Here is a 72089-nt window from a genome sequence, read left to right on the forward strand (position 1 = left end):
CCAATACACTGGTGCTAGCCATGTCCAGTTGCCTTGTTCTGCAACATTGCCTCCCTCACAGCACCCTGAAGGCATTTTATTTCACTGGGCTTAAGACAATAAAGCATTTGTTGTTCATCACTGTAACCATGTGTTTTTTTAGAGCTTGGTTTACCGGGCCAGTCAGGTCATGCTTAGGGCTGCAAAATAACCCAATAAGCTACAAAAGGAAGAGCCCACTTCACAATCATACCCCATCTTTGTCACAACCCACTCCTGAGGAAGCTGAAGGTTCACCTCCTCCATCCCAGCCCTTGCCAAGGGCTCAACTCCTCCAATTTTTCCCTTATTTTGAGGTCCTCCAATGGTCCTTCAAATCCACCCCTCGTATTCCCACCCAGTGCCACAGCCTGCCCTGGGTGCCCAGCAAACCCAGCTGTGCCACAATCTCTGCAGCCTCCCCCTTTCCTTGCACAGGGGCTAAAACAATTGCCATGCAACTTAGGAACCCCAGCATCTAACCACTGCTTCTGGGATGCCATCTGCTTCCTAAAGCCTCATCAGACCAATTGTCAGCCCTGGGGCTCCTGTCAGGAAAACCAAACTATCACCCCTGTTCTGACAGCAGCACATCTGTGACTTGTTTCAGACTGTGTTCACCGCAGCTCCAGCTCTTAGTCCTCACAGTGATAAAGCTTTCCCCATGAACTCACACTCGCATAAATTCAACCTGGTTTATTCCAAATATCACATAAATTAAACACATTTCCCATGAATATTGCAAATACACATGAAATGAACACTGCAATTTTTAAAAAAAGTTTTGGCTTTGTTTATGCAACAAGAAGTGCCAAATGTGGTTAGAACATGAACTTCTCCTGTATTTACTAGATACAAAAAGGTGCAGATTAATAATTTATATTTATACATATGTACACACTCCATTTCATTTCTAGCTTTAAAACAGTAAAAAATGGTTTCAAGTTTATCTACATTAAACATACTCATTTACATCTGGTCAGAAGCCCCAGATAAGAGTTGATACAATCATTTCACAACTGCAAAATTAAGGCGCTACCAAAATACCAGTTCCACTAGTGTAAAATGTAACAGGAATAGAGTGTACAGCTTTCTATTTATCAATTTAAAAGTGGACTGGAGAAGAAGGAAAAAGGAGCAGTAAGAAACATGACAAGTTCTACAGGTTAGAAGTACAAAGAGATCTCGATGACTATCAAATGAACATATTAAAATACAGTAGATAAAAGGCCTCAGTGGCAAACAATTAGTATGCTTCTGAAAGACAAAAAAGGTTAAAATATATATATCATTTTGTAGCTTGAAATTTTACAGGTGAACAACAGGTGTAGAGGTAGAGGGATTTTTTTTTTTCTTTTTGGCCTCTTTACGATGTATAAAGAAGGGCCACATTCACCACAGTGAAAAGACTCATCATATATCCCAGCATCCTTGCTTGGACAGCAAGCAAGAAAAGTGTAATGAGCTAGAAAGGCAACAAATCCTGTCTATCTCTTCCAGGAGCTCAGCTCCGATGCTTCCACATGTACCTTGGCAACAAGTTACACCTAAGCACAGACTGGCTGTAACATGGACATTTCCTCTAGAGAACAACGAGACAGCTTTTCCCATGAGGTACTACTGGATGCTGCAGATATTATATGGCAGAGGTGATTTGGTAAAAATGAAACTGGTACTTCCCCTTAAAAAGCAAGTACCACAGGGCAGTGGTGATTTTATCTATTTATTAAAGCTTTGCTATTTGATCAGCATTCAATGTTTTGGAAGAAATGTCAGCTTTGGGCTGCTAATATTATTATTTGCATCCATTCACAGACAATTCCTTTGTTCTTATCATTTATCCAAAACATCAGTCACTGAAATATTCACAAACTGCTTTAAACCTTGACTAAAAAAAAATCCCTCTACAGTTCAGCTTTCTTTTCAATAACAATCACTCTATTAACTATGCAGGCCTTCATGAACACAGTAATGTCACTTCCCATGTAGAATGTCTTTATACATTACAGAACAGCAGTAAACAACCTCTCATTTCATAGGGTTTTCTGTCAGAAGTACCTCAAAAGTAGATATCTTGAAAAAATCACTTTTGCAGAGAAGAATATTAACATTAACATTTACTGAGGCAAAGCCAAGAAGACACTAACTAGCACCTTGGTATTTTTTTTTCTTAAATGCACTCCTATCTGTAAAATTAAGCACATATAAGATCAGGGACCAGCAATATACAAATACCATCAGCATCCTCTTCCAGCTAAACTAGTAATACTCAAAACTAGGCCAGACACACAAACAAGCAAGATGAATGAGTCTCGAAGAAGTACACAGCATGGAAAGAAATGGGAAGAACAGGAAGCTAAACAGAAAGGATTGCGAGATCAAATACAGTCCATCTTCTGGTCCGAGAATTAGTTTGTGAAATCACCCTTCAGTAGCTCAGCTGACAGCTGGCTGAAGACCTACTGACTTCTGACATTTCCTCCCCACAAATACAACAATTCCTTATACTCCAGTGAATTCCTCTTCATCATCCTCAAATCCTGGAGGAAACGCATTCAACTTGAATTTTGAGTATTTTGGTGGTGGTAGCAGAGCTTGCAGAAGGCTACTGTAGAGGTTATGACATCATTGGTTGTACATTATGCACTTCACAATTCAGAGAATACACTTACAAACCACTTAAATAGAAAAGGCGTGTTCAAGGTAGAGGCAGTTACAGTACATTCAGGGTATGTTACAGAAACCATTTGTGGTAGCCATTTGCTGAAAGGAAAAAAACCGGAATTTTTGTTTCCCAGACCACAGAGGTTATAACTACAATACCCAAAGAGAGCAGGTAATATATCCCAATCACTGCATTTTAATGCAGTTTTCTTCCAGAATTCATATACAAAGTGGAAAAGAAAGTTAAAATACCTCTTCATTGACAAATAAGGAGAAAAGAACTAAAAAAGAAACCAGGCACTTTGACCATTTAGGTAAGCAGCCATTTCTTCTTACCAGACTTCTGCACATGAACAAATCTTTACATTGGTCTTGCTATGCTTGCAGCACATGGAGATTCAAGTCAACTTTTCTTCCCTGTTGGTAGTATCAGTTCTAGTTATACGAAACTATGCCAACAGAACTGGTAACACTGAGTTATTTCATTGGCAGTTGAGCATATGTTGATCATTTGACTGACAAGCGATCAATTTAACAGCTATCAAAGTTAGATATTAACAAAACAATACATAAAAAAATAATCAAAGAGACAAATGAAGTTTAACACCTGACTGAAGCTTGCATTGAGACGTGCCTTTATAGGTTCGGTTTGTGACTCCTTTCATGGTGTTACTGTGGACTGATTTCCATCACATACAGCAACTGGTACTAAACTACAATACTTTCGGTTTGAAACACGTTCAGTAGAGACCACCCCAATGAACAGGAGGTCAGCATGACACTGCAGGAAGGAGAGAGGTGGAAACCTCCCCACTTTTCATCCTTGCTGGTTCCACTGGCAGAGCAGGTGTTCAGAGTAAACTGCAGCATGTCTCCCTCTTACTTGGGGTGAAATCATTATTTCACAGCAGTGTTTATTATACTTTAGTGAGCGGCTTGGTTTGAATTTAGCAGTAAGACTGGATAGGATTACTTTGGGTTTTCTCTTCAAGAAACCAAAGTACATATTTCCAAACGTTTTGTATATACTTATTCTGCTACAACATATAAATCACAAAGGAGGGATTACCTAAGGCTACCAAATAGTGTGCTTATTCAGTAGCTATTATTCTTTCAGATAAACATCTTCAGATGCCTTAACTACAAACAGCTTAACCTGTTTTTTCCCCTCAAACTGTTATTTGCTGGAGAGAGAGAGAGAGAGAGAAAGAGAGTGGGAGATGTGGGTGTATGACAGACTGCCTTCCAATTCACTAACAGAGAGTACTGTTGGTTATAGTCCTCGTGCATACTTCTGCTGGGCAGCGTAACTCCTCTTCTGTTCACTACCTTCAAGAAAGTCTAGGAAACACCTCTACAATCCACTGTCCAATTTCCTCTTCCTACTGAGTGAAAATTCAGATCACATGCAGGCCAGTGGCACTACTCTAGTACTTAACTCTCTTGGCTAGAAACATCAATTCTATCAAAATACTTTGAAGCAATTATCCACATCCATCAGCTACATTCTAAATGTAGCACAGCTCTGCAGAGGCTCCTTTTTCACCAGGACAACAGGAGAGTGTGCAAGGCTTGGTGAATACCCAGAAAACAAACCGATGCAATCGATGGATGCAGGACGCGGTCAGAAAGGGCTGTTCCTCCTTGAAGGAATCTTAAAAAAATACAAAAAACAACCCCTCCCCTTCTGCCCTCCCCCCAGAACAACCTGTCATGAGATGTTTTTGGTGCCCACTCACAACAAAAGTCCATGTTATCTGGGTCTTTTGCGAGTCACAAATATCAATACGCGCCTGATGGCGATTAGACGATCCTTCAGGGAGGTCATAGCCAGTATAGCCAGCTGAGCTCTGTTTTCCAGAGGCAACACTGCCAAGAGCCACCAGTACCAGGCAGGACCACTGGGGTTACTCTGCAAAAGGATGGAAAAACATGCAGTTATGTATTCGCCAGCCCAACCCCACAAAGAACATCACCCTCCTTCTCACGTTCTATTTGCTAAGAAAGTCACCACAAAACAAGCAACAACTGAACACTTAATTGCAGGTGTTCTCTTTATCTGTATACACCATTAAGATTTATCTTTTCAGCTACCAAATTACACAGGTATATTGTTTACCATGCTTTATGCCAACAGACTAAAATTAGGCAAATAGAAGTCTAGAATGTATAAACTGCAGCAACAATCTGTCAGAAAACAGTCTAGTGTTAAAATTCTGTGTAGAATAAGGCTGCATAAGTAGGCAGGTTTTATTACCTGTGGCTCTGGTTCTTTTCCTGGCATAGATCCAAAATGATTGAGAATTTGCACTTTCATATTGTCTTTAAGTGAAGTGAACCAGGCAACAGCTTGATCATAGACTGAATCGTGAAGGCGGACAAGTTCTTCATATTCTGGTCCTTCAACCTTATTGTTAAAAGAAGGGAGATGGAACAAAACAGGTTTGATACCGTGAAGTCCACATGCTTCCCCAGAAGCAAACGAAGCAAAATAATGCAGTGACTACAGCTCTTCAAATGTCCTTATGTAAGCCAACTGTGCCTAAGTCTCACATTTCAAACCTGTGATGCTGGAGTCTTTTTACCCTCTCCTAGGTGTTCTGAAATGATATTTCTTGGAGCAGTAACTGCCTCACTAGTATCCATTCCTAAATGCTGGCATAAAAGAAGACTGTGCTCTCTAATCCTGGGACACATTTATAATCTCAAACCCACAACCTCGAGTCCCTGTCACAGAATGACCTCTGGACAGTGGTACATTATCTGGCAAAACAAAACAAACACTACTGCCACCGAGCACAGAGACGGGGGGGCTACAGCACTTGAGAGACCAGCACTATTTTATAGAAGTGGTAAGGCCATGGTAGGACAGCCAAGGAGAAGGAGGAGGGTAGACACCCGAGCAGGCAGGAAGCAGGGAAAGTGAAGCTTTCCCAATACCAGAAACAGCCATGAAGAAACACCCTCATTGAAGCAGAGTGTTTTAGTTGCAAAGGCCTACTATTAGCTATTAGGGAAAAAAAAAGGAAAAAAAAAAAGCAAAAACCACTACAAACTGGTGATTTGTGGGGTTTTTTGGGAGTTTTGATTCTGAATTTTTGTTTGGGGGTCTTTTTTTCCCTTTAGTATGTGCACATCACATAAGCGATTTCACCTATGCTACTCACTCAGGTACACATCTGATCCACCTACTCTAGATGCCCTTGACAATCAAGGAGAAGCAGTTCTAGAGAACAATTAATCTCATCTTAAGGTAAGTATCTAAGAGCATATAAAACAGGTAGCTTTGGACTGAGATTTTTGACCATCAGACATATGGATGTAGGGCACTAAACAGACACCAGTCTCTAATGTGAGACAAGGTAAATCTCACTAATTATGAAGAGGTGGATTGCTGAGACCATCTATAAACAATGCCTGTATACCTGAGTTCCACTACTCTTCACTAGGGATTTAAACAGAGCACAACCCTCACTCTGAGCAGATTGCCTATTCCAGTCTTTCACATGATGAGCTCAACCTTTTGTGGCCTGGCAAACAACTGCATCACCCTACACAGGTTAGAAAAGCGCTGCTAAGGCTTTACAGACTTTCACTTCAACTGTGAGAGTACTCTAGAGCTGTATGACAGAACTGACTTCATCAACTGGCAGGAGATTACTGCTAAGCTCCATGTTAATAGCTACCAAAGTTTTGTAGACACAGACTAAGGATGATCCAGAAAGCATGGCCAAAAATTCAACTTTTGGCCAACACCTATCACAAACACCTGCCTTGATGCAGCTTTGCTAAGAGGACTTGTTTTTAAAAGCTACTTCTCTCTCTGCATGTCTCTCTCTGTTCTCAGTCAGCTCTAATGGATGCTTGTACAGGGCACAGTTAACTACGTGTCCCTAAGAACTCATTTTAAGAGCAGACTCTCACATTTATCTGAGGACCTGTTCTGTAAATGAGAACTTGGAGGACATATGAAGTGTGCCAACTGTCTGTTCAGTGCAAAAGAACAGCCAGTTCTCTACCAATGGGAGCATGTGCTTTTAGAAGGCTTTAAATTCTGTACAAGTTTGAAAATGTTACTCTGACCTCACCTACACACCATGACCTCAGCATCGTAGAAGTTACTTTGAGATCCATGAAAGGAGTGTAACACTTTAAGCAGAGATAATTATAAGGGAAGAAAGGAAGAAAAGGAAAGATACAAAGTTTGTTCCATGGTTTTTAAAACAGAGCTTTAGTGTATTTGTAATGATATTGGCTTAAAAATAATGCACAGCTAGCTTGAAATGCAACAAGGAAAGGCTATTTAAGTGAATCCAGCAATACATGGGTATGAATAACTTTGCACCATAGATCACCTTTTTATCTTCAAGATACTCGATGTTTGCTGTGTTATATCCATCTCGCTGGCCATGGCTTAAGACCCTAAAACGACGGACACCAACTGTATCAACAACTGAGCGTCCATCAGGAAAAAACTTTACGTCCCTGATCTCTAATATACAGCCATGATCTGCAAATCTGAAATGACAGAAGGGCATAAAAGCGGAAGTCATCAACAAGTGTTTATAGACATCAGGACAAATAATGGGCCTAATTCACCATTTCTTAGTTGAAAGAGGATTCTGCTTTGGTGACAATACATTTCTGCTTATTCACATAAGCCACACAACCCCCACCCTTTCTGCTTTCCCTCAGAGGACCTGGGCAGCAGCATTTCAGGGCAGGTTTATGGGGTGGGAGGACTGGAAAGGGACAGGAAACTAAATGAAGCATGTTTCATGGTGGGAGTTGCCAGCTGCTGGTGGCAAATTCATCTGGTTTGCAAAGAAAACAAGATGGGTAAAGGTACTGTAAGGAAAGTACAGAAAGTGAGGAACAAATGCATGGCTGTGAGGGCTATCCCCCTACTCCAAGGTGTAAAGACTGCAAACTTTAGAAGAAAAAAGCTTTCCATATAACAAGTCTTTTCTTGCATTTGTTTCCTTTTAAAAAAAAAGTCAAATCAAACTCAAAATACCCTCTTCAAAAGACACATTCATATCCACTATATTTAAAGTAGTAGTGTGTTTTAATCACACCCTGGAAACAGGCATGATATTAACTTTACTTTTACTTTATCAAGCTTATCTAACTCTACCTTTGTGGTGCAGTGATTTCACTAGAGAGGCTGATTGCACAATGACTCTCCATCACAATACACTTGCAGGTCTACAACTCAGCCTACTGTTAAGCAGGAGAAAGCACTGTATCTAGTCTCAATCTCAAGATACCAAACCCTACAGGGTCTAAAAAATTCTTTATCATGGAAATGCTTGTTTTACTAGGGCTTGGTAATTTCTTACAATGGAGTGATGAAGAAATGACTCCTGTTTCTGCTCTACCAGAAATCATGCATTTGGGACGGGTGGGGAACAAATGTTCTCTCCCAGCCAGTGTACAGGAAAAAAATCAGGAAGAGCAGGAGGAGCAGAGCCACACAGAGCTAAGTCCTGGAGCTCTACCAACAGGACTGATTAAAAAAAGCAAGTCTGTTAGTTTGTTATAGCAATATTACACTATACACTATTTAAACAGTGACATAACTATTGTTTTTAATTAACAATTTTAGTGACATTCATACTGGATTTAGAAATTAATACAGAAGTGATGATTTTGTCTTTTTTGTTCTTAGAGGAGTTACTTTTGGGTAGACAGGGACCTGAATCAGAGAGACAAGAAAGCACCTGGAGACAGGCATAACATGCGCTGACAACATTAAGAGCTTATATTCTTTTACCAACTATAAGTTAAAAGGGAGAAGTAAAACAGAGGAAGGTAACGAACTAAACATGCTCTGTCACTGTGTTTTTAAAGGGAGGTATGTATCAATGTCTCAGCAGATGAGGCAAAACAAGTTTCCCCACTTCTTGTATTCCCAAGTTGATTTCGCAATTTTGAATAAACAGAAGAACTTCTTTACTTGTGTAAGAAGCTGGAACAGCCTGCCAGGTGTCTGCAGATTAAGGTTTCCTGCACTTCAGTGCTTTATTTAAGTCATCATGCTCAAAAAGTTTAATTATTTCAGTAACTCAAAACAGATAGGACATAGAAATCTAACCATACTGTTCATTTTAAAATACCCTTCATGATGTTATTTAATAAAGCAATTATTGTGTTTTGGGGATTGTAATGCCATGGCCCTCTGTATATTATACCTGATTCCAAATAAGTTTGGCTCTTCCACAGCCTGCAGGGATGTAAGGAGAGTTATCACTGAAGTCCTAGGGTAATTCTGTCCTCACTCTCACAAGTATTTTCTTCCAGAAAATTGGTAATAGACCTGAGGACTGTGGAACATCAGCTGCTGCGGGAGTCTAAACTCCACTGAGTGCAATACTGACAGCATGCCAAATGGCATTGCAACACGGCCACAGCTGACTGGAAGCTGCAGCATCTCCTGTACTCTTACAGCTACCTTACTGTCCAGTCTGGGAGAAAAATAAAATTTCCCTCCCCCCAAGAAGCATGGAGTGGACAAGGAAAGGCTGCCAAGCCTCAGTAACGACTGCCCCCTTCTCAGCTCCAGTGATGATCACATACAAAAATGCTGCTCCTGAGGATGCCTGTCTAATGTGTTCTTAAAAACTCCCATGTTCATCATCCATTCTACAGCCTGACAATGTAGCTTCTGAAGTCAGCAACTATTGCATCTCATAAGGCAAACATCTCAAGATCACCTTGTGCTTCTCCCATGAGCATGGTCTCAAAACCCCATTATCTGTGAAACATTTAAACTTGAAGGCTTTAGTAGAATCAGAGGATAGTTTTGTGTTGTAAGGGACCTTTATTCTAGTCAGTCTCTGCATAGGGAGCTGGAAACACATCAGTGTCAGAATTCACAAAAATGAATGAAAGGTATGATCATATAGAAAGACAATGTAACCCACTCACTGCAGATAGTTTAGACATTGCAACACAGCAGTAGAGACAAACATTCAAATTCAACATCCAGCAGCAAAACAGACTTCTCAGCCAAGTGTATACTTTGTCTCATTAAAATGATACCACTCTTTCAGGAAAGCTATGGGAGGTCTGAATGTTTTGTCTTATTTTTGTTTTGTTTCTTTTTAAACTGAGTAGACAGAGGGGGAACCTTACCCAGACAGTCAGTTTTCCCTGGAACAAACAGGCCAGCAAGCTTTGCAAACACACAGCCAATTAAATGCTATTTTTGGAGCCTGTAGTAGCAGGATGAGTTGCATTCTTGCTATTATCCAACAGGGGAGTAATAAAATTACATCTTTGTGTAAAAAGGAATGCTTGAAGTTCAGAACTAAGAAGTAAAGCAACTTTAGTATTGGTTCATACAGGACTGGAAGGAATCACAGTGGTTTGGGGAGACAAGTATACCGTGCTGCAGTATTCCATTAGCTCACAGCAGCCTCTGCAACAACAGGACATTCTCAGCTCATCTCCTTACCCTTTTAATTCATCAGCTAAGCACATCCCAAACTGCTTGGTACCAGTTTCCATGCATCTTCTTATCATTAGGCGATAGCGAGGTTCAAAGACATGGAGTGGACAAGGGATGGTAGGAAAGGCCATGGTACAAACGAAGATGGGAACATCTTTATTCAAACTGTAAGAAAATTGTTAAAAAAAAAAAATCACCTTTTTTTCTGGGTGCTGCTATATTCAGCATATATCCTTAACAGAAGACAAATGGCTTCCTTAGAGTCAATCTTTGTAAATGCATATCTCTTTGAGGTTTGCCATTTTCACCAGACAAACAATATTTCAGGACTCTTTTCCTTAATACATTAAGTAAACAATCCCTCTAACCTACTTCCAGAAAGGAAAAAAGTCAAGAAATAGCCAATTTCCCAAAAACATGCACAGTGATACATCTTATACTCATGGCAAGATTTTGGTGACAACTTTTCACAGTAATAAAGTACTTAACACCCAGCCATGTTCAAAGCAAAATGGCAGAGAATCCCTTAACTCAGTAAATCCCTTTGATTTCAAAGCCATTAATCCACTTCATTTTTTTTTCAGGATTAACTGCTTATTTTGTTTTACTTTTTAGCTGAGTTATAGCACAACATACGCAAGTCACTGGCAAAATTGGATCCTTGAACTTTTCCTGACCTGAAGTATAACCCATTGATAATTTGAATTCTATTCACAAAAAACACCCACTGTAACTTCTAAAGCTATTAAGCTGTTTCATAGGAAAAAGCAATTATCTTTATTTTAAGAATATTGTTTTGCCTCTCCACCATCCAAGCACATTGTTACTTGTTTATCTGCAACATACACGTCAAAAATAAAAAACATCTGGCAGGTTCATTTACAAATTCATTCCTTTGGTGCATTTTCTTAAGCAAATTAATCTTCTTCAGTAATTTAGACTGAAAAATACATTTTTGTAACAGCTGTCAGTAGTATAAAGAGGGCCTACTTTGACAATTCCTTCATTTCTTCATCATAAACTTTCTTCCTTTCAGATAATTCCTCTGGCAAGTAACGGACTATCAGCTCTTCTGTAAGGACGGTCTTCTTGTAAGTTCTGCTTGCCAGAAACTACAAGGAACAGTCAACTCTTAAGTCTGGTAACAAGAAAACAAGTAACATCTCTTCCTCCCAGTCTATTCTTCCCTGAGGCCCAAGTGCACATTAGTTAGGACTGTACAGATTCCTCACCCTTTTAAGCCTCCAGGCACCAAAGCTTCCACTTCAGCCTATGTGGTTCACCCCACTGTCCTTTTAACCCCATCCCCTTTTTTGGCAGAAGTTGTACTACCCAGAAGAAAAGGTAGTCCATCCTCACTTTTGCAAAGATACATGTATCTTTTTCATCTAAGCTGTCAGCTTACTGGCAAGAAGCACTACCCTATGTCTGCTGCTGACAAGTGTTGACCAAGGAGCAACCATTCCTCACATACCACAGTTTCCACTCAACCTGGAGATTTGGTATGAACATGGCTATGGAGGTGCCCCCCAGGCATGAGCCTGATGTGATACTGGAAGCCTCCATTTCTTTAAGAACCAGCTAAACCACCTGTATTCCAATGAATGCCAAATATATCCTTCAGTAAATTAGCACAGCTTGATGTTGTCGGTACTGTCTTGTTCTGCTTTCACAGAACCATGGGTTGGAAGGGTCCTTTAAATGTCATTTAGTCCAACCCCTTCAGTGAGCAGGGACATCTTCAAACGGATCAGATTGCTCAGAGCCCCCCATCCAACACGACCTTTAATGTTTCCAGCGATGGAGAATCTGCCAACTCCCTGGGCAACCTCTTCCAGTGTTCCATCACCCTCATGGTAAAAAACTCCTTCCTTACATCTAATCTCTTTAAATCAACTCTTTCACTTTAAAAGCATTAGCCCCCTACTAAATGTCTGTCCCTATCTTTTTATAAACCCCCCTGAAGTACTGTAAGGCCAAGAGCAGGTCTTCCCAGAGCCTTCTCCTCACCAGGCTGAACAACCACAACTCTCAGCCTTTCTTCATAGGAGAGGTGCTCCAGCCCCAAACCACATTCATGGCCCTTCTCTGGACTTGCTGCACCCCTGTGCTGGGGACCCCAGAGCTGGATGCAACATTCCAGGTGGGTCTCACCATAGAGGAGTAGAGGGACAGAATCCCATCCCCACCCAGCTGGTCACACTGCTATGGCTGCAGCTCACAAGCGGAGCACAGAAAATCTCCACATAAATGTTTTTAGAAGAGCACAAGTTTGTGCAGTTTTGTTAATTGGGGCAAGGACATACTTACTTCTGACAGCTTTTCCTTGCAGAGTGGGCAGAGTGGATTATGGTCAAGGCAACGCTCAAGGCATTTGAGGCAAAAGGTGTGTCCACAGGGTGTGGTAACAGGTTCGTAGAACAACCTTAAGATGAAAACATAGAACAGAAAAGCTAAGCTGGCAACAGAAAGAACTCCCAATGTGTGGAGAGGAAAGAGTCCTAGCTCTTTCTTTCTTTTCTGCTTTTGTATAAAGCACAGGTGGACAGGCATTACCCAAGGATACAAGAAAGGTTTTCCTTTTTACAAGTGGTAAAGAACGGAGAACTGCATACATAATGGAGAAAACCACATCTGTAAAGATTCACCAGATGTAAGGTTCAGCAAAAAGGAACAGAATAATGATTTAGACATTCTCTGGCAGGTTTCTCTTCCTGCACCATGATAACCTTTTTCAGAAAGGCTTTGTTATGTTAATGCCAGGACAACACAGTCATACCTCATGCAGAGGGAACACTCAAAGTCCGACGCATCCACCAGAGTTGTCGGTATTTCACTTGAAGTGTCAGTGGTGTTTTCAGGTAAAGCATCTCCATCTAAGTAGTCAAGAAGATTATTATAGAAAAGATGTAAGCATTACTGCATTTTCCAATGTTCTTCATGCCATTAACTTTCCATAAAAAACCTAATTTGTGTCTTTTCTTTTCTGAAGTTTTGTTTCTAACAAACATACCTCCCATCTAAGTTTTAGATTTTTTGGCAGGAGATCTTTTGGAGAGCAGAGGATGACGTCTGTAGCCAGAGAATACACTTCAGAGCTGAATACCCATTATTTGCTTTTCCAAAACTGATTGTTTTGTGGGTTTTCCTAGGCTAGTTTTTAAAATATTCTGCTATTGCTTTCCCACCACCACCCCCACATCAGCCAGGCCAGATGTTTTCAAGTACATTAGGTCCAGAATTTAATTTGTTTACACACAGTCAAAATATTTCATCACAGTTTATTATAGATTTCTCAGCAGGGGTAATTTTTCTTACAAATATAAAAAAGGCTTACATTTTTCTAGACTAGGCTGTTCTGGAAATCCCAAATTTCAGACAGCTTAAAAGTTAAAAGGACTACTGAAGCTGCATTAGCTAACACAGCTTTTATTAGCTCAACAATCTGCAAACAGAGAGGCACAACCCTTCACTTAAAATTCTACCCAGATTGATTTTTGGGGGTGGTTTATATCTCTGGGTTAAACTCACTTTAAGGGTATGCACTTCAAACTTCACAGCAGCATTATTGAGGCTCAGAAGCTATCAGCTCCAGCTTCTGCTGACATTTACACCAGCAAATTCTGCAACTTCTTTTACAATTTGCATCTTTGTGATCAGTTGCAACAGAGCTGTGACTGCTGCCTCCACATGTTTTTTATTAACCAAATTCTTGACCATTTTAAAAGCTCTGCTTTTTATGTTAAGTTAAAATACTAGGATGCTTTGTTAAAGAGTAACTTATGCTCAGCATCTGGTTTGTCTCCAGCACAGACAGGATAGGTGGTGTGTGGCCTACAAAGAAAAACAGTGCTATCTTTAACCTACATCTCACATGTTAGCATTTAGTAATTGCAAGAACCTGGCTGAGTTAATTCTGCAAATAGTAACATGGCACTGGGACCTAGAACACACCAGAAATTAGTGCTTATGGGTAAAACCCGATCTCTGGCCCTCCCTGTGAAGATACAGATGGGTCAGATTTCACAATCTATTTACTGAGTCTGCAGTTCACAGGCAAGTACAGGGTTTTTCCTCCACAGCAACATGACCAGAAACTGGTCACATATATATATATCTTTTGTAGAGGTCAAAGACAGCTGTACTTGAAGACATTGTAACATTTTCAGGCACAAGTCAAACTCCTGGAGGTGTGGGTAGTTTTTTTTTTTCTTTAAGGGAAAAAATTCACATCAGCACAGCAACATTTTCTAAGTCTATGTTAATTATTACACTACTCAGTAATGTACTGCCTTCAGCATTTTTAGCCCTGAGTATTAAAGCCACTCTGGAGGTCTTTGTTAGAAGCTTGAGAAGCATACAAATTGTAAGCACAGCTATCAAGTAACAGAAAACTGGGGAGTGGGTGCTTATTACCATTGAAAAGGCTTCTTTGTTTGCTTGGAAAATTTCATGTAAAGTTGCATGTGACCGTTTCTAATGCCAGTTAAATATTAGTTTCCAGGCTTACTTCATCTTTCAATCATATAAAAAGACAATGAAGTTCAGCTATAGCTGAGACCTAGAAAATGGAAATGGCACTACCAACACGAAGACTAAAGTGCAAGCGGATTACATACACATTACATTGGAAATGGCCCATCTGAGAACGAAAAATACAGTTTTCAGTCAGTGAACTTAAACTGCTCTGGAATAAGGTAAATAGGTTGCTAGAGCAGAAACAGACACACCAGAGAACAAAATATTATCCCAATTCCTGCAGAGAATGTTTTACTGACCCCTATAAAAAGGGAGGAGTTAAAAAGTTTACAGTTTTTCAGTATGTGCAAGAGAAATCACTTTTCTAAGCCACAACACAAACCTTTTTTAAGAATCTTATTGGGGACATCCAAACTCTGCAAATCCCTCATATCACTGGACAGCTTTCTTTTTAAGCCAACCCCAGGTAAACTGGAGAGAATAGCTCCCAAAGACTTCTTGTTGTCATCAAAGTAGAGATCCAGAACATGATGGGTAGCAGAAGAATCAGTGCTTCTGAATACATCAGATTCTTGGGACGGAGTTTTTGTTAACCTGAACATAGTATCCTAAAAAAGTAAGAACAGTTATATACAGCATGAGACAATTCTGGCTTGCTTTTATCAATTAGTTTTATCAGCAATAGATCAATGTTCCCACAAGGAGCCTAGCAATGGAGAAAGGACTGTATCAAAGGTCACTTCCCAATTGCATGAAGCAGGGGGCATGACTCTCCCTACAGCTCCTGTCTCTAGAAATTATGTTTCTGTCATACTAAAATCTTCAGTAGAAAAAATTACAAACCCAATTGACCCCCACATGAAGGCATCACATTGTTTTCTGAAGAAAAAGGATCACTCTCTTATTTTTCTGAGGAAGTACATCCCAAATAGAGATCCAAAGCAACGGAGAGAACAAGCTTATCGTGAAAGCAAGTGCCTACTCAGGTGCAGACAAAGACAATGGCACACAGATCAGAAAGATTCATATACTATTTTTGGTATTTTTATGTTGAACACTTTTTGCTTTACCTTTGAGGACCCAGCAACAGAGTTATCTTCCACAGCTGACTGTGTGTTTATGCTACTCAGAAATGCAGGTTTCAATCTTGTATGGGATGTTCGACTAGAGAAAGGTGCTGTTAGACTATCATGCACATTTTCAAAGGCTGGGAAAAACATCTCACACATTATCTAGTCAATTAGAGAGAAAAAAAAAAGAAAAGGTAATAATTACAACATAGATATTTATGTTTAAGTGGATGCAGATGCACAAACTTCACAGTTTCTAGATGCCAAGAAGCTTGAAACATCCAAGACATCCTGCATTCCCCAATGCCCATGGGAAACCTGGATGGCAATGTCCACCACAACCACAGTCACAGTCACATTCCAAGGTGCTCTTCTGGTGCCCATCTCCCTTATCAAAGGATTCTGCTCCCTAACAGCAAGCAGGGCAGCAGTTTGTTGCATCCTTCTCCCGATCCTACCCTTCTCCATTTTGACCCTGCCTCCAGAACTCTTCAGACCATGCTTTCCCATTAAAACCAGTTAACAAAGATGTATTTAAACATTCCTTGTTTCTTCATCCATCTCCTCCATCTTCAAGGAGATTTAACCCCTAGCTTAAAGCCTGTTTCTCTTCTCACCAGTCCACACCAAGCATCTTGCCAAATCCTGATCTCATTTTTATAAAAACCTGCCTGTGTGGATGGTCACAGAGAACCTGATGATGGGCCTGTTAGCACTTAATGTGTCTAACTTCCCATAAGGAACAAAATGGTACAAAGACTGCAGGATTTTTCCAGCACAGGGCAGCACACTGCTTCCTCTCCTCAATCCTCTGCCACTTCCCACATAAAAGTCATTTTTTGATGGGTACTAAAATTAGCAGCCTCAAGCCTACGCAGTGGAATTCACAAATGTATAATCCCTCTGGATGAGGCATCAACCAAAATCAAGAGGTGCCTCACAGAGCATAATGCTAAAAAGGCTTATTGGAGAATCTCCTGAATCAAACTATCCTTTGGGTGTTTACTATCACCTGAAATACCATGAATTTTACTTGGTTGTGGGATTAAAAGCAACACAATGGCCAAATGGCTAGTAAATACATTTTATACCTTTTGGGCTTCTTTCTTCATTGAGCTCCATTCAGGATTTAAGGCAACACAATAAAGAAATTCCTTCAATGCTTCCTCAGTCCTTTCCAATCCAGAAAGAGCTTTTGCTTTCACATAATGGCCCTGTTCACACAAAAGAAATGTACAAATCTAGAGATCATTTCTGAAGTGGCAGCAATTCACCTGAAAACAAACCTGAAAGTCCAAGTCATTCTGCAAGTGAAGAACAAGATGTTTTTCAGGTAACAACCTCTTTGACATGGGTGATTGAAAGAAATTCAGTCCCTTCTGGTGAAAAAAGATTCCCCAGGAACCCTCTGCTGTATCATCCCTTGCCAAAAGCATTGCTCATTTCATGAGAGAAGAACTGGGAATAAGGAGGGGTGTTTTTCCTCCCAGGGGCAAAGTCTACTACACATCCCACTGTGCTTGGATACACCAGTGAACAGCTTCACAAACCAGGACAAACTTAAAAAGTAAGACATCTGCACAGAAAAGGCTGCGGCACAGGGCAGCCTGGAAGTGGCAACTGAGAGACTTCATGATAGTCACTTCTCCTGGATGTCTTACTAGACAGAGATAAATTTTCACCTGTCTAATTTGGCCCAAAACCATAATGAATTTAGGGCAATGTACCAATGCTTAATGTGAAGCCTTTTAACCCACCCTACCTCTCCCATGTTCTGGAGTAACACATCCATGGCCAACAGCTATGGTAGCCAGCTTGGGAATAAATCCTACTTTACTTTACTTGTTACTAGTAGCAAGAGTGGAATGTTTCGCCTCTGAATTTACCCGCAAATATCAAACTACAGTTCTAATCTGACTACAGAAATTACTTCCTTTACAATGAAAAGAAACTAAGTGTGCACTTAAAACATTTCCCTCTTGCTTATGAGACAGAAGCATGCTCTACTAGTCTACCCCTGACCCATGTGAACATCCATCCCTAGGCTGCACTGAAAATACAGGTTCATGCATCTAAGAGACTAGCTAGATAAGCAGATCCACTTTTCTCACTTCAAAATAATGTTGAAAGATCCAGTATCACATATCTTCCTCAGCAGGTAACTCCCTCATTCTTTCAATACTGCTGTCCAAGCTGAGACCTGTTGAGATCTTTACCATTCCACTGGAATTGGAAGAACGAAGCTTATGCCAAAAGCAAGCAGCAAGCACGGCATAGGCCAGGTTAATTAACACAATTACCATTTGGTGACCTGTACAAGAAGTCTCAGTACACATCGATTCTCTCCAGGTGAGATACATTTTTCTTTTCCTGAATGCAGCAAGAAGAGAGACCCTGACCTTCTTACCTGGATGCTTGCACAGCCTCCATATAACCTTTTACATGCCTGCCACCACTGCCAGCATTACTGCACTGCACTGGGGAGCCTACAAGCTTGCTTGGACTTGTCCTTCAAGGCCCTAAGAGCAATGTCCTTATCTGACCTGCAAGGTAGGACTAAGGTGGGCTGTCCACAGACAAAGTACCTAAAGATCCAACACCAGAAGTTGGGCCCAGGGACTAGAGGCCCCTATACTTCAGAGACTACCACTGCCACCTTCCCTCTCCTATTTTCATATATACCTCTGACAAGCATCAGACTGAAAGGGAGATCCAAGCAGGACCACGAGAAGCGGTTCTGTCTGCCTCTAAATAAAAACACAACTGGAAAACTCTCCCTGCCCTACAGGGTCCTGGTTTTCATAGCAACTGAAAAGAAACCAACTTATCTATAGCTCCAATGACTACTGCATACCAAGGAGTTTCACCAGTAACTCAGCAAGCCAGTACATCCGTTATCAATAAGCCAAAAGATACAGGTAGGTCAACACTTGCATCCTAGGAGCTACTCCCAGAATAAAGTTTAATTTTATGTTGGGTTTGTTTTTTTTAACTACAAATGTTTGAGCTATCTCTGCCACTGGATGAGATGCTGCAATACACAAAACAAAGCTGATGCCCAGAACTCCTGGAGAACATGGATTCTGGGTCAGCACAGCTTATGTTGATGTCCTCACAAACATGAAAGCACAAGTGAGGCACGTCTGAGACACTGCTGGTTACGCCATGATGACAAATTTCATTTTCAATTAACATTATTCAGAGATGTGATTAATGAAACCTTTATCCACCTACACAAATCACTGACACAAATCACAGTTCCATGGATTCAGGCAAACAGAAGACACTTCAAGAAAATATCTGAACCTGCATTATTAATTTTTCTCCCTCTGCACAGAATCCCAGCCAGCATCACCCAAGATGGGATTCCTGACTTGATGAGAAATTATCCAAGATAGAGAAGCAAACTGGATGCAGGGGAAGAGTATGAGCTGCCTTGCAACATGAAAGGTTTTAACGGGTGACAGCACAGATAGCCTTCAGAGAAAATTACCAAACTTGCCAGAGACTTGGGGTTTCAGATAGCACCTTTCTGCCTGCCCTGCATCATCCCTGACTCCCTAGTCACCCCTCACCCCTACTGCTCCTGGAATGGAGCACTAGATGCATAGCCCTGCTTGCTCAGGCAAGAGGCAGAGGCATTTAGGCAACACCTCCTTATTCTCCCCAGGAAGACAATGCCTGCCTAAAATCCTTCCCCAGTTCCCCATGCTATGCTCTCCCCAGTAAGCAGCCAGAGGCTTTATCTGCTCAAACCTGTCCTGCAGTTTTGCTGCTGACAGGAGAGAGACTGACTGCAGGTGTAATCCTAGGTGGGGTGAACTGTTGGACACTCAGTCCAGACTCAGGCAATCAGTAACAGTGAGGGGCACCACATGCTTCCTCCATTTCTCTCTCCTAACATAATTTCTTATACGCCCTTCAAACTGCCCACTGATCCTTGTAGCACATGCTTTGGTGATGAAAAAAATCCCAACCCCTCTATGAAACACCATGACACAGGTAGACAGCACAGATATGAAATCTTAGGATTAAAGAGGGAAAGAAAATAATCCTGAAATACAGCCTGTGTGGCTTCCCAAGAAAACACACTGGCCAGCGGGCTGTCAAAATCACCCATTTCCTGGGGACACATCATCCCAGAGGGACCTGCAGGGCCATGCCAGGCTGCTGGAGCCTTATAGACTGATTCTGCTGCCAAGCTGCAACACAGACTATAACAGATAATAGGCACCATGAACAAAACCACAACACCAGCTGCCCACCACCAAAATCTCACCAGCCGGAGAGATTCTGAGGACCTTCCAGACTTATTCTCTGAAGAACGTACGATGTTTTTGGCCCTATTAATGCCATGATGCTCTTTCAACACCACCCCCAGCACAGAGAGAACCCCGAGAAGAAGCAGTTTTCATTTTGGTCTTTACAAAAGGCAAGCACCATACCGCGGGCCAGTGGGGTTTGTTCCGGCACAGGACGTCCGCATCGTGAAGAGCTTGCTGGTAGTTCTTCATCAGCGTACAGAGCTCCGCCCGCTGTGCTATTAATGAACACTTGCAAGGAGCTGGAAAACAAAACCAGTTGCAAGGAAATTAATTAAAAGAAGTATCAGGACATGTTAAATACTATAACCTCATATCCAGCCACCGTAAAAAAAAAATCACTATTTCCCACCCACTGCATTTATACTCTTCTGTAAAGGAAAAAAATGCAATTCCTTCCTTCTTTCCTGCTTAAAATATATTCTTCTCACTCTAAAGCAATCTCTCTGTTTTATCTAGCAGGACATATTTCATATCCACAAACGGGATGCCACTGCTCTTTTCCCCATCTTGCTTACAGGGCACTTCAGAAAGCAAAAAGAAAAAAGCTGTAAGTGCTTCTACTCTCAGTATGGAGAAGGAAACCACCAGTGCAGGACTTCAGCTAAAATGTTACCAGAAGCCATTAAATAACAAAAATGCATGCAGCCTTTACACTTCATATCTGCTTGCCTTCCCCAGGACAAGCAAACCTCTCATGATAACACAACTTGCCTCCACAAATTCATTAATCATTCAGTTCACATGGATTATAAAGTTCCCAAGCATTATTAATCTGTCCTTTCTTAAGGTCTCTAGAACACATTTTAATTTCACAGAAACACTAACTGATCCATGTTTGGCCTGTCTACCTCCAGCTTTTTTCTGCAGATCTGCTGTCTAGTCCAGCCCATCCTGTTGCACAGTTACTGTGTCCCAGGTGTACCTCCTTTGCAGAAGCAGGCAATGCTGGTCAGCTCATACCCCAGGCTGTTGGTTTGAATGGCAGCCCTGCCCTTCAACACATGAATAGCTTCTTCCTCTCCCAGTCTGGTGTCACTGACAGTGTGCTCTTGCCTGTGATGGAAGCTGTTAATAAGGTGCTGAACTTGACACCTTAATAAGGTGTCAACCCCACTACTGACACCTGGACAATGACACTGGCAGCCATCCGCCCAGCAGCTCTCAAGCCGCTAGCGACCACCTCATGCCCATGGTCCAGTCAATTCTCCACCTCCCTGCCACAACGTCCCTACCTTGACAAGGACACTGCAGCAGGCTGTGGCAGCATCCTTGCAAAGTACACACCAAGTCCCAAATAATGCTCTGCTTTGGTTCACTAGAACAGATATGTCATCATAGGTGATGAGATTTATGAGAGATTTACTCTTGGTCACTGTTGACCTTCATGTACTGGGAGAGGCCTTCGGAAGGCTGGAAAGGGGCTGCTGGCAGCTAAGTGCAGTAATCCTTTCCCAAACATGAGCTGGTTAAAACTGTCAGAACTGGTAAAAAACTTTAAAAAGGCTCCAAGGTGTGCTGAGAGACAGTACCACATTTCTGTAAATTTTAAACTTCACATCCAAACTAGCTCACATCTAAACTTTTCCAACAAAGTGCATGCTCACACACAGGGCTCCTGTCTCCATACTCTCTTCAGCCTGCTTTGACTTCACTGTTTGGATCTCACTTCAGCAGCAGCATCCTAAACGAACCCTCAAGTAAGAACAAGTAGCCTGTACACAGCCCAGGTACAAGCACGTATGCATGGACACAGAGCAAGCACAACTGCTGCAGGTGCCACCACTCTGTAGGTTCAAGGACCTACAAGGAGGGATGGCCCAAGACCACATCCCCCTCCCACCTCCTCCTCTCTCTTGGGCTGGTGCTACTGCTTTTGCAGCAAACCAGGCTCGCACGCTGCACCGAGAACCAGAGCAAAGAATCAATTGACTGGAAGTTAATTCAACAACAACAAATAAATAGAAAGGTTTAAGAGGATCGGTTTCCCCTCAACTAGCTCACTGTACAACCACACAAAGTTGAGTGCCAGGACACCGGATGAGAAGGAAAGAAGCAGCAAGGAGCGCTGCCTTTTTTGGCTGTAGTGTGGACTGATGCCAGATATACTAACTGCAGCATGGCATACCATGGCTGATGCTTCTCCAACTGGTCTCAGACAGTGACAGCTAGAGACTACACTTAAAGAGCTCTGCAAAAGCTCACAAGGTGGGGTTCTGTGCTGGTTTTTGCTTGTGTGGTTTTATCGTGGTTTGCTGTGGGTTTTTTTTAACTATTACACATGCAGACTGCTGCATGCAGTGATCCACATTTCTACCTGATAGTTTTTAAAAAGACTGCAAGTTAAATGAGATTGAAAAGCAATTAACCTAAGATCTTGAAGTAAGCTTTTTGTTCCTTTTAGCAAATGCTCAAATACAAAATTATTTAGCTACATTTGAACAGTAAGGAATTCATACTGTATTTCCATCTTTGTAACTGCTCTAGGGTACCCAGTTGCAGGGTATGCTGAGGTGGGTAGAAGGAGCAGAGTTAGGCACCTCCACAGGAAAGCAGGGTGCAGGGTGGGGTATTTCTGGCACCACAGGGAAAGGAAGCAATGTGAGATTAAGGGACAAAGCAAGTCAGCTTGCTGCTCCTGTTAACTACTGCACATTTTAACCACACTGATGCTTTTCAGCACTTTTCAGAACAGTTCACACACCCAACAGACCCAGAGAGAGAACAGGTTCATCAGCTCTTTTTCAAGAACTTATCTTCACTGCAAAAGTTTTAAGCAAAAAAAAAAAAAGCCATTGCAGAGCAGAACAATGTGGGAATGGCTGCAGATCCTCCTGAAGCACAGTCCAAAGGGTCTCACAATATGAAAGGAAAATAAACCAATCTGGAGGCAAGCCAGAAAAGCTGCGTGTATTCTGGGCTAGTACCTCTAGTTCCCTGAGCCTCAGTCAGCAAGCAAAAGGTGTGGCCCATCTTAATGAGTAACTGGCAAGGAATGTTTAGTTAACTGAGAGAAAGGATAAAAAAACCCAACAAACCAAACAACTTCGCTAAAGACAACAGTATTTATGAGGCTATAGTGTAACAGGTCTTCTGTAGGGAGAGGAAGCATCTAGATTAGATGCCATAACTAGAGTGGTGCCTAGCCACCTCCATTCAGGCTCACCTCACTCACAGAGCAAGCAGTGCAGCCTGAAATCTCGCTGGCTCTATACCCAACCCATGCATCCCTAGTTCCCAGCTCCTGCTATCAGCAGGACTGTCCCAAGAGGGTCCGCATCTCATCAGGGCAAAGCCAGATGGACTGAAACCTCATTCTTTGTCAGTGGAACTGAGGTATCAGCTGGCTGACTCCAGCTCAAGGTTCAGGTGGAAGTGGGATGAAAAAGCGTATACCCACCTGCAGCCTAAATAACTACAGGGTTTCTTGAGAGCACCATGATATTGAGTTGTTCCATGCCACAGCAAATGCTGTAGTGAAAATAATTAGTCACAGAAGGTGGAAGGAGAGGGCTTGAGGATGCACAGAGCTTGTGAAAGCTGCTTGATGCCAGTATACAAGGATGCCAGTGTTCAAGACCACGCTCAGCAATGCCTTGAGCAACTCAATCCAGTTGTCTTGTGAAAAGTGTCCCAGCCCATGGGACTAGATGATCTTTAAGGTCCCTTCCAACTCCTAACATTTTGATTCTACACTATAATAGCTGTCAAGCTCTTTTTTTTTAATTAAAAACAAACAAACAAATCAAACAAAACAAAAACAAGCAAAACCCACAAACAAACAAAACAAACCCAGAGAAACAACCCTAAAAGAAAAAGCTGCACAATAGTCAAAAGTTTGTTTTAAAATAATGCACTCTTTCTCTCTTTTGGAGATAAAGAGCAGAGAAAAAGAAGATTTATTCTATGAAATGACTTATTATTTCAGGCCATATTAAAAAAGAAAAGCATAGAAAATTTTACTGTTTCCACAATACCAGCAGATGGCATTTTGTGAATCCGTCTCCTCCTGGGAATCTACAGCTGCACAGAAAAATTTATGTCCTTGTCAGCATCAGGGATGCAGTACTGAGGCTCCCATGATCTGCGGCTCCAGGCAGCTGGAACACAGGGACTTCCTCCAAGACACAAGTCCTGGAAGTCTTCCCAAGCATCTCCCTTCCCCCCAGCCATAATTCCACTGTACCAGACAAAACCCTAGCCCATACAGGGCCCAGAGCAGAGGAATGTTTGGGTCTTTGCCTCCTGGACCCTCCTTTGGACCACTAAATATTGCCTACCCTGAGGGTGGTTGTCAGCTTGGATTTCTTCAAAATAATTAATTTTCCTCTCACAGCATGTTTGTGCTCGTCTGCATGTTTTTTATACTACGCTTTTACTTACGCAGAAGCTATCACCCAAAATTACTTTTCTAGATATGCCCAAGAATTCAAGTCTTTTAATAAACTATTCTGCTGAGTTCAGGATGCTAGTAGGAGAACAGGGCTCCCCAAAATCTCCTTGTGCCTGGTTGCCCAACCATAGACAATGATAGAAGTTTTACTGAAACAAACTACACAGTGACTTCTTCCAGGAACTCAGAACAGAAAAAACAAGTTTAAAGTTGTTAGAACTCTCTAACTCTCCTTATCTGACAATTCTTCCTAGAAAATTGCATCTTCTTCACACCTATTTCAATAGTAAGCGTATTTCCTGAAGGCATGAGCAGAACTGAAAGTGTCATCACAAAAACGCTTCAGTCTTGCTGGTAAGAGTCAGCCTGCACAGTATTTCAGTAGAAACTTCTCTCACATCTTAAAGAAATTTTTGCCCTGAAGAGAGAAAGAAACTTGGCTTGTTTTGCTACGTTATGCATTTACTTCTGAACAATTCAGTATTGAAAGCCTTTTAATAAGCTTGAAAAATAGTATGAAACATATATCTTTATTTCAGTGAGAAATTAGCAAGTTTTAGTAATTAACTGAATAGCAAATTAGCTTTTCACCTCCTACTTCATGTAAGTATGACAAGTCCACACAAAAAAAATGGATGCACAGGTTGTTTGGTAGAGAGAGAGGGGGTGGCAAACAGAAAGGTGCAGTTTAGATAAAATAATTAGCAGAAGTAGTAAAGACATTTAGGACTTTAAAGTACCACTTCATTTCACAGCAAAGATGAAAACCAGCTTCCCAAACCTGATTAAGAGGGACAATGAACAAGAGCACCTACTTGCAATCAGCAAACCCATGTTTTCTAAATCATCAGTCCACCTTAATTGGATTAACAACTGGACTTTAAAAGGTATACATATTTTCTGAATAACATGGCTTTTCCTCCTTGCATTTACATCACTGGCATCTTCCTGAAGTGGAGTAACCAAAGACCCCAGAGGAAATGTGCAAGAGCTTTTAGTGCACAGAGAATGCAATAAAAGATGGCTCTTCCTCCAGAAGTCTACTTGTGCAACCCAGCACCGTTCCACAGCACTTAGAGACAGGCACTTGTGAACAGGGAATGCCTCTGCAGGTATTCCCCCTGGGGGACCAAGGGACCAACACTGGCAGGCAGTAGTGTATGGCCTTAGGTACCCTTGAAATAGGTTATGGTGAGGATGAAGAGCACAGGGCACCACCATCCTCCACTTGAAGCCTATGCCACCAATTTTTAAGGGATATTTAATTTTAAGAATGATACTAATTTCTCTCAGGGCCCTGTATTTTGCTGTTCAAAAGTCCAGGCTTAAAAACACAGCTCTTATAGTGTGCTGAACAAAATGCTTTAGATTCTCAGCAGTCTTATTTCAGGCTCAGTAAGTCCTCAGTTAGGAAGCTCCATATGTTATTTAAAGCTGGACTGTCATCACTGCTAAGCACAGCTAATCACTGTTCCCATTATTACTCAAGAGATACACCGTAAGGGAAGTTGTATGCTACCCAGAAAAGCTGCTACAGATGATGCAGCTAATTTTGCATCCTTGCTTTTGTGCTGTAGCTCTGGCCTCATGAAGAAGAAGCATGCCCATTACATTACATTATTACAAATTAATGTATTACCAATTACATTAACCTACAGTTTAGGTTCCATGTCCACAACTCCAAAGCTAATGATAACCTTCCTTCCAAATCCATGTCATGAACTGTAGCAGCAGCAAAAGTCCCAAATTCAAGAAAGTCCCAACATAGAGCTAAGCACAATATGTGAGATCATTGCTCCCTCCTGTGCAAATCCTAATCTTTCAACACTCAGCTAGATGCCTGCTACTGTTTCCAGATAATACAACATGAAACAACATACGCTCCCTGTATTTTCAGTTCCCACTCTACCCTTTGGACATTTGGGCTGCTTCATATGATGTACCCCAAGGTCATCTATGGCCTCTTGCCACCAGTATAATAAAAGCAGTAAGTACACAAATATGAGTCATTTCTCAATGCTTACTAATTCACTCGGCATTTAGTTCAAGGCTGGGAAAGGCTTCCTACCAAAGCCTCAGTCAGAACGGAATGATCCTCTCAAACAGCAGGTACAGAGACTACCCCAAATCAAGATATCCACTGACTGAAGTATGATATAACAAGCAAGATTCAAAACCAAAACAAAAAACATCCAGGGTTCAACCCCCCTCACCATATCTTCAAAGCAACCAAGGGACAGTTCTGATCTTCCCAAAGAAACAGGGACCTATGCTAGGTGCAAAAGAACCTGTGATTGCAAGGAGACTCCAAAGACACCATTGTACTTTGCAGACAAGGCGTGACCAGCCAAATAGCTCTCCCACAACCACAGTTTATTTAACAAGATCAGTTTACAGCCAGATATTCTATCCTACTTTACCAGTGACAACATAGGTGCCTTCTTTTGACATGATTACTACATAAACTACATTTCTAGAAGTTACTCTTCAGGTCTCTATAAGCTCTTTTTCTAGTTAAAGCTTGTTCCAGAATTTCTGACTTTTGCAAAAAAGGACCCTCCTCTTGTTTCTCTGTTACTACCTCACTTCTTCTGTCCTCAAAACGAGCAGGCACCTTAATAGATTTGCAAAAATGAAAGGAGTACTGCAATACCCTACTAATTTTAAGAAAAGGAAGCACAAGTCAGTTCTATAAACATCTTCTTTCAAAAGCAAGCGACATTCTGTTATACTTAATCAAAGAAAAAAAAAGTATGCTGTTTGAAGAGACTTCAAAAATTCTTCAGACTTTAAGTAGGTATAGTTCATTCTTGATGAATGCTGAAGTAGTTCAATTATTTATAGGAAATTACATCTGGGTTACATACATGAAGGGGGAGGGGAAAATACAGTTCTGTACTATTTAAGATGGGGTAAGTTACATGAGCAATTTTAATTACTTTTTTTAAAAAAACACAACAAACTCAAAAACCCACAGCAAGACTGCCTACTGTACAGCATGATGCCTTCTCCCCTTTGCCAGGGATGAATAAGCCTCCTGACCACTTTGGCTCTGGTCATGCAGCTCAGCAATGCCTCTGCCTACAGCAGACCCTTTGCAAGCAGGCAAAAACTTCCAGAGATCCAACTACAGGACCTGAGCGCCCAACCACAAGCTCTGTACAAACCAAGAGTAACATGAGCTTCTCCTCCAAATAACTTGACATGTTTCCAGTGGTGACATAGATGAAGTATTTACTACTATTTTTCAAGCACTAATTCACAGTAAAATGGGGGGGGGAGAGGCACTGAGGGGCAGAACTCTGCAAAATATTTCAAGTTTAAAAATAACTCTGGGATTACTGCAAGAGTCTCTAGGTAACCTTGACTCCTACTTTTACACATTTTTCTGTCCACGTAGAACAGAGCAAAGAAGTTTTGGACACAGACACCTAAAGTGGATTCCAAGACATGATTTTACAGAGGGATGGGAAAGATCCTTTTTTAGCACAACTCCTCTAAGCAGCAAGCAACTACTATTTTTTGTAGCAGGTAATTTCAGAAACACTGCCTCTCATTCTTCTCTTAAAGTCACCTTACATTAGGAGGTAAAAAATTAAATATTCTTCTGATTAATTATTAAAATGACTGAACCAGTTGCTGTTGCAGGAGTCATGACAGCTGTCTACCACCGCTTTTTTGTTGTTTTTGCTAAATGGCTGGTACAACATCAAAGACTTATTTCTTTACTACTGCAAATGGGAAAGTATACCCAAGACATTGTGAGGAAGAAAGATTTGGCAAACATCTTTTTTATCATATCAGGAAAAGACAAATGGCCTTATCTTTAATAGCAGCCTTCTAGAAATGGTATACAAAAGAAGAGATCATTGAAGTATTCTAATATATATAATGCACATAATGGTGCATATGGATGCTCTCTAGCAGTTTTCTATGAATGAGACTTTGGTACCAGTGCACCATTAACAAGAGTACAACCTTAGAAAATGGCAGAATTAATAAAATGCATACAATGGCATCAACAATCTCTACAAAAACTTAAGCACAGCTCTCTCTAAAGGCAGTTCAGTCCTTTTACAGATTGGGACTCTTCTTTGCTTCTTCTGACCTTGACCCAGGACTAACAGAGAAATCCATGCTGCAGTAGGAAAGCACCTGAAGGGTGTTTCACCAGTCCACCAAGAAATTCTGATCATCCTTCCCCACCCTTATCTGAAACAACTTAGACACAGACAGAAAGTGCCCAAACAAATTATTTCTGGGGCATGGCAGAATGCTTGCCAACACCCATCTTATGGCTGTAAGCACTCAGTCTCATTCAAAGAATGCTTGGCTTGAAGTTTACCTATGCCATGCTCTCCAGAAAGCAGTGCAACCCCACAATCCGGCATTTACCTGGCAGGAAAATCTACAGCAATTGCTCTTGAATCAACTCACACTGAAGGTCTGTAGCTTGCTTAGTGTCTTTTTTCTACTGCCTCCTGGCCTGCCCCACCCCCTTAACTCAATTCTTAAGAAGAGAGAATTTGGTAGGCATCAGATAAATTTCCATTAATTGCTTGACCACAAAAGTAATTAGTGTTGAGTGGCCACAATAAGCTTTCTTATGGATTAGACTGGGATGAGAGGGGAGGGCTCTCCAAGGTCTGGCCAAGAGAGGCAGATTCTCCTTTTTCCACCAAAGCTCACAAAAACATCTGCATTTTGTTTCTAGCAACACTGCAACAACCACCCTGTGGGCCAGAGGTCAGTGAGCAGCTCTGCACTCCCAGAGACCAGAGACAGAACATCCCCAGCAGCCACACAGCAGCATCTCCCGTGCCTGCCCTGTAGCACTGTTACCTCTAACACTACCTTGGGCTTGGTACAAACTCACCTCCTCTCCTTGGCCTTTCCTACACCATCCTTTATCCAATTGAAACAAAGACCCACACAGATGTATGTGCAAAGGAGCCTTTTCTTCCTAAGCCCTAAGTTTTTCACTGTGTTTTGAAAACTCTATGATACAGCTGAGCTTTATTTCCTATATGCTCATTCCGGAAATCTTGGCAGGGGGGGAACTAAAATCCTGGGCAGTGTGAGTGGCTGAAGGCATTAGCTCTCCCCCCCTGCCCCAGGACACACATACTTCTGCTCAGAAAGAGTCCATCACACTAGAAGTAAACACAACCACTTTGAGTGTTTGCTGAGCTCTTACAGCTTTCCAGAAACAATTATCTTCTTGGGCCTGATAAACTTTGCAGCAGTGGGTAACTACACACCAAAGCCAACATGTCTCATGTAGAAACAAGGTGTCCTGGAACACCAGCATCCGGATAGGATGTGTGCCACCCTCAGGGCTGGGACCCAACTGCACAGCACACAGCAAGCAAAAAAAAACCCCACACCTCACACCACAGGAGCTAAGGAAGAGTCACCCCTCCACACCAGAAGAAGCTCATTTGAGGTTAGGGTCAGGTGGGCACAACAAGGTCACAGCCCTTCCCAGCAGAGCCACAGCCCTGTGGGCAGGCTTGAGAGACCACCCAAGACCTGTAATATGCATGCTGTCTAATGAAAGTACCCTCATCCCAACGAGAGCTTCATCTCTTTTAGAGCTGTACTTGGGAAAAGCTCTATTCGCAATCTTCCCAATGAAGCAACAGTTAGCTGTTGCCTCTCTGAGAACTGCTTTGGAGGAAAAAAAAAAACAAAAAAACCCCAACAAAGCAAAACCAAAACACACTCCCAAAAGCACATCCTCAAGATACATTTAATTGTCACTGAAATCTAGCTTACTTTAACTTCAGGCACACAGCTTAAAGAGCCTGTATGCCTGGATATAAGGAAATTATTGTACTCCTCCCAAGCACAGTCCCTCCAGATAGTATCTCCAACAGCAAGAGAGCAGAAGGTGAAAGAAAAAAGGGTACAGAAAGCACATACTGCACAAAGAGTCCCCAAACCCAAATAAACAAAAGAAAGCAACCCCACAAACAAAGCAATCCTGCACACATATATCATATATTTCAGTTTAATTAACCTAGGAGTTCAGACAATCAAAAGACTAGTTAGAAGAGAAGGGATGTCAGAGAGGAAGCCCACCTTTGACCCCCACACAAATGAAATTCAGAACTCTGGGGTAATGGCCACGAGAACAACATTTGGACAATACTTGATATTATGATGGCTGAACAGCTTAAAGCTTGGCACAAAAAACGATCCATCTGGAAACAAATGCTTTCTTTCAAGCAGCTTGACATGTGCTTGCTTTGAAGCTGTGGTAATTAGATACCTTACAATAATGGAGGATCTATTACAATGTCTATAGCAGAGGAAAAAAAAAGGACAGTGACTTTGTATAATACAGCAGAGATCACATCTCAAGAGGACTGGAAGGATCAAATAGCAAAGCTGATTTTCTTAAGAACAAAAATCCCCAGTCAACCACACCTGAATTCATAGCAGACTACAGGAGTGAACATGGGAGCAGCATGTTGTTGTAAATGTGATAGATAAGGACAAAAGAACATACTCGATAACAGTACGAGTCTGTAAAACTAACTAGTTCAACTGGAAAAAGCTAAAAACTTGAAGGCATGTAGATCTCTTCCCAGGCCTGAAATATGTACCAGACATTCCAGATTTCACCAAAAATTTAATTCAAGAATTGAAACACCTCAAGAACTAAAGTGTGAATCGAGAGAAGGTCAAAACCAGAATGAGCAAAGTGACAGGAAAACTCGCTTTAATATTGCATCACACAAAGCTAGTTGTAACAAGAGTAGGAAAGTATTCCACAAAAAACACCAGTAAAAAAATCCCACTGAAGTATGTGTACTGCCAAGACACCTGGAATTTTACCTAACTTTATATCACAATTGTATAATCAATGTGTTCATGTACCTGCAGTCACTAAAAAATTCTAATGATACCCAGACCCTTGTGCAATACACGAGCATTTGGAGGCTCTAAAAAGCACTTATCTGCTCACACATCAGAAGTGTGTTCAGCCGGGAGTAGAGGAAACTGAGGGGACACCTCATCACAATTTACAGCTTCCTCATAAGGGGAAGTGGAGGCTCATGCACTGATCTCTTTTCTCTAGTGATCAGGGATAGGACCTGGGGAAACAGCATGAAGCTGAGTTTGGGGAGGTTTAGGTAGGATTTTAGGAAAAGATTTTTCACCCAGAGGGTGACTGGACACTGAAACAGGCTCCCCAGGAAAATGGTCATAGCCACAAGCTTGACAGTTCAGGAAGCTTTTGGACAATGCTCTCAGGCACCTGGCATAACTCTTAGGGCTGTCCTGTGCTTCTAAGGCACTCACATGCTAACATTTAAACACTGAACAGTTACAAATGAGCTGTGGGGTTTTTCTTCCTTATTTACCATGATACTTGGCTGGAAAACAAGAAGGCAACTCCAGCATGCCAAAAAGCAGTACCTGATGAACACGTGGCAAGAATTTAAGAACACGAGGCTCATACACAGCAGTTCAATTTGTGAGGAACAGCACCAGCATGCACAAAACATCAAAAAGACGATGGGCTGGGGGCATGGGCTGCTGTTCATCAGCAGGAATTTGGATCCACTACAGGGAAGTTACAACATGTAAGCCTGTGGCATTTGGATTTCAAAAGCTAGAAAGATACCTGTTACTATTTCCAATTACAATTTCATTAAAAAGAAAAAATTCAAGCTAACTGACAGAGTGAGGACTTTCTGAATGGATTCCCAGGCTGCTTGGGAAATCACTGAAGACGGAAATAAGGACACTGCAAAGGAGTTATCTTGAGACCCTGATGCACAACAGCCATGGCTGGAGATTGTACTCCAGGGAGAGGAAGGAGAAAGACACATGCTGTGTGAGAACACCAGCAGCACAGTCTTCCCTCTCCTTTCACCCCCAGGCAGACACAGCAAGAAGCAGAGACAACAGTGAGAAATAGTTCTCTAAAAAGATCTTCAAACATTAATTTCATTGATGAGATGCTATTTTGCCCAGCAGTAGGACCCTGAACACAAAATATTAGGATGCTTCCCTACTGAAAACTCACCGTATCCACCAGCGACCTACATTAAGCCTCTCCTCTCCCTCTGCTTCACCTTCCTTCTTGGGCTCCATCCTGCCCTACTTTAATAGGGATTACTTTAGCTAAACCACATAATAGTTTTATAGGGACAGATAAATGGTGCTATAGGATAGTTTTCAGATAGGACTGAAAACTCTAGCTGGGAAAGTGGAAGAAACAGCAGAAGTAATGGTTTCCACAGCCAGCATCAGCTGTGAGTAGATAGTATGTTATGCTATCCCATCCCAAACTCTTCTATCTCCAATGCCTATCACTGGCAAAAAATTGAAAGAGAGTCAAGGACTGGAATAATGGTGAAATTGTTTCTCTCCATAGCAAAAGAAATTAAAAAAAAAAAAAAATCAGAGCCATTGATCCCTGTATGTAAGAGCTAGGATCAAGGAACACGATTTTTAGTCGATGCAGGGAAGGAGCTCATTGACAGAGCAGGGACACAATTTTCCCTACACCTGTCTTTCAAAGACATTTACCCGCAGGATTTCGTCAGTGTTCAAACGACAGAGGCTTTCTCCCCCCCTCCTCCTCGATTAAACCAGACATCCATCACGCTGAGACCGGAGGAGCGGCAGATCCCGGGGGATGCGCCGAGACCGCGGCTCTCCCCGCTGCACGCCCCTCAGCCATCTCCGATGCTGTACCACCCCCACCACTCGCAGGGCAAACAAGCCGGGCGCGCACGCACACATCCACTACTACAGGGCTACAACCGAGCGAGCAGGATCCACCTACTACTCGGCGCAGAACCTGAAAACAAGCTAGTTTTGATAAACTAAGGCTGCCATCGGTTTGGCAGAGGAGGAAGGCAGGCATTATTATTTAAAGCCAAGCTCTTCAGAGAACACCCTGCACACAGAAATCCTGCGTGTCAACAAAGAGGCTGCGCTCAAAACACGAGTGGACCATCTCTCCAAGGCTAAACGCAAATAACCTTGAGTATTTTGCAGAGTGCAAGATAAAGGAAATTTTCTGAGCCTTTACACCTACTGATATCCCATCAGGTGTTTTCAAAGCTTTTATCTTGCTGAAGGTGCAGCTGCACGTAGTTGAATGAATCTGATCCACGTACTCATTTCTTTCAGGAAGCCGCGGCGCGGCTCAACACGACCACTACTGCGTATCCTACACTGAATGATGGCTTCCCCATAAATAGGAAAGCGGGTTTTCTAGAAATACTGCATAATGAGTCATCGGCAGCGAACAGCTAAACGCCAAGCACCTTCAGAGCAAGGACAAAAATACCAGTGGAACAAAAATAGCCATTCACTGGAGCGGGGGGCGGGCGTGAGGAGACCCGCTGGCAGGATTCCCGCTCGTAGCCTCCTCCAGGCGCCCTCTCCCACCATTCACCGCAAGCCCCCCTCCCCGCCCGGCTGCGGGGGCCAGCCCGGTGGCGGCGGCCAGCGCTGCCCCCGCCGCGCCCCCTCCTCCTCCTCCTCCCCGCCGGCGCCACTCACCCATCTCTAGGGCCTGGTTGTACTTCTCCAGGGCGGCCGGTAGCTCCTGGCGCTCCCGCAGCGCGTCGCCCTCGGCGCGGAGCCGCCGCGCCCGGCTCTCGGCGCCGAACCACTTGTGCAGCAGGTTGCCCAGCACCACATTGACCCGCGGGCGGCCGGCGGCCGGCGGCAGCGCGGCGGCGGCAGGGGTCGGCTCGGCGGGGCGGCGCGGGCGGTGGCAGCGGCCGCAGTCGCCGGGCTCGGCGCAGCGGCGGCAGTGGGTGTGCCCGCAGTGCAGGGTCACCGGCTCGCACAGCAGCCGCCGGCACAGCGGGCAAGCGAAGAGTTCGGGCGGGCGGCAGCACGCCGGGTCGCCCAGACCCTCGCCCTCTGCCCCGCTGCCGCCGGCCGCGCCGCTCCCCCAGGGCGGGAGGCGCAGCTCCTTGTCGCGGATGCTGAGGGCGACGCTCTCCGCCAGCTCCCGCAGCTCCTCGGGCCGCAGCCGCGCCAGCCGCGCCGCCGCGCCGTAGGCGTCCAGCGCCTCGGCCATGCGGCCGGCCCTGGCCAGCGCGTCAGCGCGGCGGAGGCACAGGCCCCGCTCGGGCTGCGGCAGCCCCGCCAGCTCTGAGCCGTAGATCTCGGCCGCCAGCTCGAAGTTGCCGCCGCGGAAGGCCTCCTCCGCCACCTGCAGCATCTCGGCGCACGGTCCCCCCGCCGCCGCCGCCCTCGTCCCGGCCCCGGCGGCGGGCGGCAGCGCGCAGGGCCCCGGGCCCAGCTCCATGCCCGCGCGGCGCCGCCGGCCCCGGGCCGCCCTACTCCATGCTGGGCCCGCGGCGCTGCCGACTTCGGCTTCTTCCTGGGAGGGGACGGCGACGGAAGGGAGGGAGGGATGGAGAGGGGGCGTGTCACATCTCTGCAGCAGGGGGGCGGCTCCCGGGAGGGGGAAGGGGGAACGGAGAACGGCGGCAGGGATGGGGGGGATGAGGGGGGGCGGACCGGCTCCCGGCTTATGTAAGGGGCGAGTGGTTGGGTAAAACCACCCGAGGCCGGCAGATCGTCCGCCCTCCCCGGGGGCAGCGGTGGCGCGGCGGGAGCTCCTCCGCCCCTCCCTCCGTGCCCGGCCGGCCGCCGCTGCCAGGTGCCGGTGCCGCACGTGCCCGTCCCGCACGTGCCCCTGCGCCGCCGCGCCCGCACGTGCGCCCGGTCCGGCGGCGGCGACTCCAGCGGGAGCGGGACCGGGGGGGCTTCCGTCGTGCGGCTCCTGCCGAGCTCAGCCTCTTCCTTCCCGTTTCCTGGTGCCCGGCGTTAACCTCTTCCTCGCCGGGGCGGCCGGACCCCCCTGTCCCATCCCCTCCCGTCCCGCCGTGCCCGGGACCCCTCTGTGCCCGTCCAAACGCAGGGCGCGGCCTCTCCGTCAGCAGCACCGCACCGTGTAGGTCGGGGAGCGTTATCGGTTGTTTCTTTTTCTCTCGGTCCCCGAGAAAGCAGGTACTTGCTGTCTCTTAAATAAATAAATACACAAATAAAAAAATAAAAGCATTTCCTAAACACCACAACTGTTGGAAAAAAAAATCTTTTTCTGTAAGTGGCAGCCTCGCCAGCACAGCTTGGGATCCACGAGTCGTGCTGAGCGCTGGCTTGTGCATCGGCAGCGACAATAAAGATAATGCAGCTGGAAGTTAGTTAATCATGCGTGAGTCAGAGAGGAATCCAACTTGCTCCGCAGGAATAACAGGAGCGGGGGAAAAAAAAAATAAGTTCGGCAACGTTTATTTTAGACACAGCTGTAAACAAACTGCCCTGAGAAGCGGAAAGCCTGTCAATCCAATGGGGAGATACCCACATCCAGCTGCTTTTTGGGCGGCAGCTGGACAGCAGAGAGTATTTTTGGCGTTGCCTCTCTCCTGTTCGGCCTCCGGCCCCCCCCCCCCCCGCTAATTAGGAAAATATCATTCATTAAATATTGTACCAAATAGTCTTTATACTATGAAAGTGTATTGATTTTCTAAATAGTAAGGTGTTAACCTTCTTTAGATGTATGGAGTTGATGTCATACTGCACAGTCTGACTTAAGTAAGCATCAGTATTCACAGTGGAGTAAGCATGACCAAAGGATCCCAGCTAACAGCAAGGAGCAGGACCTTTGTTCCTCAGATCCTCAAAGCCATTCATGACAGATAAAGGATACCCAGGGACTGCCAAGATAGTGCCAGCCATCCTAGCCTCACCAGCACCTATGTAAAACCCTCCTCTTACTTTCATCAGAGATGAGAAACTGTAGCAAGACTGATTCTGAGATGTCTAGATCAATAAAGAAGCAGGTGGATGATGGCTATAGAAGTATTGTTGGCTTTCAGGACAGTAATATGTTTGCACTAAGTTGCTCCATGATTTACTCATTTTGCACTGTTTGTGTTCCTAACAGTTGATTCTTTGAGCAACGCTCACTGCTCCAACAATTGTACCATCTTCCTTGGCTCAAGGCTTCTACCCAGAAGGTGACCTTGGCATCCTGTTAGTATTTCATCATTCCCTTTCTTGACATGTTCACTTGGAGTTAGGATGGGATGGAATCCCGTTGCCATTTTATCTGAGTCACTTAGGGACATTATTCATAGCATAGAAGACAGAAATACAGTGGCTCGTTCTATTCTGTGGTATCAAGGACAAGCCATGGAATCTTGGACAGATGATGAAAATGTGGACTCAGTGCTTGAACCACCCCATAGCATTATTCTCTCATTCCTATGACCCCAATAGGGAAGAGAAGCATTTTGGCTGACTGCCCCCATCCCACTCATCTGGTGATTAGGCTCTTTGGCTGGGAACTCCCTAGCAGCCCTCCTTGCTTTCCTGAGGAAGGAGACAGCAGGCAAATCCATCCTGTCACACCGCTTTTCCCCACGTGTCTTTGGACTGCTGTGTGATGGCCCTTTAGCTCCATCTGTCCCTTCTGATGGGTGCTGATTTGGGAGGCACTGGCTCAGGGACTGGTGCTGGACATGGCCTCCATTTGCTGCTGTGCAGATGTCGTGCCAGGCTGGCGTGCTGGGACAGCTCCAGCCCTTTCCTCGTCAATGCTAAGCAGGTGCTTCTAGAAGAACCTGCCATGAAGTGAGGCCACTACTTTATTTAGTAACATGATCAATAGCCTCTTGGCATGCAGCCTCTACTTTTTTCCAAGACATTTATTTGCAAGGGAACAAAATTACCTCACTGCTGTTCAAACTGGCACAGCTTTTCCCTGGTTCCCAGGAGCAGAATTGCTTGCCACCTTGCATCTGAGCACACCTGCGTCACTCTTCTCCCCGATGCCTATTCTGGGGGCTATGTTCTTTCACAGGCCTTCTTGCTCCAGAACATGGTTCATTTGTACATCTGGCTGCACTTGTATTTGCTTTTTTCTTATCTGAGCAACAAAGCCACTTTAATGCAGCTGCCTTTTGCAAAAATTGATAAGAATTCACTGAGCTGCAGATCTTGGAGGGACAATGAAAATGTAGACTCACCACTTGAGCCACCTCAAAGTATTAATAATTGTCAGGAAAGAATGATAGACAAAGAAACAGCAAGAACCAGGGGGAAAGAAACTAAAGTAAAATTATTAAAAATGTATACTTAAGAAGCTCATGCTTCTTCCTGAAATTATCAGTAGTATGCCTTCTACTGCAAACGTGACATGGGGACTCCAGCCAAGAAAGACCAGTGGAACAGGTGCCCCATGACACAGTCATGTGATTTATGGCTTCTTGCTGGTTAAACTACAAGCAACTGATGGCAACAGCCACAAAACAAAATTTTCCATATAAGAACTGAAAGCTGACAGAGACACCAAGTTGATTTATAATTTTTATTTGAAGAAAAGCTGTAGCTACTGCATAGGATTGAAATATTGCCTACCACAGGAAGTAAAGGACCACCTCTTGTACTCACGAACTTACTAGCAGGCAAAACTGCTTCTGGCTTCATCATTTTAAAAAAAGCCCCATCACCCAGAATTGGCTACTCTGTGGAAGGCTGTTAGAGGCTCTCTCTGTTAGTGATATTATTTTCCTGTTAATAATGTGCTTCCCCTTAAGAGTGGCCTCATCATGCACTCTCAAGCAACATGTAGAAGTCCATCCGCTTCCCAAGGGGAGAATTACAGGTACTTACTCCAGTGAGTCACGGTTACACGCTTCAAAGTTGTCATGAGGTTTCCTTTAAGTTCATAGCCTAATTTTCAACTTCTTCCTGAGGCCCAGCTTCCACAGGGTTTTCCCCAGGGTAGAATTTACTTGGAGCTTGGAGAGGAAAGGAGAAGATGAAGTAACTTTGAAGTGACAGCATTTACATATTTGGAGGGCATTTTTAATTCCTCTAACACTTTTCTGTTCCAAAGTAGTTTGAAGTATTAAACTCCAGTTTGTTTTGATGATTTTTTTTTTTAGGAAATCTGTCTTTTATTGTTTCAGAATAAGTTAATTAGGAAATAATCAATGCACAGGCACACATACAGTTACCATGCTAAAACATTACAGAAGTTGTAAAGTCAAAGACATGAAAATTAGGGCACAGTATAATTAAGTCTGTGTAGGCTTATTTAATGTCTCCTTCATGCATTAACCTGATATGATTTTAATTAATGACATATTATTTTCTCTACAGGATGCATGCCTGTCTTGGTTTAGTCAGAGGAAAGAAGATAACTAATGGGCATCCAAAGTGTAATGTTCTCCTTGTTCACTGTGCAGTCCCCTTGCACCTTTTAATTTGTATTAGTCATACTTTGCTGCAGTAGCAGAATTATAAATTTCCTTGTGTGTTTTTCTGCAAAATTCAGGGTACAGCATTGGCATTGGAATATTCACACATATGCACACATTTATATTTTCAACAAAAGTATGAGTCAAAAGGAATAATAGTTGACCTTCTGAGAGCTGGGAAATTGAAGTAGGTCCAGAGTGGCTACTAACCTGAGGCACTGGACTTAGTGGATGAAATTTCAGAATATGGTTTTTCACATATGCAGATTATTTCAGAAGTACATCTTCCTTGGGTTGGGCTGCAACTTGGACAGAGGTGCTGAGACTTCAGTCTGGTTTTGGGTCTCAGCTAGAACAGTCTGTAAACAAGAGCTATACAATTAGCACCACTACCACCTCCCAAGGCATGATGCAAATGCCTTACACTTTGGCACAGAGAAAACCCATAGCAGAGTGCCGAATGCAGTCCTTCCAGCCAGCACTCAACTGCTTTTCTCCTTCCCTAATCACTGACTCATTTATTACAAGCTTTCCAGCTTTCAAAAGAAAAGGTCACTGTATAATTATTACCACTAAAGTCTTTGCCAGTTTAATGAATTTGCCCCAACTGAAATGGCAATAGTGTAATATTTTTGTTTGTTTTTTCAAGAAAGCCTTCTTTCAGAAGTGTTTTTGTAAGAAAGTTGCAGGGTAGTGCCAGTGATGAAAGAGGTGCTAGCTAAAATCTACTCATGTTAAACATAACAAAGGTCTTTTTTTTCCCCAGAAGACACGTAATACATTAATCCAGCTGCTGTGAATTGCAGGAGCTAGGACTGTTTCTAGAGATTCTCTTTTTTTTTTTTGCAAGATCCCAAAGAGGGAGATGGATCTCATCTTTCCAGAGTCACACGTGTGTTCTGTACAAGAGATGTTATTCGTAACTACATCCTGCATGGGCTGATGGGAAGATTAAACAGCTTAATAATTGTCCAACAAATCATTAACACCTCTTATGATGCAAAAGCAGCCAATTAAAGTGTACTACTGGATTCCCTTCCAATAGCTTCTGAGATAAGCACGTCTAAGAAAACCCCCTTCTCTAGCTATAAGAATCACTCTTTATAGAATGAAAATCTATTAACTTTTTCAATTTATGTATTAGTTCACATATACACTGTATTCTAATGAGGTGGTATTGTTCATGCTTAAGTAAAAAAACTGAAGGACAGCCCAGTTCCAGTTGCTTTCTCCCAGCATAGAATCAAGGATTTTTTTGGTCTTGTCCAGTAAACATCAGTTTGGATTTTCAGAATAATACAGAGATATTTTCCACTGTGCTGGTTCACATCCTTGAAGAAATATCAAGACCTGTGTTTCTCTCTGTTGCTGGCACCATCAGGGCCTTTGTCAGGCACAGGGCTGAAGCAGGATGTCCCCTTGATGACTGATCTCTGTCCAGCTTTTGATACCTGGGGTCAGTTTGCCCACTGAGAGGAGGGGGTTCTGCAAACAAATCCATGGTGAAATTGGGTGAAGTTACACTTGTTTGCAATCCCTGTTTGATCTGTGGCTTAGCAAAGCACATCTCACACTCCTCTGAGCTGCTGCAGATGCTGAAGTGCAGCAGCACCTGGCCAAGGCCGAAAGGAAACAGCCAGGTACATTTACCCTGCATGGGTGGAAAGCACTGCCACCCTGCCTCATGTTGCACCAGGGCATCCCAAAGTTCAGTGAGAGGGCACATACCCTGGCAAGGAACTCTTCTGGCATCTGGCACTGAGCTCATTTGAAAAAGCAGGATAGCATGTTGAATTTCATGGCTTCCCAAATCCCCTCTGGTGCCAGCCATCCATAAGGGTGGTCATCCAGTCGGATGGTAGGCACCACAAGTGTCATCTCCATGGGGACAAGAGACACCTATTGGCATCTGGGGGCCTCTTCCATTTCTGCAGCCCTGCACTAACATTTTTCAGGGAGATGGTGTCCCTTGGAAATGTGGTTGGGGAATAACTTTTTCAAGCTTCTCTCCCAGTGCTGCTAGGACACCATTATGTTCTCACATGTTTTCTCTCGTCCATGTCACACTTGACTTTTGAGTACATATAATCTTACATCTCTCTTTTCAAATGGCATGCTTTTCCTCTTGTTCTTTGGCTACTACTGTTAGTTGGAAAAGTATCCATTGAAATGAAGTCCTTTTAATCCATTTAATAAGCAATTCCCTATAGTTCTGCAGTGTTGGCATGACACCACATGCCAGCAAGTCTTCTCTGAGACTGTACTCTGGAATGAGTTTTCTAGGAGACTCGAGGACATTCTGGTGTTGTGTTTGAGCATCCTGCCTGTGCTCACAGTTTCCCATGCTCTGTGTGCTGAGGCCTGGGTACTACCCTTATTAACAGAGGTGTGAGGGCTTGCATTTAGAGAGTGCTGCCTGGGATTCACTGAAGGGAAAGCTGGGCCTCAAGCACAAATTTCTTTCCCAACTTTGAAATTCTGGTTCAGTGGCAATCTAATGTGAAAAAGGCAAATAACATCAGTTAGATGCATACATGAGATATTTTTTTGCCTGAAAGAGATTTTCTTGTCCTGTTTTGATTGCTTCTTTACTGTGAGTCAGCCTATGACACATTTTCATGAAAACTCCCAGACATTATGCTAGCAAAATTAAATGTGGGTCAAATGGGAAAAAACATTGTGAAGAGCTGACAGTGTTCAGGCAGAGGAGAGATCATGTTCTTACAGCTGGGGAGCAGTACCATGCCTTGTTTCCCCTGGAAACTGCTAATTGCTGTCTTCACATCCCCACTCAAGGAATGCTCTGGAAGTCCCTGCTGCAGCTACCAGTGATTCTGTAAAGTGTTCAGCATGGATCCCTCACAGAGGACCCATCACCTTGAGCCACATTACTCTCATCAGCTCAAGCACTAGAAACTCTCAATGACATCCCTGGTACTGAGAGTCTGGCCATCTACAAAATGCAGAGACAGGTTGGATGATAAAATTTGGAGTGAGCAGAACTACAATGTCTGTTGTTGTTTGTGAGCCAAGAACAGACAGGACAAGGTAAGTTTTTATTTCCTAAGCAGTGAGTGGTTTTTTTTTGTTTGTTTTCTGTGGGGAGAGGCAAGGACTGGAGGAAGAGTATAGTGGTTTCTCATATTTTGAATAAAAGCTGATTTTGGGTCACCATACCAGAGCAGACTGCTTCAGAAGCCAAAAAGCCAGGCAAGTGGGGCTGAACAAAGCTATGGAGGAGTCTGAGGGGCTTCCTTCTCAGGAGTAGGTGAGGCAGGAAGATAACTTGAAGGAGAAATTAGAGAATAACAAACAGGAAGGGGAGGAGATTTGAACAGTTGACTAATAAATGAGCATCATCTGAAAAGAAGCCAGAGAGGGAGAGCAGACTATTCAGTCATATGAGAAAAGAGTTGCTGAGACCAGGAAAATATTACAGGAGTGTGAAGAGACATGAGATCTTGTTTGGAAAATGCAGGGCAGGCCAGAATAAAAATATTGAGACAAAACCAGAACATTAGGATCTCACCATAGGAAACCAAGATTAGAGGTCTGATGTATAAGAAGTACAACGATACTGATGATTGTGACCAACTGGGCTAGCCAAGGGCTAGGTGCCCACCAAGGAGCATGAATCCTGTTTGTGGGAGTTAGCTGTGGGCAGAACAAAGCTTACAGCTGAAGCTGTGTTTGGGGCTCACATCACTCAGAGGGGCGTTGGAGAGGAAAGCTCTTAGGGACGGCACTCTTCTACCTTAAGATCTGACAGAAAGGGAATCAGAAGGCAATGGTCCCAAGGTCTCCACACAGGACAGGATGTTGCTGAAAAACACATTGGGTAGGACACAAAAAAATACTGGAGTGACCTAAAGTAGAATTCGAGTGGCACATTGATGGTGTCTGGAGGGGAGGGGTGGCAGGCAGTAAGGGCAGCGCTGTTGTGACTGCTGCAAGGAGTGATGTTTTCCACAAAGGCTGGTAAGAACCTGAGAGGAAGCACAAAGAAAGGGTAAGAGAAGGCAGGAGATTAGAGGCTCCAGTCTCAAGGGAAGTAGAGGCTGAAGAAAGCAAGTAGTTTTAAGCTTCTACAGCAGCAGTGCCATGGGGGGAATGATGAAACAGAATAGGCTCTTTCAAAAAGCTCAGATGTCTTCTCAAATGTTTTTTAGCCTTGAACAAATACGCAAGATTCCAAGTGGAGAGCATTTTGAGCAAAAAAGAATGGATTCAGCCACAGGACCAGGAGGATGGAAAAAGTAGAGGAGGAAAAAGTTAAAATGCGTGCTTAGATTTTTTTTAACATATGTCAATGGAATTTATTGGTAATTACTGAAGAAAACAAAATCACTTAAGGGAACTGGCAGCCAAAAATAAGTTTATGTGCATGTAGGTTGTCTCAGTTGCATAAATGATACCCTTTCACCTGCTTTATTCAGCATCCAGATTCATTGGGTGTTATCCAGCTAAGAACTGATTAGTTTTAAGACTGTTACAGATCTAAGGAAGCCAATAGTAAAACTGTAAAGGATCAGCCCCTTTAATGAAATAGCTGAAAACATCCCTGCCTATCAAAAGAACTGCAGAAGCAACGTGTAGGTATTGGCTCCATCACAAACAAATGGATATTTTGTGAATCACTGACCAGGAGCTAAAGAACACTGGAAAGTGAGTGCTTGTGTAATAATCACCATCTCTCCAGTTAAAACTAATTATTTGGAAGGAAATAAGACAAGAAGGGAAAAATACTTCTGTGATTAATTGCAATTGCAGTGTGTTAGCTAGCATGCAAGAAAATATTTTGTACAAGGAAAGAGTACAAAAATAAGTGTAGGGACTTTGTAGCTATTTTCATTCAAAATATTTTTAAATAAAAGCAGCCATGATTAGAATGAGAAAGAACATGTTAAGTATGTCTTCCATCAAGATATTCAGAATGAGGTCTCTGAAAATTGTTAAGGTTTCCAGTGAAATGTACTTGGAACAGCTAGCAGAATCATGCAGAACCAGATATGGCTTTCAAGACCTTGTGAAGCTTATACATAAAGCACATTTTTCTATCCATATGACATAAACAAAAACGTGTAGTTTCCAGTTAAAGAAATACATGGTACTTACTTTAAGACCTATAGGGAGGTTTATTTTAAATGGTCATATCTATAAAGTAAAGTACTGTTATGGGATAGCCACAGCTGACCCCTAAAGCCAACCATTAATTTACTGATTATTACATGAATAGATCTTTTTCCAGCTTACTCTCAAGCAAGCTGCGCACATTACACAGTCTACACAGTCTACCTTAATTCTCCCTGCATACATACACACACCTATTCTCTGGTTTTATTAAACTAGTAATCAGCAGACTACACACCACTGATCTCTTCCAGCAGTCTCTTCTTTCCAGACTGCTTGGCTTAGATCCTCTGTAAACCTTATTTATATGGTGTCTTTCAGTGTCTTTAGTTTCCTAAGTGGGGCAGCCTGCCCAATCCTTCAATAAAGCCAGCAGATTTCACATACCACAGAGTCAATGCCAGCTAACCAGGTGAAGTGGTACAGGCAGGTGTCACTGATGAATTACAACTATAGTCAAGGCTCATTAGTTCCAAGGTGTGCCATATCTCATCAGGCAGTCACTTGGCTCACTTGAGCCTGAAATTCAAATTGGTCCCTAAGACTCACAGTGTCTGGAAACCTAATCCTCTCATCTCTGGTTTGTCAGGTCAAAGAGAACAAACAACAGTGCTGTTAAGTGTGAATAGATGAAGGAGATTTGCAAAAGGATACAGACTACTGCTATTCACCTACAAAATTAAATGTCTTCTGGATACCATGCCAGGGGTTTACATTTACACCATGAGGAAATAAATGAGCTCCTAATGCCTCTCATGTTAATTCCTGACTCCATCAGCTCGATTTGATTCTTAAAGCAAATTTCTCTTGATCCCACATATCATGGGGCTGACATACAAGGTCAAAGAAGTTGAAAAGCTGACCGTGCTTCTGCAGTGCATGCCAGGAACAGAGCCTTGTTCCATGAGGGTTACTGGAGTGGTGACATACATGAGAATACTAGGCTATAAACCCCACTGCTACAAGTCCCAGTTCTTCCCACCTCTACTGATTCTTCTGGTAAGGTGCTGGATCCTTCACTGTCATCTGTGCCAGAACAGACATCACATCGAATCTCCTGGCTGTAGTGAACTAAAGTCTGAACATATGAAGCCTGAAGAAAGTTTAGAGTAGAAATGAATAATAAGCATTTAACTGTGGTGATGATAATGGAAGGTAATTACCTGTGAAGGTAATAAACACTAAGACCTTTTACCAAGAGCTGTGATGACTTCTCTGTCAATGAACTTTTGTAAATTCAGGTCAGATTCCTTCCTCCTCCCATTTCCTAAACATGCACCTGTGGTCAAAACAGAGTCAATCCAGGAGTACAGTTGAATGGCTGTGTAATACAGAAAGTCAGAAAAGATGACTACAAAGTCTCTGTACAACCTATGAATCAGTCTAGGCCACAGATCCTTAATGCAATTTTTTCCAAACTTCTCTGCACTCATTCTGGTTCAGAAGTCTCTCTTGGAGTTGTTTGCCCATGTTTGGATGAAGATTCACCCAGGGCTTGCACAGCAGCATTAATATTGCCCTGTCTTCACCATAAATCCCCACACACATGCCTAAATAACAAATAGTAGGCACAGGAGTGGTGACAATGCTTGACTTGGTGCCAGAAGATCTGCGTAGAAGCATTCGCAGCAGGGCAGCTTAAGAGTATTCTGATTTAATTTAGAACTCAAACATAATTTTTCTTAATTAACAGAAAATACTCTCTTTGTTTCTAAAGTCTGACCCTGGCCTCCTCCCAAACCATAAAATGACCAAAACCCCTCATGATAGGCCAAATAAGCAATAGTGATGTAAACTAATCATTACTCATTAATAAGGATTTTCTCCATGCACATTTCATTACCTTCACACAAATACCTTATGGCTTCTGCACCTGTAGAAGGATTACTAACAGTGGTTTCCCTTCCCAGCATACACTGAACATCCCAGCTGCTACGTGGGTGTCAGGCTTCAATCAAAGCAATGCGTAGCAGCCATCAAACACTTACTTACTGTGTATCTTTGAAAGGCACAGGGCATGCACAGAGCCATTCAGGTGTGCCAGAGGGCCTGCCCTCCAGTAAAACTGGGTCCCACAGCCGTAGTGCTCCAGGTTAAAAGCCTCCCAGTGAGTCAACAGCACGAGCTGTCAAGCCAGAGGAACTCCCTGACAAGTGAAATTGCTGTTTGTGTTCTGCCCAGCATGTCACACCCAGTCTATGTTACTTGGAAAACAGCGTGTGAGCAGGAGATCACATTGCCTGGGTACGAAGGTGCTGGTGGAAAACAAGGTAAGGAGGTCAAGAGTACAACCAAGCTAACTTTGTGTACCAAAGAGGGGATTTGGAATGCAAGGAATTCTACAAGGTGTCTTGCTTGCCTGCCAAGGGGTTGAGGAAAGTAATGTTATTCAGATGGACAAAAAAGTCTAGCAGGAGACAGGATCACTAAATGGGGATGCTACATCCACACTTGAGGGGTTTCTATTCAGCAGGACTCATTAGGTGTTCACACTCCTGTGAGGAGCCCAGTTTTCATGCTGCATGAACATGACATTCAAACAACAGCATCAAAGGAATGGCCAGTAAGAACTTCATTTCACAGAAATGCTCTTGACCCCCTCTCATAACTTCTACAAAGGCATGCTCTGGACAGTCTATGATTTCATAGCCAACATTAATACCAGAAACCCTGGTCTCTAGGGAAATGTGCTTGCTAATCCTGGCTCCCTAACTTGTCCCCTCATATCTATGTGTTGTGCCTGGCTCTCCTCCTTCATGGCTGCGCAGCCTTTCTCTGCCTAGTTTTGTCCTTCAGAGCATGTTTATATGACACTACCCAGAGAAAGACTGAGAAACTCCCCATGTTTTCTTTTCCTAGCCACTTACTTTCTCAAAAGTGAGATGGAGCAATCTGGGTTTATAAGTGGAGAGCTACTGTACAGCAGCCTAAAGAAAAAATACAAATCCATTTTGGACTGTCAGCTGAGATATCTAAACCCAAGTACCTAATTGAGGCTCCAGCTTTTTCAGACTTCAGTTGCAGCTGTGAGCAAACAGGACTTGCACAAGTCATAGCTGAAGGTCTGCAGTTAAAGAATGAGGAACCTGTAACCAGTGACAGGATTTGTGAGACTCATGGTTTGGTCACATAATTGGCATTATGCAAAACTTTTGTGGCAGCTGCTCGCAGATTACAAGATTATTCTTTTCCTTTATGCAGCTCTCCCTTCTCTCAGTACCCACCTCCTGTTTTCTGCAAGAGGTAAGAAAGGACAACCATAGGCATCTTGCACAACCATAGGCATCCTACTCATCTTCAAGACCTGCTCAAGCCAGGAGCCTCATTTCTCCAGTACAATGAATGAGACATGAATTCTGTGGAAAAAATAGCATGTGACAATGTCATGAGAATAACTTCTATGCTAAGAAGTGTGGGTGAGAAGAGCATGGGGGAAGTCCCTAATACTGATATTTCCCAGCCTTTTGTACCAACTGTTGCAAACAGCAATTACTGAATGTAAATTTTTAGACACTGGCCAAAAAAAAAAAAAAAAAAAAAAGGGAAAAAGCAAAGCAAGTCCCATCCCCCTCAGAATCCTTTCCAAGTTCTTATATTGCAAGACTTCTTGCACAGTCAGTGCACAGTTTGCTTCTACTCCACCTCCCACCTTGTAGGAATTCACTACTATTATCCTTCCCTCCCAAAAGCTTCCTTAAGTGCTCATTCTCCTTATTCAAGCCTATATGCTGAATTCCCTGAATTATCCTTGCCCCTCCAGTGGCTCAGTAGGTCTAGCACCTGAGGCTGCAGTAGGCTGCTGAAGTGAGGAGCAGTGATTGATGGAAGAGCCCTCTTCACCATGTGCAGGCCAGGACAGAACATACCCTCTTATAAAGGATTTAGCCCCCAAGCTCTAGGACTTTACTGGGTTGCATGGCCTGTATTCTTCAAAAGTTTGCCATTTTCCCAGTGGTTCTATCTCACAGACAGCAAGGGGACATTTCAAACACCAGAGTGACTTCACCTTCTCACTGAATTTTAAATACTTCATCCCTTGCAAGAGACCAGTGTAGCACAAGATTTTTTTCCATCAAGGGCACAACACAACCTAAGTAACTTTGCTTAAGGGTATTCTCAGAAATCACATAACCACTTTAGCACCTAGATACTGTCAGCAAAATTAGAAGTAATCAAAGGCAGAAGTTTATAAAGAAAGCATTTCAGAAACCTAATTACACCTGACAGTATCAGCTCTACAGCCTGTAAAACTAACTACCTCAGACAAATGCCCTAAACTGCTTGTAAGCTCCTCCCAGTGGAAGATGGGGTGATCTGCCCTTGCAGAACTCACCTCAAGTAAAAGATGTTAAACAAAGCAAAACTCAGGTAACTGCATGAAAGTCCAGGTTCTCTAACACTCTGCCCTCTCAGGTGGAGAGAGACGACACTAGATCTTTCTTGTACCTTTAGCTCAAGTGAAATGCCTAGCAGACTTAGTGTGTTTCAGAATAATACTTTACAAAGAAAGCCCTCAAATACATGTTAAAGTTTCAGATGGCAAATCAAAGTACTGCTCGCAGTCTGGAGCATTAGATTGCTCCAGATTGCAAGTACACCCCTGATGATTTGTGTGTCAGGGAAAAATTAAAATCATGCATCAAAATAAGCTCTTGACAGTATTCTGTGTACCCTGTGTTAGCTGTAAGTGCTGGCAGCCTACATGCTAAGTTCACTCTGCATGATTAAACTCAGAGGTTACAATTCTTTTACAGGTGTTTGCTGATAATAAAGCCATAAATATTTCAGTTCTGCTCTGTCTCCTACAGGAACTTTTCACATTTTCTAAATGTGTTACGAATACCTTCAGGACTTTGCCTCATACCAAAAGCTTTGTTTATAGGGCTCAGTCATCAATAAAGCTCATTTGGTGTGCTGCCCCCCCCAGCAATAGCTTCATGTCTGACTATAGCAGATCCCTGCTGCAGAAAAGTGCTCTTTAATCTCCTCTTCAGGGACAGGAAAGAGGAGGTGGATTGAAGATTTATGATTCATTTTCTAGAGGAGATATCAGTTGGAGTGGGATCAGCAGAGCCTGGAACAGTGATGCCTTTCAGAGGTCCTTCTGAACGATGACATCTATGTCCACTCTGCCACGCTGACAGTCAAGTCAGTCTGGCTAGTTAGAGATGGGATATCTGGATTTGGAGTCTGGTTACAGTATGCTGTCCAACCTCTCCCTTGGACTAGGAAGGGAGAGAGGCCAGGGATCCCAAAAACTTTAAATGAAGAATTTGCTCCATGAGACTCATTACGTCCCGTCTTGTTTTCTACCAAGTTGCTTCTGTTTGTATCAAGCATCCACTCAAACACAGACAGGGGAAGCACCATAAGCTTTCCATAGGAACTATAAATCTTCCACTAAAGAAAAAGTCAAAAAATTGACACTGTGCTCTTGGCTTCTTTCAAAATTTGACATTTCTTTTGCCATCTCCAAATGTGATTAAGAAGTGCTAAAGAAGAAAAGGGGGCAGGAGATGGCAATACCTCCCCAGATATATCTAACCCATGCTATGGCATACAAAACTGAGCTGAACCTATGTGGTTGTGCAAGATTGGCCCCACTTGCCTCTGTGGATCCTTCTTCTTCCACTCAGACCAGCCAGCACTCAGGCACCAGCTCTGCCCTGCCATTTTCACAGCCACAGCTCACTGGGCTGAGAGAAGAGATGGGACCTGGAGGATAGCTGGGAGCTGGGGTTGTCAGGGGAGACCATCTTGCTCTCTACATCTACCTAAAAGGAGGTTGTAGCCAGCTGGGCATTGGTCTCTTCTCCCATGTAACAAGTGATAGAACAAGAGGAAATGGCCTCAAGTCGTGACAGAGAGGTTTAGAATCAATTTTAGGAAAAAAAATCTTCACTGAAATGGTTGTCAGGCACTGGAACAGGCTGCCCAAGAAAACATTAGAGTCACCATCCCTGAAGTATTTAAAAGCTGTGTAGCTGTGGCACTCATAAACATGATGTAGTGGTGACCTGGCAGTGTAAGGTTAATGGTTGGACTCCATGACCTTAGAGGTCTTTTCCAACCTAAACAAGTCTCAAAGTCAAGGCCTCTGCTGCTTGAACAGGCAGTGGCATAGCAGCCTGTTATTTGCTCCTTTCGTATATGCCAGAATGACAACACACAGCCTCAGGGTAGGAAACCTCCTCCTACTTTCCAGCCTCAGCTGGCTCCTGGCCAACTCAGACTGGTTTGTCTTTGTGACTGCATTGTCTTCTGGCTCCCCTCCTTCTCTGGATGTAAGATTCTCTCGCTACTTCATTTGTCCCAGTACGGGTTTAGACACCTATTACACCCCCTTCTCCTTTCCTAGGCTGAACAAGTTCTGAACTTTCAAACACCAGCAGCTCTGCAACTCTGCCAGCTCCCCAGAGTCACAGCTGACAAGAACTGGAAATGGGGTCAAGGCAAGGTCTCTCCACAGCCTTAATCACAATATTCATGTTTATTGGGCACTCAGTAGTGTGGCCAATAATACTTACCAGAAATACTTACCTGGATGCATGCAGAATCAGGTGGCAGCTTTCTCACAGCCATGTTACACTGCTGGCTGGTAGTTCTTCATGAAAGCCTTCACACTGGCCTTCTGGGGTACCCACAGTCCAATTACACATTTTCCAATGCAAAGTGTTTAAACCTGAAACAGTTTCAACTAGAAGCTGCAGAAAAGAGTTCCCAAAATAACAGAGGTATGAAATTTCTGCCAATACTACTTTAGAACAGGAGGAGAGTACACAAGACAAATCTACCATGCTGTATTTTAAGACCCAAATCCACAAGTAAGAGGATTACAATAAAAAAGCATTGCTATCTAATGAAGTTATTTTCCTCTGACTGGTAAGCAATCATATGACAGATCCTTACATGGAGACAGCAGCAATGCACCTAAGTTGTTTTCCATCAGAATGGCATTTCCAATGATCTATTAAGTCAACTCTAAACCCACAAAAAAAATTTACAATTTACTGCAGTACCTTGCTGTCACACAGAGATGCATTTAAACAGCGTTCTAAGATTCAAAACCACTGCTGTTATCACTGGTCATCTTCCAGAAAAGTGAAATCATGTTTATACTCTCTGGTAGTCAAGAGAATTAAGGAACACATTGTTACTGCTCAGAAAGGGGAAATAACACCTTTGCTCCATCTTTGCTACACAGTACTGTAACACTTGATGGAACAAAGGTCTCACCTATGAGAATGTTCCCTGATTCCATCAGAGAGGAGCAAGTCTGTGCAAGCATGCAACTGAGACACTGAGAAACACAGCTACACTACGCACCATAGGCCAAGAACCTATGTCCTAGAAGCTGTCAAACAAGAGTATACAAGATGGAGCTAAAGGTTTGGAACTGTGAAAGGGGGTGTAGAAGCCCTTTCCTCATGCTGTTTCTTCCTTTCCTGCTACAACACTGTTCCTAATCCCTTTCCTCTAACACATTTTGAAATCTGTAGCTTTAACCACAAATGTGTACCCCAATGGGTTTTACAGCAAAGAGCTAGACTGAAAAGATAATCAAAGCAGATGCTGTAGATGGAAGCAGCATACAAATAAAGGTCTGCTTTGGAGTCCTGTTCTCTCCAGAGTATTTGTGACTCTTCTTGATCACTCCCTTTTCACAGGTACAAGTGCTACAGCATTGCAAAGAACAGTCAGAAATCAAAGAAACCGAGTAAGGGCAGAGTCTGTACTCTTAACAAATACTTACAGGGCAATGAGAGCAAAATAAGTGGATCCAAATTGAAGCTTTGTTGTCGCCCTGATTTTTTAAGATTTTCTAAGCCTTCTGATGTTTACATTCTTGTAACAAACTTTTCCACACACTTCCTGTCAATAACTCATTGTTTTGCATTCTTTTATAGAGGAGGAGAAATTTGATGGACTGTTGGTTTGTCCAGTGTCATTGGAGAGGTGGCACTGTCACCCTGCAATCCACTGTCACTTTTGGAAAACTATAAATGTTTGAGTCAGAAAATAAATGTTCCCTTTTTTCTTCACCTTGAGAGCAGCGGTGTGTGCTTGTGTTCTTTCATGTCCTATAGTGACACTGTGGTATGGCAAACTCCAAATTCTACGTGCTGTAAAACCTTACTGGGAGTTATTAAAAACATAAGAACAAAGATGCCAAAAACAGAACAGTGATAATTTTTCCCTAAGTGGATTTCTGCCCAACACATGAACATCTAAGAAGCAACTCATGCAATCTTAATGTTTCAGTCACCACTGAAGTTCATTCATGATTGATAAAAACTGCCTGTATTTTTCTTGTGTTTCTCAAAATTATGGAGAACATTTTGTATTTCCTAATGCCTCTTCCACCCTTCTGACAAGAGAAGAATGATGTGTCCTACTGTGGTGTATCATCCAAAGACCTCTCAGGACACAGGAAAGAAAACTGAAGAAAACAAACAGGCTGCAGAGAACAGGAAAAAAAGATGTTCAAGAGAAAATGTTCCTATTTCTTAAATCACAGCAGGTGCCTAACACTTGGTTGTTGAGAGAGCTAATTATCTCCCAAGAGATTTTTCTACTTGAATGCTTTCACTATAGCTATACATTTTTCCTAGATGAGATCCACTTAAGCACAATTGGGAGCCTTGGCTAGCTTCTCCATATTAAATCACTTTGCAGAGCAGGTATAGATGCCCTATGGTCGTGGTTTACCTTCCTACTTGCAGATTTGCTTTGGTCCTGCAAACTGCTCAGAAATTATTTGTGCACATCCAGGACAGTTGGCATGTTTCTGGCAGTAAGACTGGGTACTTCATTTCCAGGGGTGCTGCCTCCAGAATTATTTTTTCATTATTTCCTTCCCACCTTTTTCTTTCTTCCTTTCTATGATTTCAAACAGATAACTCACAGTAGATGCTACACGCTTTCAGCCTGCCATGTGGATGCTGTACCATCAGCATCTGCTCCTCTGACACCTCTCAGGAAGCTTCAGCAACTCTCCTTCGAAATGTTCAGCATCTCTGGAGGCCTTAGAAAAACTGCCCATGGCTTTTTTCAGCATTGCTCTCCCTCCTTTGGAGGGAGACTTTGCCCCCCTTAGGTTTACCAGTGTGGAATTTCTAACAGCACGGCTCCTTTTTGTGACTCAAAGCAAACACACATCTTTGTTCCCTTTCACTCCTGCCTGGGAGCAGGAGGGAACATGATGATTTTTCGTCAGGAAGCCTCAAACAGCACCATTTTTGTGCTTACACCAGCCAGTTGCCACCAGCTGCATGGCTGCAGGCTTAATGCTGCTCTCTTCATAAGGAAAATGTCTCCTGCTGCATTGCAAAACAGGCTGCAGGCCTTTCAAAGCTGCTCTGGTGGCAAAGAGATGAGTCACCTCAGGCTGCTGCCACACGCAGGAAACCAAGCTGACAGCTCAGCTGCACACAACCGCATTAAACACACAAAAATAGAGATTTATACAAGGCAGCACCAAAGCTGGCTGCACACATCAGTGGGAGCAAAGTCACTTCTCCTCCAGGAGGGAGACACTACGTTCACCAGCCCAAGCACTGCAGGCTATGCTGCTAATAGGATCATTTCCTTCTAAAAACTTCCCCACAGCAGCAGCCCATGAACAAGCACAGCTAAGTTAGGCTGAAAGGGAATTTTCCACCACCCACAAGCCTCCTTCTCCCTTGTATAAATCTTCTCAAGCACAGGACACAAAGAATCCACACCAGCTCTGCAGATTACATGTAACAAGTAATTGGACACCATAAATCTCCAGCAACCAACTCCCATGTCAAGTTTCCTCGGCACCCTCACATTTCAAATAAGCACATGTTGACTTTACACCTCCTTCCAGGTCCCTTCATGCTGCTATAACAAAAACTAGGATGGGGGCTTAGCATAAATCACTACAAGGCCATTAGGCTGAAAGATCATTCCCACTCTCTCTGTCAATTAAGAGATATCAGATACAGGCAGATACACTGACAAGACATCCTTTTTCATCTGAGAAAATAAGCCTAAGCAATCCCTATATAATCACTCTTTTTCTCAGCAAACTTTCTGGAGCACAGATAAGATCAAAGACTGCTTTCCCAGCCAACAAAGTTATTAACACCTCAAGGAAAAAGTGATGTTGCACTAAAGCCAGAGCTGTCTGATGGCTTCCCTAATCTGAGGATGGAGACACAACGGAGCAGCAGGGAGCCTTACCCCCAGCACAAACAGGGCAGCATTTGCGCATGAATCGGAAAACAACATGCTTTTTTGGGAAGAATACATATTTTCGAGACATTTTCTTTGACAGAACAGTTCCCAAAATAAAAAAAAAAAGCCCATGTATTTTTAACTACAGAAAAACATCTTCATGGCACGCAATCAGAAAGCACAGCAGTGACAATGCACAGTGTGCTGAAGTTACAAGAAAGGGGATAGGCATTACCCTATAAAGTTGTTTCACAAGCAAGTGAATTCTGAATCCATTTTCACAAGACAAACCCTCTTAATCCAAGATCTCAAAAAACCCAGTCAGCTCAATTTTATTAGGAAATTAAGATAACAGACCCATGCAATACAACTGAATTTAATTTTTGTCTTAGCTGAGATAAGAGGCCAGACTGTAGGGAGCACAAGGGAAGGGAGTCCATTAGAAACCAGGAGCTCCATATAAGCAGATATAGTAAAACTGTTTCCTGTCTGCACTTTTGCTAAAGTCAACAGAGTATGGACTCTGATGTACAAGGAGTGTTTTTCCTCCTATTTTCAAGAAAATTACTTCAACTCACTCCCCCTTGAGTTTCCTTTGCAAAATGTGGTTAAAATGGGCCTAAGGATTCAAAAACTGCTGAGGAGAGACAACAAAAAGACACAGATGCACAAAGTAAGGATGTGAATTTGTCTTCTGAAGCTGTAACAATAATAGGAAAGGAGAAAGAATAATCTGGGCCAGCAGTTCCAAAAATATAACATAAGTATCATCTGCAGTTTGAAAGTGGTATGCAAATAACATCTGAACAGCCAAATGATGTTTGTGCGTGCCACTGAGACTACATTTGTGAAAGCCTCGTGCAGAGTACAATCAAACTGAAACAAACCACAAGCATTTAATTTATCATAGCTGGCATGGCAAGAGCCTCCTCCCTAACACAGCACACTCTGACTGTCCTGCCTGCACCACACCAGTTTAAGGAGAGCCCTACTACGCCCTGCCAAGGACCAGCACGGTTTACAAGCTTCCTCAAGAGAGGTACCAAAATTGCACCGTTGTTACTTCAGCCGTGTAAGGAAAAAAACCAAATCCATGCTTCTAGAAAGAAAATATAGTTCAGGAACATATAACTGAATGGAGAAACTTCACATTTGAATTGAAGAAATGATAACATGCATTCCATGCAGCCTGAAAAGCATGGGAACACGGAGATGGAAGAGGATTATACACCTCTGCCTAGGTCCGTCCATAGCTCTGTTCAAAGCTCAGAACTCAATGCAGAGAAAGCTATTAGAAAAAATATTATTACTTAATATTTTTGTAGCACTTTTCATCTGGCAATTTTTAAGCAAGCAATAGATTAAGTAATTTACCAAGAAAAAGAAAAACATACATTGGCCTTCTGTGTGATCAGTAGCTTATACTTTCAGAGGAAAACAATTCTACTTTATTAAACTTTAAGGCCCGAATTTACTATACATTATTCACTGTTACATTTCAAGTTGGCAGCAAGGTAATCAATCAGGTTATTAGCTCCAAAATGCATTTATCAGTGCATTTTGCTAAGTTTCCATATTAAGAAAACTACAGAAAAACCTGGAGCTGTTAACATCTTTTTATCATTGGTTAAGAACTAACAAGTTAGGGCACTGTAATTGTTAAAAAAACCAAAACAAACCAACCTGAGAAAATAACCTACCTTCCAACTTTGCCACCCTGGATTATTCTCTTGCTAACAATGCCCAGTTAATGATTCTCTTTTATTTCAGTTCATCTGCTGAGATCTTTCTGAAATCATTTCCACCTACAAGAGGGCTTCCTGTTTGTGGGTAGCAGCACATGTCAACTTGGCACAGCTTTCCTTTTACACAAGAGCAAGATGCTTCCTTGTGTTAATACAGAAAGCTATCAAAAACATAAAGTGGCTGGATTTAAAAGCAGATTCCATAGCACTGGCCATCATTAGCATTTCCAGCCAGCAACATTATGCTGATCTGAAAATAAATCTTTTGGGACTATGATTTTAAGAATACGCTCACTGCAACAGAACAATTCCTATATTTCAGATATTTGGTCTATCTCTCTTCTGGCAGCACACTGATTTTTATTGCTGGTGAACTCAGACAAGAGACTGCTCTTTATAAGACAAAATACAAGCACAAGCAAATATGATGGCTGCATCCACTCAATTCAGTTCTTTTTTTTTTTTTTTTTTAATGCATAAAATGGGTACACAAATTTAGGCGACATTTAAACTTTTGGCAAATAGCTAATTTACCATATCAGTAAAATAAATGTTAGTAATTTTTGACTTGGGACACCATGGCAGTGAAGCACTGGAAAAATCAGGGATTCATCTTGTCTCCTCCTTTCCTTTAGTAGTAGGGAAATGAATTTTCAGAGGGGGATAAACTTTCTGTTCTCTGAGGTACTGAACTGAGCAAGGCTGGATATAAGAAAAAGGTGGATCTTTAATCCAAGTAAGCAGCTCTTTAATATGACATCTTGCTTTTGTAACTTCTTTATTAATCTTAACTGTTAGAAGAAAACACAAGTTAAATTGTGTGAGAGCATCTTGTGATTATTATATGTGCTCCCACAAATACAACTGAGACTTTAAATTAATTTTTCTTAACAGTTTCCTTAGCAGTTTCATATTTCTTCTATGCTCCACTTGCAGCTGGTGTTCTCACATAACTTACATAGCCAGGAGTTAAATAATCTCTTGAAAATCAAAAGTAGAATTATGAGGCTCAATACATCAGTAGTAAATACAGTAAACACTTGACAAAAGTACAGAGACAACTGGGATGTGGAACCAGTTCACTTTCGTACATCCCTAAAAGCTTCTGTCTAATTAGGTTCATTTTTTGACAAACAAGAATGGGATTAGATCAGCGTTATTGTAGCAGCCACGTGACAGAACCTAGATGGTTATATTTGTCAAGCATTTAATTAATTTCTAGTCTTGTACTGGCCTCTCATTTACAAAGCTCATGGGAGACTACATGACTTTCTCATGAGCAGTAATCATTATGTTTACCCACATGTCAGGGTTAACCTACAGTGAAACTGTCACCTTTACAAATACTTAACATTTCGAAAATGGCATTCTGTCTGGGAGAAGAGGAAGATCATAGCCCATTTGTTCTCCCTCTTTTTTCCTAGAGGGAAGAGGGGAGAAGTCAAATTCTGTATTATAGATAACAGAGACATAATTCCTAACATATTGCAATAATGTACTGAAAACATGATCAGGAAACAACAACTATAAGCCCCTAGTTGTTCATATGACAAATATTTCACTGAAAAGTGGAGCAACATCAAAAAGCTAGAAAACAAATGGTCATTCTCAGCTCTGCCAGTGTTGCAGCTGGTATTCACACAGGATTAGATTAATCCATGAGACACTTTTTCAGATCTTATCCCAGGTGTCAGTTAAGCAAGAAATCAGGCTCACGATAACCGAAGAGTTTAAAATCGCCTTCAAATCGTGCATAGAGGCGTCTTATGTCTCTCTTGCTAATTCCTGAAAAATACCGCTCTACTTTTGTTCTGTTGTACACTGTTATGCCTGGTGGGATTGTGGGGTATGATACCAAGTGGTCTATGCCAGCTGCTTTCAAGATATACGGAGCATCGTCCTCCAGGGTTTCATGGTGTCCGATCACACTGTATGTGATTTCACAGGGAGCACAAAGTTCCACATATGTTACCCAGTGAATGATGTGGTCACCAAACTGAACATCCAGCCATCGGTGATTAGGGTCCCCCAGGTAACGCACGAAATCCTCAAACTGCAGCCCTTTGGTCTCTGTGCGGTTCTTCCTGTACTTACGAATGATGCCAGGAGCAATTTCATGCCGGTACCAAGGTTCAAAGCGAGGATTGTGCACAAACTTGTCCTTAAACGCAGAAATAAGTCTTTCAAATGGATCTCTAACAATAAAAAACTTGAAGTATAAATTCAGTCTAAACAGAGGAAGAAAAAAATTAAATAATTAAGGAAAGTGTTTAGCATACACTTACAAAATGTATGTGAACTCTGACCACAGACGCAGCAACATGAATCTTAGAGCGCTTGTATCAATACTATAATTAATAGGACTAAATACAATTTCTGTCTTCTTACTAGCAGTTTTTACATACAGGACACAAAAATGGTTAATCCTAGTTTTCACATTTTATTCAAACTGGAGGAGTTTAGCTTACCTCAATCCATAATAAACAGGAGACAAAAGACACCGAGAGCTCCAAGTTAGATATTTGTAATGCTATGTGATCAAGCTCAAAAAACCAAAATGCATAAGGACATGGAGAAAAGTGCATTGGTGCAGCTAAATGCATATAGAAGGCTGCATTTTTCACTGGCAGGCAGTTAGATAAATTGCTGCTTAATTACAAAGACGTTAAGAATGGTATTTTATTTTGATGTTTTGTCATGCTTTCAACAATGGCTGAGAGCACCACTGAAACATGAGACCACAGTTTTCAACAGAATTTAATGTATTACTGTGGTACTGTAATATGTAATATTCTGTAGTCAGATTATCTGTAGGAGGAATAAATTGAAAACAAAGTTTATTTCAATAAATAGCTAAGAAAAGAGATTGAGAGCCCAGTCCTCACTGAAATAAGGATGGATGGACTGGACACAGATAGATTCCTCAGCCTGTACACCACTTGCATCGTACTTCAGATACTCCAGACTTATTCCTAGCCAGGCAGAGCTAGACAGAGGCCATCAAACTGAGTCAAGAGATCCACACCATCCTGCTTTCCACACCTAAAACTCTGGTAATTTTCAGATCCAAACCGAACCCATGTTACACACCTCCAGCATAGCTTCCATGCTGAGCAGAACACAGCAACCCAAGCAATAACGGATTCAACTTCATATTTCCTAACTAGGGCTTACCTCCAGGTGAACAGTTCCTTTCTGCAGGGCTGCTCACAGGGAGCCAAACAGATCCATGCTCTCAAGAATGCAGTGACCATACTTTCCTTCACACAATGGAGTGCGAAGGAAAAACACAATGAAGTGACCCCAATTCTCTAGGCACAGCTGTGATAAATGTCCTTGCGCCACTGCGTGCAACAAAAACCCTTGGGCTGAGCTCTACTAACACGTGACACATGTATAAAGGGCTGACTTTTCAGAATGGTGCAATGCACATAAACCCATGCAAGAACAGGCTTACAAGTGTCCACTGTCATCCTATATACTATTCTCTCCATGTTGCCACCCCTTACAGGGATTATATATGGCATAGGCTCTAGTAGAGATGAGAGCAGGCACAGTTTAAAATCTAGCCAAAGTGATGTAGAGGTTCTATTGCAGAGTATTTTTTGGGTCTGAAAATAACCAGAAGCACTTAAACAGGAAAACAAAGTGGTTCAGCTGAATGGAAAATATTCTGGGGCTAAAAAGCACTAACAATCTAAATCTAACCAGCTCAATGCCAGTAAGTCAGTCTGCCACAAAGACCATCTTACCTGTAGGCAGTAAGATTTACCATACAAGACATCAGGATGTTCTGTTCTGAAGGTCAGCTATCTAACAACTAGGTATGCACTGAATTACAGAAACCTTACACATCCCAGGGAGTTGGCCGGCTCACCTATCTATATCACAAATTACACTGGTGCTCTCCTTCAAAGCCAGTAGGAAGGCAGATACAGCAGCATCTATCTGTGAGGATAACAGAATAGTGCCATAATACAAGTGGTGGAGCAGAAACCTTGCTGCCCTGAGTTTCAGACGCAGACTTCAGATGTACCCTTGATTGCTCATAACACCATTGACCTCAAACCCCTCACACACTCACTGGCAGGGCCACTTACCGTTTTTTAATTTCAGAGTCACTGAAAGAGGACAAGCGTGGAAGGCCATTCTTCTCATGATCATGTACAATGTTTTCTGGGATCTCTTCTATGGAAGAAAATGCTCCTGGACAAATCAAAAGGAGAGAGCAAGTGATGCATTCAAGGGGAAAAAAACCAGTGAGTATAAGCAAGCATGTATGCCTTTGGATGACAGTTTTATGTCTCTTTTCTTTATTTTTACCATTGAAAGTTACTATGTTTAAAACTGTTAAATTATGAGAGATTCTGACTGCAAAGCTTAAAATGGTTAAAATTCTTCATCAAGGTCCAAGACCAAATGGCCCCAGAATTCCCAGAATGGCCCCAAAATTCTCAGAAAAGTATATTATACAAATTTCATCAGCAATTATGTCTAAGCCTGTAACTCCTTGCATGCCAGTGTCCCCATTCTCTTTCCCTCTGCCTGCACATACAAATGGAAGAAGACTTTCAGGATTAACTCAGAAGAAGGAACCAGTTTTTTGGCTGAGTTTCAACTACCAACAAAAATAAATGCTATGAGCTGCTTTTGGAACTGCTTCAATGCAAAAGTACTTTGCTTTCAGGATCCATAAGGTTTTTTTAACAAGTATGCTGTGCAGAAACAAAAACTCCAATCAGAGAATACTCCACAGATTAAAAGGCACTAAAATGAACAACATAAGTCTCCAGATACTCATTTCTGAAAGCACATGAGCTGACAAGAAAAACAACGTCACTTAACTCTGCTGCGTTCATTTTAGTATCCTGATCCTGGAAGGTTTAATGACCTTGAGAAACATCTCATGTGGCCCCCTGGGCTTTAGGCAAAAGCCTTCATACAACAGCATCGTTTCAGAATATCAACCTGCAACAAGCACAGGGTGCTACAAAACAAGCCTGTTAAGTGAAAGCCTCTACAGCCTTCTCATTTCCAGAAATGAAGTGAATAATACACACCACTCAGCTGTCCAGTTTTCCAATTTTTTTTTTTTTCCTGGAGGGGGCAGGGTTGAGGGGTGGGGAATGGAGTTGGATTTTATCAGTTTCAGGTTTTCAGTTGTATTTTTTGGTACCATAGGTGAATCACATGTGGACAACAGATGTCAGATGAGACAGCCTCACAGAGATCAATACCTTGCATTCATTCAGAGAACATAGTCAGTACAAGCAGTAGCAGAGTTAGCCCCTCCACAGTGCCACAGCTGCATTTCCCCCTCCTGAACCTCCAAATACCCCTCAGGTATTTAGACATGAATTATTCCCCCTCAAGTATCAGCCCTGCCTTCTGAGAATACCCAAAGAGGAGAAAGTTAGGTCAACCACAGCAGTAGCCTTCATCAGCAGATACCGGTGCACTGGCAGCTAAAGGCAAAAGAGACCAGTTTTTATGTGGAAGCAATTTTCTATCATTATCCAACATGACAGAACTAGGAAACTCAAGGTGAAAAGTTCCCTACTGTTAAGACATGAGTTATCCTCCACTCAGCATAGCCAATACATGCCTGCCCATCCTGAGGCATTCTTTGCATGTTATCTCTCAAATGCTGCTAAGAGCAGGTACTTCCAATGCCCTCATATAGCTCCATATTTAGTACTTTGAGTGTTGCTTTCATAGGTATTAAGAAACATGCACACACAGAGGTATGGGAATATCTGCTAGATTTTTAGCTCACATCCATAGATCAAGGATGAAATTAACATTGAAGTTTTTAATGTTAGTACTGCTTGCTAGAAAAGCTTTGCTGAGGGACACAGCTCATTTGCTAATTTTTCAAACACACTCATCCCTTTATTCCTCCTTTCACCATCTTTTATAAGATACCTTTGGCGACCAAACTATTGCGTTAAGCACCTCAGAATCTTTGTAACTCATAAGATGGTTCAGTGATAGAACACACACAAGATTTCAGCAAGACAGACCAAGAGGAGCTGCCAAGATTTAACTGGCTTTCTTCACGGCTAAAATCTCTAGTTAAAAGTCACTGGCCTTTAGCCAGAAATTTCATATTATTGTTACTTAGCAATTATAATACCTTGTCACACACTTTCAAATTCTATAATTTAGTGCACCTCTTCAAAGATAAGAAACCTACCTATTACACACATATTGGTACTCTGTCATGATTCAAATAACTTTGGAGCCAAGTAATTACAATACTTATTTTTACAGAAAGAGCAGGTCTAATTTTAAGGGGATATTTTGAAAGGACTAGAAACAACTGTGATAAATGAAAAGCTGAAATTTAGTATCAGTGTACAGAAATGCAAAAAGAATCCATTTCAGTTGCCCCAGTTAGAACAATTCTATTTCCTCCTCCTCCTCCTCCAAGAAACCCACACACCCACAGAAAAGTAGATACCATTTAAAACGATCAAGACTTTTTTCCACTGAGTGTTGCCCACTTTTGGCGTCTGACAAAACAGGATCTTGTGCTTGTCACACACAAATATTCTGTCCAAGACGAATTTGGAAACTGCAGTATGAGAGAGATCTCTCAATGCAGTGTCTCTGCAGACATTCCTGAGAAGCTCAAGTCTTTCCATATGAACCAGGGGCTGGCGGATCAGATTTCCTGAAAAAGCTTTTCCAGTTGGCTTTATGAAATGCAGAGGAGAAAGAAAAAAATAAAAGTTAAAGACTTTAGTTTTCAGATCAAATTATGAAGTATAGAAATCCCTGAACTGTGCACCCTAATGACTCCCAGATTAAAACATTGCCATGTGTTAACTAAAGGGATAGCCAACAGTTTGCTTCCTGTGCTGCTGCTGTACTTTGGTTCAGCTCTTAAGACATTGCATGGTAGTATATACAGTACTAAGAGCTTTTCCATACAAGAACTTAAGTCTGCTGCACAGCAGGAGAGCCTTATCTGTGTGGATAAGTTCCAGTTCAAATACTGGAACTCCCAGAGAATTTCAACAACCTGTAATAAAAGCTTCTGAGAGGTTAGGACAGGAATTCCAACATAAATTATGCTTTAAGCTCTGAGAAGATGGGGCTGACACATGGTGTGATTCTTGGGGACGTCCTGCACAGGCTAAGAGTTGGACTCTGTGATCCCTGTGGGTCCTTTCCAACTCAGAATATTTTGTGACCCATCTGGCTGGGAAAAAAACATAGGATAAAAGTTCTGTGTTGTGTTGTTTTCTAACACCTGTAGGCATCCAGTGTTTCCATTTATCCAAGTTGAAATAAAATCAGGTAAATAAAAATGTAAACAATGAGCATCAGTGTGACAAATAAAAGATGTATCACGATACCTCTCCCCAAAAATGGATGAGCTGTTTCACATGTCTGATTTTTCTGAGACTAAGAAAGGAACCACAACTACCTTTTGCCTCACAACTAGTGGAGTGAGAGGAAAAAGAAGCTTCTCTAATTAAGGGGTGATAGGAAAGTTTAAATTTCTACTGACAAATTTTCACCTTTCCACTAACTGAATGGCAATCCCCAATATCAATACAGACTAGGGGATGAACTGATTGAGACCAACCCTGCCAAGGACTTGGGGATACTCATGAGTGAAAAACTGGATATGTGCTGGCAGTGTGTACTTGCAGCCCAGAAGGCCAACTGCACCCTGGACCACATAAAAAAAGCACAGTGGCCAGCAGGTCAAAGGAGGTGATTCTCCCCCTGTACTCTGCTCTACTGCCACCTGGAGTGCTGCATGCAGCCCTGTGCATCCCAGCACAGGAAAGACATGGACCTGTTAAGGGAAGGTCCAGAGGAGGCCATGAAGACGGTCCAAGATGAAGCACCTCTCCTATGAAGACAGGCTGAGACAGCTGTGGCTGTTCAGCCTGTAGAGGAAAAGGCTCCAGGAAAACCTCACTGCAGCCTTTCAATGCTCACAAGGGGTTTGTGAGAAAGACAAAGTTTTTACCTGGGCCTGCAGTGACAAGACAGGGGTAATGGTTTTCAACTGAAAAAAACAGGTCTAGACATTAGGAAGGAATTTTTTTCTGTGAGGGTGGTCAGGCATTGGAACATGTTACCCAGAGAAGCTGTGGATGGCCCACCCCAGAAATGTTCAAGGCTAGGTTGGATGGGGCTCTGAGCAACCTGGGCTAATCAAAGGTGTCCCTGTCCATGGCAGAGGGCTTGGAACTAGATGATCTTCAACAGTCCCTTCCAACTCAAGCCATTATGTGATTCTATGATTTTAGGTACAGTGTCCAATCTACAGATGAAAAAGGAATTATTTTACTTTTTGTCCCAACCTTTCTTAAGGAAAAAAAAAAAAATCTGCTTTTTTTGTTTGTTACTCTTCTCCAATACCCCCTGCTCAGAATGTAATCTGAACAGTCTGTCAGATTATTTTCTCTGTTCAAACAATTCTTTCTGCATGTAACCAAAATTAATGTTGTTACTCTACATTTCATGCTGTCAGGAAGTCAAGAGGGAATTGTTTTAGATCCAGAAACCTTATTATCCTCTTCCAGTAAAGAAAGCTAATAAAACTCTCTCTCTCTCCTCCCATATATATATATACACCTTCCACTGAGTGTTTTTCCCAAGTATTTTGAAGGTAACTAACTTAAATTTTGTGCTTTTGAAAAATGAAACCAAAAAGAGTCAAGCTTATAAAGCTAACCTACCTTCCATGCTGCATCACAAAACTACGTTAAACACAAGATGACTTATGTACTAATGCAAAAAAAAGAGAAAAAAATTGATTTATCTCACTCTGCAACTGGTCTCAAATTTACATTTGTATAAAGGATTTTCAGAGTTTCATTGTCAATTTGCTGAAAGCACAGAACTGTGCATCTAAAAGATCAACTGGTATTGACTACTATTGTGTTCATGTTCTACTTTGGAAAAATGCTGAAATGTGAAACACAAAGCACAAAATACGAAGAAGAAATTGACAGTGATTAAAAGAAACAGAGAGATTGGGCAGAAATCTAAGAGAATGGAGCAGACACAGGCTTGCCCTCAACAAGCACAAACCTGATCGCTATGGCAAGACAGAACACAAGTAATCCAAAACTGCGCCATTATATTAAAAAGGCTAACAAAAACGACTGTCCTGACTTGATAAAGGAGTACTGTAACAATTTTCTCCTAGAAATGGAAACACATTAAGTTGAATCATTCAGATGAAACAAGACAGCAGATTACTGTAACAAACCAGCTTTGTGAAGTTAAAATGAATTCTGTCGGCTCTACCTAAATAGAGCAGTCTGAATAAATAATTCCTGTCTAGCGATTCATTTTAACAACAGGAAGCCCTTCCTTAATCTCTTCTTTTCTTCTATCTTTAATACACATAACCTTTATCTCAACAGTATGCACCTGGAATTCTTCAGGCCAATGTTTTTCCTCTGGCACATGTACCTCCTCCACTTTTGTCACAGCTGTCAGAATCAGTGGCTCTTGCTTGGCACCATAGCCTAAAGAAGGGAGAGAGATAACAGCATTACAGAAGGTGAGGGGAAGGCAACTCTTTCTGCTTTACAACTAAAACACATGAACTTTACTTTCTGTATTAACCTTACAAAACACTAAGATTTGTTTCTACCTGGAAAGGTACTAGGCAAGACAGACACAGACTGTGAATATTTTAAAGGATGTACTCTGGGAATTTTGGATGCAACTTCATTTGAGTTTTATCAGATAAACATAGCCATTATATTTTACTTGGGTTTTTTGGTTGTTTTCTTTGCTTTTTTCTGAAAAGTGCACAGAGACATCAAAATCTTGAATCCAAATACCTCAATTGATAGACAATTTGGTATAACTACATGGCCCTGTGCATAGGAGATTATTTTTCAATGAACTTGCCAAAGCACATCCAAAAAAACCCCTTAAATATATCAGGTTCCTCTCTCCCCTTATACTAGTAAAAATGTTTCTTCTTTTGTAGGCTATTAAACTTACAAGAAGAAAAGTGTCATTATGGACACCCTTTTATTTCTGTGGTACTCTAAGTAAGCACCTATAATCAAAAATAAATAAAGATCCCCTCCTTCCTTTATTACTGGATCAATGGCCTTCCTTAGAGATTCTCACAACAACAAACTCAGCTAATACTCTTTTTCTTCTTTAGTGATTTTAGGACAACTAATAGTTTGAGACCAAATTAAGGCATGTAAGGAAGAACTCATTTCATCTTTTGCATTTAGTATGGTAAAAAAAACCAAAAAATAACACAGGCTTTTAACTTTAGTCTACACAGTGCAGAAAAATCAAAAATAAATTGAAGTAGCTTTCCCTAACTACAAAGCAAAAAGAACATGTTTTCTCCCTGAAAATTTATTTCCATCCATATTGGATTACTTTTTCCTTCATATAGATTCTTCTATGAATAATGTTTCCTCATCTGCATCCACAGGGGCTTACTGTTTCATGGTTGAGAAAATGTGTGCACTGCCTATGTTCTTTTCTTCAGGGAGTACTCTACTCTGCCGACACTGGATTTTAACAAAGGGCATGCATGGAAAAGCAAGTTAATACTGAAAGCAATGGAAGCATTCAAGCATTCAGGAACTGTAATTGTTGCTGTGCACAGACTCGCTTCATGAGTTCTGTAAAATACAAGTAATCTGATTCAGTGAAAGAGCATCTAAACTATTTTTTCACTATCATTGTGTAAAAGCATGCCTGTAGATGCTACTAGGAATGATGGACAGAAACTTGCTCCCTAAGAAGTTCCTACTGCTTATGTACCCAAGCCATCAGTAAATGGCTTAAACAATAGAACATTGATTCATTGAGCATCTGCTGGTTTTATTCCATCTGCTAGGAAGACACATACAAGTAAGAAAAATTTCTGACAAGTTATATTTTATTAAGTCTAGAAGAGCTTCTCTAGGATTTGCCATCCTGTTTGGACTTCCTCCAAAATTCTGTTGGTATAGTCAAAGTATTTCCCTTAATCAGTTTTATTACAAACACTCCAACACATATATACACTTAACTATAGTCATGCCTTTGTAGGACCAGCTTAAGAATTTATGTATCATCTGCTCAGAGAACTATTCAAAAGGAGTGGAAGATTCAGCACAGGAAAAAAAAAAAAAAGAAAAAACTTGGCAAGCCAAGATAATAGAAAGCAAATTAATGCAGAGGCTATGCTCTAGCAATTATTTTTTTTAACTACATTTTAATTTTCCTGACAAATTCTGATGAAAAGAAACACCCAAAGAATACCTGAGCTGGAAATCAAGAGTTGGCATAGGGTGAAATACTGGAAGATATAACTACTAACATAAGACTAACTGATTTGCAGATGTACCAGGACAGAACAGCTGGGTCCAAGGAAAGCTAAGTTAGTCTACATTTCTCCTTTGACTTGCTGAATAAATCTTTACATAGATGTGTATTATTTATAAAGGTACACCTAATGTATTTAGACATTATCAAGTTATTGAAAAACACGGCACAAGTGTCAATACTTCAAAAGTTACATATTTTTTGCATGTCTTAGGAAGATGCAGAAACAGATCTCTTAAGACTCAAAGTCATATCATCACCTTCACCCAAAACTCTCAGTAGGGTGGCTTTGTAAGAGCAGCTCCCCAGCAGACACAAAAGTAACATGCTGTGTGGTGTCATCAAATGGCTTAAATTCCTCATCATCTTAATAACATCTCGGCTGCTTAAGCTGAGCAAAAGCCTATAAGCTGTTTACAAGTCAAATAGCAGGGGATAAAACTGAATGCAAGAAGCAGGCCAGAGGTGGCTAGGCAAAGTGCACTGCAAATGAAATAAAACTTTCCATAAGTTTTACATAATGCCTCAGCCACAAGACAAGCAGTGACAAAAAGACAGAAGCTAGTATCATGTGAAATGAACTCTTCAGTACCCTCCGAGTCTCTTCTGACTTTAAACAGGTAATAGTGCTCTGTTGTTTTTGCACATAACTTCTACCCCAGTAGATCACAATACTGAAACTAAATGTAATTGGAAAAGCAGACTTGCCAAGACAGTACTGCCAAACATGATCCCTTCTGTTCTTAACCACCAAAAAAATCTCCTGTGATGTTAGATTTGCAGACTTCTAGCAAGATAAAGAGGCTGAATATCAGCACTGTCACTTCCAGACATTTAGTTGTTCTGTTCTCAGTCTTGCTGAAGAAGTGATAACATGCCAAAAACTACTTTCATAGAAAAGAGTATCTTTGTGAAGCACTATTCAATTTTCTGTTCCACATCAAACATTAAAACTAAACTTACCATCTGGGTCTTTAAAAGTCAATGTGATAAACTTGCTAGCAACCATGAACATGAATATCACCCAAAAGCATGCAGCTAGCAGCAGCCACTGGTGGTGCATGTTGTCAGATGTGAGCCATATAAAGTTGGCACTTCCTATTTGAAAGAGAAAAGATTGACACATTAATTATTTTTATTACAGTTTAGAAAAAATACTTTCCATACCCAAAAATAAAAAACTTTAATATGTGTGTCATAAAACATAGCAGTAGATTCCACGTTTAACTTTTTGCCCATTCAGCTGTATTTTTAAGCAACATTAAGGCTGAGACAATGTAACCACTGGCTGCTATCAAAGGGAGGCTTCACTCCATCACCCTTGTTGACATTCCCCCCTCCTGCTTGTGCTGGGAATAGCACTGTGTCTGGCTGCTTGGGAGATAGATCAAATGCCCCATTTTTTTAAAGAAGAGTTTATTTTTTGATTCAATGGCTCTCCTACAGCCCATTGTAGGAGAGGAAGGGAGACTGAAGAAAGCTGTGCTCACACTGGTAGATGTAACACTAACACTATACATGTTAACCCAAGTCAGCTTATGACATATAACATGGACTCTTCCCCGGCCCAACCTACAGAAATTACAGGCTGGAAGCTACCAAGTTTAAACACTAAGCTTAAGCTGACCAGATATTTTTCAGTTTTCTTGCAGCACTGCCTACTACATGTAGCTGTATCCCTGCAGGTAAGCCTCAAAGACAGAACTTCTCAGGAGTGCAGGAAGGGTTACCCAAACAATTGAGACTGCAGTTTTAATGTGCAAAGAAACCACCCACAGGAACTGACTGAATACACACAGTTCTAGCCTGATTTTTGAAACTGCTATCTTAATAAATTTTCTTCTATGACTATAAGATTAAATATAAGGAAACCAACGATAAAAGAGATTGAAGTTCCCAGCCACTACAAGAAATGGAAAATTTTAGGCTGTATCTTTAGCTGAATTTCCAACTTCTGATGGGCAATACACACAGGGGTAGACACCAGGTATCTGTGAAAGCTCCATGGCAAATAAAAAAATAACCCACATCCAAAACATACAAAAATATAGCACTATTGTCTCTACTGTTGCTGGAGAGATAAGACGCCAGAGAGGCTGAACTCAGGTGCTGAATAGAGTGAATGCTTCCTTTTGAGAACACATGCAACACAACATCCAAGCATTTAACCAAAGAGGATCTAACACAAAAATCTCATACAATGGCATCCTCACAAACATCCTATAACTAGCAATAGGATCAAACTCAGTCCTAAAGTAGCCACATGCAACTTCAATGAGAGTCATGTCTGCATGGTTTGTGATCACAATTTCTATACTTGCATTTAAGTGAATTGCCAAGGAATACAAGAAATGCACTCATTCCCAGTTATGAGACAAAAAAATGTTACTTAACAATTTTAAGGAAGTGTTTATTAAGTTTCTCAGTCATATACCAGTATTTCACTTTCTTCATTCCCACAAAGTTTCAATAACAGAAGTAAGCCTGGTTTTGATGTTGTTTCAGCACTGTTTGCAGTGTTACCTGCAACATCACTACGACTGCTACAGGTGCCAGTGCTTTTCCAACTAGCTTTTGCCTTCCAGCAATGCAAATGTTTCCAGGAAGAATTCTCTCCATAGCTGACAGCAGTGAACCATCTTCAGGATATACTAAAAATCTGTGCAGGCAGTCAAGCAGTTCAAAACAGACTTGGGACCCAAATGATGTATGCAAAGTGGGTAAGAGGATGAAAAGAACTGAATGTCTCCAGTTAAAGGGAAAAAAAAAAAAAAGCTAGGATGGCAGTGTTCAGGCCTACTTTTATCTTCTTAGTGTGACATTTTTCAGCTTGGCTTCTGAAAGTTTCTTTCTCTCCCCTCTCTTCTTTCATGAGTCCATTTTTAAGTACTTCTAAAAACACCACACCTAGGAATCAACTGTGTTTTGGACAACTACAGGTGCTGTGACCTCTACTAAGACAATGTTTGTCATCTCCTGTTTTTTGCTGCAATTCCCTTGCTGAAAACTGATCATGCAACACCCCAAACATGTTTATTCTTCACGATCTGGAAAACTGTTGACCAGGAAATACAAATATCATAGGAATTCCATCAGACTGGCCTCTTTTCAGCTAAGTAGTTCAAAAGTTATTCCCATCCTACCACTGCACTAGTGCAAGCCTGCCCTAAGATTCATGCTGAAAACCACCAGGTCTCAAAGGTCCTCATTTTTCAGTCTGCCATGCAATGCACCGTCTTCCACTTAAGCAATGAGATTAGTTACCTTTACTCTCAGACACTGCATTCATTTCCAGCTCTCACAGAAGACAAACATTCAGATCTGATATCAAGACACAGAACTGTAGCAATGATATTTTGTACTTTTTAGGTAGCTCTGCTAAAACCGTGAGAACTGTTCAACATTCAAAAACACTGAATGCAGCAGACTGACAAAAGCTTGCAGAGAACACTCTGCAGGAGGAAAATCTCTAACAATCAGCTATGGACTTTTCAGAGGTATAATGAAAAGTCTGGGCCAAACCTCTCTGTCCAACTCAGTATATTTGTCCTACATAAAGCAGGGTAGAAACAGCTTCCAACATTCATAGCATCCCTGCTAGTCTGCCCACTTCTGTAACGGTGATGGATGCACACCATTCAGTAAGGACTATTGATCTATATCCCTTTATGTAATTTATGTATTGGATTTCTAAGAAATTGTGTTAAATCACATGGGAAATGCAGTTCCTGTGTGCTCTGACCTGAATGCAGTTAGTGGAGAGAGGACCCAGCTGCCAGGTCCCATGCTGCAGGGACAGGAGAGCATTTCAGCCACTCACCTACAAGCAGGACAATTCTCACCTTAAGGACAGGGCTTAGAGAGCAGGAGGGGGTCAGAACTGCAGCCCCATCCACAAGAACCACCACTTTTATCCTTCAAGACGTGGAAGCTGAGAGGAAAACATTAAGCAGTTTTGTACACTCTTTTTAATGTGCACATGAAATCTGCAACCACACTCATGAATGTACGAGTCTTGTCAGAGGATCTGTCATGATGTAGTTATGATGTTACTACACTGTTACTTCTATTATCCTAAAATACATCGGCATCAACAGCTCATCACTGATCTCAAGATGGAGAACTATTCAAAGTTACAAACAGGAGTACCTCAACCATTATGCTCACTTAAATGCAACGATCAGTACTTAAAAAAAAAAAGCAACATGTTTATGTTTTTTCTCTGCCTCTACCTTAATATTTTTATTGTTTCCAGATAGGGCAATTGCATTTTCTGTTTTATCTCAAACTTTGCTGAATTTCTGTTCCCTCTCCTGCACTTATTTTCTAGTAAATATAGGTACTAGCTTCTGGTTTTTCTCTTTAAAAGGCTTCTTCAGCTTCCAAGACAGTCTTCTATTTCTTGTTGTCTAAAACACAATTTTTCTTTACAAGTAGACAAAAGCAAGAAATATGTTGAAAGTTTAGTCCATTTTCTCACAATTAAATATACAGCTCTCCGGTTAGTTTCTCCCTCTTATTGCAATTCTACACTTTTTAGACCCACGAGATCTCAAAACTCCAGTCCCCACCCATTCCTCTGTCCTTCCATCTCAGGGCTACCACAAAGGCAAACTGTCACATAACCCTCAGATTAGCCAGAAGAAGGGTTTTGCATGAGAAAAAATGGGATCACCAACACACAACACAAACATGAACCAAAGACCAAGACACAGTGTTGCAAGCTTGACCCGAGGCCCACAAGTAACCTGTCTGAATAAACACTCATTCTCTGCAGAAGACTGCTGTCTTCAAGTGAATGATGGGACAAAGGGTGAACGATGTAAGCAGCATTAAAACTCAGTGCACAGTCTCTGGCTCTGCAGCTTATACTGCCTGCACAGGGGCTCCTTGGCAGGACAGTCCCTGCACGCATCGTCAATGGCAGTGACACGTCAGGAGGCTCAAACTCCCAACTGCTTGCCCATCAGCACCTGATGACTCACATCACTGGAAATGGAACTGGAAAGGAAGGCCAAGCAACAGCTAACTG

General features: G+C 42.2%; 2 protein-coding genes across 3 annotated transcripts in view; both read right to left on the reverse strand.

Annotated features, from left to right (window-relative positions):
- Positions 1 to 699: 699 nt before the first annotated feature.
- Positions 700 to 34705, reverse strand: LONRF2 (LON peptidase N-terminal domain and ring finger 2). 2 transcript variants are annotated; one of them, XM_059839512.1, is made up of 12 exons: positions 33931 to 34705; positions 20130 to 20248; positions 16776 to 16898; positions 15685 to 15846; positions 14997 to 15222; positions 12915 to 13011; positions 12446 to 12560; positions 11126 to 11247; positions 10142 to 10300; positions 7038 to 7200; positions 4940 to 5089; positions 700 to 4594 (listed from the first exon to the last, which is right to left on the reverse strand). In XM_059839512.1, the coding sequence occupies exons 1-12, from the start codon at positions 34688 to 34690 to the stop codon at positions 4436 to 4438; spliced, it is 2355 nt and encodes a 784-aa protein (XP_059695495.1). In that variant the 5' UTR covers positions 34691 to 34705; the 3' UTR covers positions 700 to 4435. The 2 variants fall into 2 exon arrangements, 1 of the variants encoding a protein (XP_059695495.1); XR_009485437.1 differs by lacking the exon at positions 7038 to 7200 and having other exon boundaries at positions 4457 to 4594.
- Positions 34706 to 54347: 19642 nt separating this feature from the next.
- The window catches only part of CHST10 (carbohydrate sulfotransferase 10), an 18867-nt gene continuing 1125 nt past the window's right edge, over positions 54348 to 72089 (reverse strand). Inside the window, exons 2-6 of the mRNA XM_059839513.1 lie at positions 68021 to 68155; positions 65138 to 65235; positions 62196 to 62430; positions 59833 to 59938; positions 54348 to 57960 (exon numbers count right to left, since the gene is read on the reverse strand). Coding sequence (XP_059695496.1) covers positions 57423 to 57960; positions 59833 to 59938; positions 62196 to 62430; positions 65138 to 65235; positions 68021 to 68120 — 1077 coding nt within the window. The 5' untranslated portion in view covers positions 68121 to 68155 and the 3' untranslated portion in view covers positions 54348 to 57422. The remainder of the gene's footprint in view (positions 57961 to 59832; positions 59939 to 62195; positions 62431 to 65137; positions 65236 to 68020; positions 68156 to 72089) is intronic.

This window comes from Haemorhous mexicanus, chromosome 2 (genome assembly GCF_027477595.1).
Source record: "Haemorhous mexicanus isolate bHaeMex1 chromosome 2, bHaeMex1.pri, whole genome shotgun sequence".
Taxonomy (NCBI): Eukaryota; Metazoa; Chordata; class Aves; order Passeriformes; family Fringillidae; genus Haemorhous; species Haemorhous mexicanus.

Coding starts and splice junctions, on each gene's coding strand:
- LONRF2 (XM_059839512.1), bottom strand. CDS start 34,690: ATGGAGCTGGGCCCGGGGCCCTGCGCGCTGCCGCCCGCCGCCGGGGCC. Junction 20,249..33,930: donor CAACCAGGCCCTAGAGATGG/GTGAGTGGCGCC, acceptor TTTGTTTTCCAG/CTCCTTGCAAGTGTTCATTA. Junction 10,301..11,125: donor GAAATGAAGGAATTGTCAAA/GTAGGCCCTCTT, acceptor ATTTTCTTACAG/TTTGAATAAAGATGTTCCCA.